Source organism: Pelodiscus sinensis, chromosome 6 (assembly GCF_052426305.1).
Source record: "Pelodiscus sinensis isolate ZL-2025 chromosome 6, ASM5242630v1, whole genome shotgun sequence".
Classification (NCBI taxonomy): domain Eukaryota; kingdom Metazoa; phylum Chordata; order Testudines; family Trionychidae; genus Pelodiscus; species Pelodiscus sinensis.
The window spans coordinates 11,888,986-11,961,074 of NC_143057.1; the positions used below are offsets into that span (position 1 = coordinate 11,888,986).

At 43.8% G+C, this 72,089-nt stretch overlaps 1 protein-coding gene and 1 long non-coding RNA gene across 3 annotated transcripts; one reads left to right on the plus strand and one right to left on the minus strand.

The window, feature by feature from the left end:
• Positions 1–532: 532 nt before the first annotated feature.
• LOC149524119 (E3 ubiquitin-protein ligase Topors-like) lies at positions 533–36,980 on the minus strand. Of its 2 annotated transcripts, XM_089779170.1 has the most exons (3): positions 36,856–36,980; positions 36,377–36,461; positions 533–1,267 (listed from the first exon to the last, which is right to left on the minus strand). In XM_089779170.1, exons 1-3 carry the CDS (start codon positions 36,858–36,860, stop codon positions 533–535), a joined length of 825 nt encoding a protein of 274 aa, XP_089635296.1. In that variant the 5' UTR covers positions 36,861–36,980. The 2 variants fall into 2 exon arrangements, with proteins under 2 accessions (XP_089635296.1, XP_089635297.1); XM_089779171.1 differs by lacking the exons at positions 36,377–36,461; positions 36,856–36,980 and adding an exon at positions 4,524–4,774.
• Positions 29,441–56,730, plus strand: LOC142829800 (uncharacterized). Its single transcript, XR_012904597.2, has 2 exons — positions 29,441–30,279; positions 54,378–56,730. It is a non-coding gene; the product is annotated as an uncharacterized LOC142829800 (long non-coding RNA).
• Positions 56,731–72,089: the final 15,359 nt, after the last annotated feature.

A 72,089-nucleotide genomic window follows, 5' to 3' on the forward strand; every position in this document is an offset into this window, starting at 1 on the left:
TTCTGTTCCTCAGAGACAGTCAAATATATTAAATTATTTCTGCATTTGATCATGGCTTTTTGTTTACTGTTTATTACAAGTGAATAGTTAGAACAGTGTGATACCTAATATCTCAGGTGTAGCAAGATTTGGCAAATGTCAGTTTAATTCTAACTTTCTGTAGAAACAGCTTAACCTTTATTTTAAAAAAGGGGCTAGCCCCAAACACGGTAATGGTCCCAATGAAAGATATAATATTTTGGACCATTTGTGAGGAAAAGTCTTGGGGGGGGAGGGGTTAATAAGGGAAGATATACAGGAGCTGATTGGTGCCAGCTAGATTGTTTTTACTGTTTGAGCAAATTGGTCTCCATCTCCTTGTTCCCTTCTGGGAAGAAGAAGCTTTTGGCTGCATAAAAGTTTCAGACTTTGGGACACTTCTGAGTTTGCTGGGTTCATCATGCTTTTGTTCCTCAAAGGACTTGAACTTTGCTTTTCCCTCCTGTCAAGCACATACTTGAACTCCCAGACTACCAAGAAACCCAGCTGGGCTTCATTTATGCAACAGGATAACTCTTAAATACAAATAAACACAGACAAACAGGACAACACCAGAAGAAACAAGCACCACCAACATGTTCATTAGGCTTGGCACCTGTGACATGGCCGAAAAGTCTCTGTGAGGATGAGCCTCTTGAGCCTGTACTCCACGATGCTGCAAAACTGGGATGAAATGAAATGCAGACTCTTCCCGATGTGGTCCCAGGCATGTTCTATCTGAACTAATCAGTCTCCTTATTGCAAACAACCCAATCACTTCATGAATTTCGTGATCTCCTCTATGTGTTGGTTGATCTGAACATGGTTCATTTGATGTTACACCACCAGTCTGTTGCGATGTGGAACTCCTGCAAAGAGAAGCTTCTTTATCAGGTTCTCTTGTGATGGGAGAGGCAAGTCCCCACAGATCAGGTTTAGAAAAAGCACAATTTTCAGGAGGCAAAGAGACATACTCCTTAGAATCTTCTTCAGCCTCTGCACTATGAAATGCAGACTGGCCAGGCTGCTTGCATGCTGCTTTGGCTTCTGGCCTCTCATGGACAGAAGAAAAGCAGGACTTACACAAGCAGGGATTTAAGTGAAACATACGGTCAAATCTTTCCAAGCATACAGAGCATTTAATGTCCAGAGTTGACTCTGCTGGCACTGTCTGGTGCAAATCACCCACACCAGCTTTGGGCAAATAACTTGTATCCACTGTGAACTCCACCTCTGGTGATGCCATGATCTATAAAAGAGAAGGGAGAGAGAGACTGATACTTGGCAAGATGCAATAAAGCTGGGGCAGAAATATGTAAAATTACATTGTTCTTCAGCCATGAGGCCTCTCAGGGTATGTCTACCCTGCAGAGTTTCTCAGAAAAACTACACTTATGTCCACACTGCAATGGTGTTTTCAACAGAAAGTCGAAAGAACGCAGGGGTTTTTCCAACAGCGGTAAACCTCTTTCTACAAGGGAGAAGCCTTTTTCCGAAAGAGCTCTTTTGGAAAAAGGTGTGTGTGGACAGGGAAGCAGTTTTTTTTTTTTTTTTTCAAAAGAAGAGGCCTCCAGGAAAAAGCACAGGAGGTGGCCACTCCATCCATCTTTATCTTTCGAAAAAGAAGATCGCTTTTTCAATGCACTTTTGCTGTATGGGTGCTTTCTTTCAAAAGAAGTTTTTTCAGAAGATCTTTTCCAGAAAAGCTTTTTCTGAAAGAAGCCTGCAGTCTAGACATAGCCTCAGTCAAGGAGACAATGTCATCAAATCAAAACAAAACATCTCCCTGAAGTGAATCCAGTTACTTCCTCTATTGTCTGGGAAGAAAAAGAAAGAGAGATTGTTAAGTATTGTATATTTTTAAACATGTGAGTGGCACTCAGATGGCCAGGGCCAGATAAATGCCAAGACCACATAAATACCAGGGGTTGAAGGATGCACCACCAGTGAGTGACCCTGAAGAAAGACTCTTCATCAGTGTGGTGCCTGACCAGCCTTGTCAATGGCCAGTCCAAAATGATCTTAGCTCCTGATTTTTATCCTCTTCTTCCTCTCCAAGTTTTAACTTGCTGTTTGTTTCCCCTCAGAGATATCCCAGTCATTCCTTTTCTATTACATTGTCTTAAGTGCTTCTTTTTCTCTTTTACCTCTATCTCATTTATTGCAACAGTACTTTCACTCTTTTAATTTGCATGTCTGTGTGTTTAATTTCATTCTTTCCCCTTCTACACTTCCATTATATTTGCTTTTTTCCAACTCTTAAGTCAATACATGTCATTTCTCTCATATTTCCTCTTTCTCTTCTGTTCTACCTCGTGGTTTTTCCTTCCTCAAATCTTATTCCCATTCATAATTTTTCCTTCACCCATTGTTATCAAAGAATTTCATAGGTGTTAGAGGGAAGCAATTTATCAGTGTTAGTGGAAAGCAGTGTATTACCTGAAGTGATATGAGAGAAAGAAAGAAACCAACTTAATTCTGTGTTCACACTGAGTCGACAGAGCCAAGAGATTGGGTGTATGTTTGTGTGTGTATATAACCCTTTAATTGTAAAGTGACCAAATCTGAAATGGAATCAGTTAAACACAACATACATTGCATCATTCAGGGTATTTCTACACAGCAAAGTTATTTTGAAATAACAGCCGTTATTTTGAAATAACTTTACCAGCGTCTACACAGCCAAACCGGGCTTATTTCTAAATTGGTAAACCTCATTCCACAAGGAATAGCACCAATTTCAATTTCAAAATAAGTGCTGTGTAGATGCTTATTTCAAAATAGGGGGCCTCCAGCCCATCCCAGGGTGCCCTGCTGACCGCTCTGGCCACAAGGTAACTTCTGACCTGATGCCCTGCCAAAAGTGGCTTCAGCTGTCCTTAAATGCCCTTCAGTGTCCAATCAGTGTGGATGCACTATTTCAAAATAGCAAAACGCTATTTCGAAATGCATTTTGTGTGTAGACGCATTATTTCAAAATATTTTATTTCGAATGAACTATTTCGAAATTAGATATTTTGAAATAACGCTGTAGTGTAGACATACCCTCACATTCCTATGGAGTTCCGTTTCACAGCATAGTGAAGGCTTGACCCTACATGCTGTTAAAGTGGAGAGCACTCAAAATCTCATAGAACTGAACTTTGTGTCTTTCAAAATCAGAGGTGAAATCCTGGCTCCACTGAAATCAGTGACAAAACCTTTGTTGATTTCAGTAGGGTCAGAATTTCACCTCAGGTCACTGGAAATGACAAGCACTATACCTCATTAATAATCTCCTGAGCCATCCAAACATCAAAACAAATAACTGAACAAATAAAACCCCTATACAAACTGAAACAAATAAAACCCATATAATCTGAAATCCCATTTGTGACTTGTATAAAAATGTAGAAAGGCATGTTTAAAACTTGGTTTGAGAAACAGTTGTATGTTTTTCAATCTTTATGCAAAGAACCAAGCTCTTTCAGCTACTCTGGATGGAAAACAAAAAATTAACCAGCCTCCACAATTTTCTTAGCAGAATGTAATACCCCATTTCATAGTGTTACATTCTGTTTTCCTGAGCTGCCTTACAAGTACAAGCTTGTGTAACCACCACCAGACAAGGCAAACTTGAACCTGAGACCTCTGGAGCTGACTATAGGAGCGTCTACCCTCTGAGGTAAAAGCCAGCTGGCTCCCAGCCTGTGCTGTAGAAGTCTCTTGAGCTTAACTGTTGCTGTGATCTAGGTGCCACTTGTATTGCTCAGTAACCACACTAGGTGTGTGGGTTACACTTGCTTTAAAATAATTTTAATGTACTATTACCAACATCTCCCACCTTTCAATTGCACAATTTTTAGCCACCCTTTTTCTCTTTTTTTGTCTTGCCTTTGATCACATTCTTATCATCAGTTTGCTAAAAAGACCTCTAATACTCCCAGTTTCTAAGATCTTTCATCTCATTCCAGCTACAAAAATATCTTTTTCCTCCTTAATTACCTTTTACAAATGTTTAGATTACAAACAATTCTAAACTCTGTGGATTCCCTTTTTATTTTCTTTCTGAATAATAAATAACAAAACAAACACTTATGTTACATCCTATTTGCCCAAAGTCACATAGGCCATGACTACACTACAGATAAGATCGAAGCAGCCACAGTCAATTTTCTGGGGTTCAAATTAGCGGGTCTAGAGAAGACATGCTAATTTGAACTGAGAGGATGCTCCCATCGATGCCAGTAGTCCTGTTTCTACGAGGAGTAAGGGAAGTCGAAGGGAGAGTGTGCTCCTTTCGACTTCCTGCAGTGTGGACGGCATCAAAATTCAAGTTAAGATACTTGAACTTAAACTATGCAATTAACATTGCTGAAGTTGCATATCTCAATTCAAACTTATCCCATACAGTGTAGACCAGGCCATAGAGAATTAGAGGCAAAGCTGGGATGATTAGGATCAAAGAGTTCCCAATTTCCAAGCCTGTGTTCATTCTTAATCTACATCTTCTTGCCTTTCATTACCACAAGACTGTCTTTGCCTCTGTGTTTGTCTTTTCAAGCGCCGTTGTTTCTTGGCACTGATGTAGAGAGGGAAAGTCCCTTTCTTCTCCTGCGCCTACTCTCTCTTTGCCCTCCCCAGTGTATGTGATGGATCTGTCCAGCTGTTTTTGGCAGTAGCCAATCAGCTGCTCCCTAGAGATGGACACAGGTTTCAGGATTCCAATGGATGACAGTTGGTGGGTCTAACAGCTGAGACTGAATCTAAACATTCCATGCCAGCCGGGTGGGACTTTCTCACAAAGTTGGCACTGGCATGTCCGGCTGAGGCCGAGGTAGCTTCAGTAGGTCAATAATCAAAGTTAAGGTGACAACATTTTTCCTTCCCTTTTCAGATCACACTTAGAAGAAGTATACAGCGTGACAGAGTCTAATGGCAGATCGCAGTGTGAGAATCAGTTATGAACTACACATAGGAAAGAGGTTTCTCTTTGGAATAGGTTACAAGAACTAGTCAGATACATGTCTGATTGCATGCTTTTGCAGCAAGCACATGCATCAAAACACATCAATGCATGTTCTGAAGTGTCAGCACTTCAGAAACAATTACAACATAAATGCAGTGTGGTTAATATACAAAAATCCATGTGTAAAATATGAGATAAAGCGTTATAACATAATTCAGACACTAAGGAAAGTTTCAGGTTATAAGAGAGACCATCATGTACTTGCAGATGCTTTCATACATGCTGTGACACTATATGGAAAGCGTGGGGACACTTTAGAATATTATGAATATCATTATTATAGAATGACCATGAGTTATGCTAGATATGCCGTGTAAGAGATCTGCAAAAATGTTATAATCTGCCAAATATGATAATCTCGTTTATATGTTTGTATCACCTTTGTATTTGGGGTTCTGGGTATGTCTGACTTTCTGTATTACAAACTTGTGCCATGCTTCTGGGTGACGCCCACAGACAATTTGGTAATGCACTGACTAGCGTGGCTGATGGACCACCAAGAACCACCAGCTATTCAACTGACCCATTGAGATAAGGTAAGGGATACACCATGTGACTCAGCAGGGCCGTGCTTATGGACAGAACTCTGAGGCTTCAAAGTCATCACTGGGCAGCTTGTGTTTGGGACAAAGGAGGTAGAGGCCATACAGCAAATGACTATAAAGGGCAGGTGCATCTTCTCCATTTTGTCTTCATTCCTGCTTCTTGCCTCTGGAGGAACTCTGCTATGACTTAAAATTCTGAACAAAGGATTGAAAGACCCATCCAAGCTGTGGATGTGTTCCAAAGGAACTTTGAAGTCAGCACTGTTACCAGTACTGCTAGGAACCCAATGCACTTTGAAATTGTATATATGGGAGCCCATGTCTACACTATGAAGTCAATCTTCCAGGCTTTCATTTAGCAGGTCTAGTTAAGAGACGCTAATTCGAATTGAGAGGGCGCCCTCGTCGGTGCTGGTACTGCCCCTCACAAGGAGTAAGGGAAGCTGATGGGAGCAAATGCTCCTGTCAACCTTCCGCTGTGTGAACGGCGCAAAATTACGATTTAAAATATATTGGCTCCAGCTACATAATTAACATTGCTGGGGTTGCATATCTTAAGTCAAACTTCCCCTTTAGTGTAGACCTGGCCAGACTTTCTTATCATTTAATTTCTTTCTTCTTGTTCTTTCTTTTTTCTTTTTAAGAAACTATTTCTATTTTCTGACATTCTTCCAAACCTTCTTCGGTTTTTCTCCCTTTGGCCCAGATGCAGCTGATGCATCTCATATGAAGGGGAAACCAATTTCCTCTTTGTAACTTGACCTGTCATTATCCTAGCAACTTTCCTGTGATCCCTAAAGTTACGGAAGAGGATAATAATGCTCAGAGATAATGGCGAAATGGGTTCCTTTTGGGCAGGAATGTTATTACATGCTGTGGTGATCACTACTCCAGACAAGCTCTTTAGTTTAACATAATAAGGCTTTACCCCCAAAACAGACCTTTTGGATTCCTGTTTAATGCATAAAAAATGAAAAAAATTACTGTCCCGCAGAAGCATAGTCCTGTATACGCAGCCTGCCATGCTGAAATGATTGCACGCATTCAGGGATATGGGACCCAGCTTTCAAAACATGCTTATTACAAAGACTACATAAAACTCATTCCATGAATCGTCAGTAGGTTCTGGGGCTAGAAGCATATGTATGGCACGCAGCCAACAACTTTGAAAAGTATCAATCCTGAGTGTGCGAAGGAGCTGAGCTTCACATTATAAGCCAAGTTGAATCAGCTCTTAAGTTTGAGAAAAAGGTATACTTTTCAAGTAAATACTGAAATGTACTTAGAATTGTAAGCTCACAATCCCAGCCCCAGACATAAGCACAGAGAAACACACATGCAAACATACACATGCTTTTGTGCAAATATGCATACACATGCTTTCGTGCACACCATTGACAGAACACCTGTTCCTCACAACTTTAGAAGTCTAATTTTATTGAGCTACTGGAAAGTCAGGGACAGGAGGCATGTAAGCAATGTGCAGCCAACATCCACTCTTTGCTCATCAAGTTCAAACATATTCCACCCTGAGAGAGTCGTCCACTAGTGTGAGGCTCCACAGGTGATGGCCTCAACTGCCATTTTCCTTATGAAATCAGTGACAAAAAGATAATGAAAACACCTTATCCTCAGGTCCTCCAAGCAGAAATGCATGCAGATACAAGGTTTCGCCAATCAGGTTTGGCCAGTTAACAAACAGGCTTTCTGCAAACTTCAGAATAATGGCAAAGGGCTAGACAGATGCTTTCAAGTACAACCCTGAGCAAGAATGGTGCATGAACTTCCCCATCCCAGGAATAGCCCTGAGAGGGAACACCCCACAGAGGCACATTTTTTTGTCTGCTTTCTTTTGCTCTGGGGGAAAGGACAGCATTTCACTCCTTGTGTATCTTAGCAGCAAGGGCCTGATCCAAACCCACTGAACTCCATGTTGACTTCAAGGCTGTGTCTAGACTGGCAAGTTCTTCCGCAAAATCATCTGATTTTGCGGAAAAACTTGCCAGCTATCTACACTGGCTGCTTGAATTTCCGGAAAAGCACTGACGATCTCATGTAAAATCATCAGTGCTTTTTCGGAAGTACTATGCTGCTCCTGTTTGGGCAAAAGTCTTTTTCCGAAAGACTTCTGCGCTAAAGGGCCAGTGTAGACTGCATAGTACTGTTTTCTGCAAAAAAGCCCCGATCGCGAAAATGGCGATTGGGGCTTTTTTTGGGAAAACCGCGTCTAGATTGGCCATGGATGCTTTTCCGCAAAAAGTGCTTTTGCGGAAAAGCATCCTGCCAATCTAGACGTGATTTTTCCGAAAATGCTTTTAATGGAAAAGTTTTCTGTTAAAAGCATTTTCGGAAAAATCATGCCAGTGTAGACGTAGCCCAATAGTTGAGGGATTCAACCCCAAATAAGGATTTCTTATTTGTTTGCTGGCTTGCCGACCACGAGTGGCACATTAGACAGGGAAAGACACCCCCACCAGTCCTGCTATCCCAGTCTAAGAACAGCCACCTGTCTTAGGTGTGTCTGGACAGGAAGGAAAAAGGGGTTGAGTTGTTTCCATACAGACTAGAATGCACTGCAAAAAATAACCAATTCAAACTTGAGGCACAACAGTATTGTGGAAAAAAAAATAAGTAGAAGTAGATATAAGAAAAGGCATGCCCACGACAGAGACACGTTACACAATAGCAATAGCCAAACAAAACATGATCATGTCATTATTCTCCACAATGCCAGTTCCAAATTTTAGAACTATAAATAGAGCTATTTATAAACTAAAATCCACACCAGCTGACTGTTGGGGCACAGTCACAAACTGGGGGGGGGGGAACTAAAGTAATGAGGAAAGAAGCAGGATATTCCAACCCCAGAGGCAATTCATCCCAGAAATTCAATTTCAGTTCTAGAACTTGATTAAGCCATTAGTCCCCATCATGTTGTCATGGAGACCCCTTCGCTGGGTGAACTGAGGGAACTATACATGTGGTACAGAACCAACGCCAACACCTGTCCGTGCCCTGAAATATGCAATTCCTGAAAGCTCCCCTTCATGCTTAATTTATTTCCAGAAGCTTTACTTTGCAGAGGGAGGGCTCTAATTCCAAATTTTGGAAACTGGGTTTTATATTAAAATAGCTTCATTAAAGAGAAATAATAAGAAACGAGACAGGATGCCCTCAGCCCCGATACACCTCAGAATAAGACACAAAACCACCAGCATGTTGAGACCATAATCCAGACTAAGATTACTCATTTATTCCCACCATATCATTGTGTAAATCTTCTGGAAAGGAGAGTATGTGAAGGTAAGTACATACTATGCCCCAGGACAGGGGGATGCCCAGTGGCATCTTTAAGGCTCTAGGCTCATGTTTCTTCTCACTGAAACCTGTTGTCTGAAAATGTTGAACTCTCCCAGTCTAACTAATCCATTTTAGTGTGTTTGTGCAGATTAATTTTTCTGGGGCTACTACTGGCAAAGCTGTAGCCACTAGGATATATTTCCCCTTTCTCTGAGTCCAGTATAAAGCATTTGCAATATCCCAGTTCATTTCCGGAGAAGCCTGTGCTTTTCCTGGCTGCTCCGGTGATCCTGTCTCAGGCCTGGCTCTGCAACTGCAGTTTGTTTCCTGCTTTCTGTCACTATTTCCCCCCTTTTGCTGCCTTGTCTCGTCAATCAGTCATTTGGTGAGGCTGCAGGAGACTGATCACTCCCTTGTCTGGCTCCCACAGCTCTCCCCGTGACCTTTTGCCTGCCCACTCCTTTTCCTGCTGCTAGCTGGTGCAAGGGGGTGGCAAGGCCCCCTCTTGTCTTCCCTCAGCTCTCTGGTAAAGGGAAAAGGTGGTTACTTCCCCTTATATACACAAGAGCTCCTCCCAGATGCTCCCTCTGGTATCTGTGGTCATCTTCTACCCCAGCTTCCTCAGATGGGAGATGACCATTATCTAGTTCTTCCAAGCATCCACATCTTGGGTTCCCATTTCCTGGGCCAGGAAAGCAACAATTTCTTCCTTGCTCCAGGCTTCTGTTATGTTCCCTCCATCTGAGGCATCTGGCATTGGCTACTGTTGGCAGACAAGATACTGGGCTAGATGGACTTTTGGTCTGACTCACTATGGTTGTTCTTCTGCTCTTTTGTGATGATTCCCCTCCCCACTGCCGGGGGGGGAGAAAATGATGTTTTCCCTGCTCCATCCTGTCTTTTAGCACTCCTTCCCACTCACCCACAGCATGGAGGGTTGGTATAATTATCCTTCTGGTCACCACAACTTCTCCCACTACCTCTGGGAGGCAAAAAACCCCCAGGAGACACAGACATGCTGATTTATAGTAATGTAGCAATTATGTTCTAAGATGGAGGCCCAACATTGCAACATATGTGGGCTTAGGAACTTCCTGGAAGTAAAATAAGCACGGAGATGGATACTCAGGGATGGACTTGACCAGGAGGGCAGTGACAAAAAGCAGTGCTGGCTGTGCATCTTGCCTAAGACTCCATTTTACACACTCCGGGGAATGCTGGTATAACTGCATCCAAGGATTGGAATGGAATTGTTGGGTTGAACTGCATCATGGCCCCAAATTTCGCCTCATTTTGTGGATTTTATTTTGGGAACATCCTGTTTCATTCCTAATTGCTGCTACTTTATCCATTCATTAATCAGAGGAAACCCAATCCCTCAAATTTAGAAGATGAGCCTTGTTTGACCGCCCCGGTAAGGAGTCAGACAGTAAACTCGCAAAGGAAGTGTAGTGGCATCACGGACAGAGCCGGTCCTACATAGCATGGTTCAGGATAGTCACTGCAGGTCCCACGCTTTGGGGGGCCCCAGATGGCTGCCTCAATCGGCCTATAGTTGGGATTCAGGGGCTTACTGGAGGGCCTTGTGCGGGGTGGCAGCAGCCTCTCTTGCACTTACCGCGGTGGCCTGGCAGCCTGCTCCACAGCATCGGAGAAGCTGAGCGCATTTAGCCAGGAGAGGGCGGAAGGGTTGACAGGTGTCCGGTTTTGAACCAGACAGTCCTGTATTTTTTAGCTTTCTGTCTGGGAAACAAATTGAGAAAACATAAATGAGAAAATAAAATGTCGGGTATTTTCTAACTAAGATGGAATGTCGATGGTGATGGAATGTCAAGTGTGTCCGGTACTTTTGTTGAAACCATCTGGCAATTCTAGAGGGCGGCAGGGTGGGGCAGAGCAGAGTGAAGCAGGATGCCGGGCTACTCCTTTTCCCACTGCTGCGGCAAATGCTGGGGGGTGGAGGGTGGCAACCCCTGCAACCACCACATGCCAGGCCACAGCTTGTATTGTGTGGGGCAGGGGGCAAAGCTGAGGTGGGAAGAGACATAGTGGGAATGAAGCAGGGGTGGCGTTTGGGAGAAGGGGTGGAGTGGGTGCTGTATGTCGCAGAAGCAAGACAGGGGTAAGGCCTGTTGCAGGGGAGGGGTTGTCCCAGGCCCCACGCATGGTGGGTTGCCCCAGCCCCCACATCCGCCTAGGGACATCCTTGATCACAGTTCTAACACATTAGGCAGGATGAGTGTATGTGCATTTGTGCTTTAAGTTTAAATTGGGCTGGCAAATTGCATTACTAATTAGCTCTGTTTTATCGATTTGTTTTAAGAGGCAACCTAGTCCCCAATATTTGGAATCAGAACCGTTGCCAGCCTTGGTAAGAATCCTCACGGTAGCCTTAGTATGGAGACTAGAGAGATAAGGAGTGCGAGAGGATGGCCTTTTATTGGACCATCTTCAGAGACAGAGAGTATCTTTTGAACTACACCGAGGTCTTCTTTTTCAGAGACAACAAGACAGCATGAGCAGAGAGGTGAAAATCTGATGACTAACAAATTAAGGGAAGGTTAGAGTGGAAAAGCCAGGAAAAGCACAGGCTTCTCAAGAAAAGAACTGGGATACTGCGAATGCTTTATACTGGAATCAGAGAAAGGAGGAAAGTTCCTAATGGCTACAGCATTGCCAGCAGTAGCCCCCCCAAAATTGAGCTGCACGAACACACTAAGGTGGATTAGTAATAGAAATGTAGCCGTGTTAGTCTGGTGTAGCTGAAGCAAAATGCAGGACTATGTAGCACTTTAAAGACTAACAAGATGGTTTATTAGATGATGAGCTTTCGTGGGCCACGAAAGTCTTTAAAGTGCTACATAGTCCTGCATTTTGCTTTAAGGTGGATTAGTTAGACTGGAAGATTTCAACACTGCAAGACAACAGGTTTCAGTGAGAAGAAATGTGAACCCAGAGCCTTAAAAATGCCACTGGGCATCCCCCTGTCCTGGGGAATCCCTTGGCAATGTGAAACTAGCATAAGAGGAATAATCAGACCTACGGGACACATTGGTAACAAAAATGGAGGCAAGGTACATGTGTGGTGTTAATGGATGGTAATATGCCAGTTGAAAAACCCCCCACTGAACAGGAACAAAACCAAAACATTGAAACTGTCACACCAAAAAAATGTGGATTTGTTTCAAGTTGATCAAAAAGTTTCCCTTCGATAAAATAAAAATGTTTGTTCCAATCACATTTTATGTAATCTGTAATATTTTTAAAAAATATATTATATGATTTTAAAAAATATGTAATGAAAAGTTATTTTAAAAAGGAAATCAAATTGTTAAGCTTCAAAAAGGAAAAATGGAGTGTTTCAACCTTATCAAAATGCCTTTTCCTTCCCACATTATCTGGTCAAGTGTAATTTTAGTAAAATAGTCACATTTATGGAAAATGTTTTTCTATTGATTAATTATGATTTTTCTCTGGAAGAAAAACCTGACCCACATGATGAATCCTAGGAATGATCATACACAGGGGGAAATTGACCTTTCTATCTTGTCATAACCGTTCAGAGAACTTGTGTGTGTGTAAAACAGGGATTACGGACAAAAATAAGCCTTAATGTTTTTGTATGCTCTGTACAACATTGTCTCAAAGTAGAGACAATGGTAGCAGTCTGCTGGCTAGTAACTTCAGCAGAGTCAAAAGCAGTTAATTTCCAAAGACATGACATAGAAATATGGCAACTGTACTTGCAAGAAAAAACAACAACTCTCTGCCCTTCAGAAGCCAATCAACCAAAACAAAAACCAACCTTGCCTCCAAAATGCTGAGTGGAGTAGCACTTAGGCTTTGTCTGCACTGTGAGTTTTTGCAGTAGAAAATATGCTAATGAGACTGACTCATGCTAATAAGTCCCTCATTAGCATATTTTCTGCAGCAAAAACTCGCAGTGTAGACGTAGGTTTACATGCCTTTAAATATCCTGTCCCTCATTAGCATAAACATGGCCACCGCTTTTTTCGAAACAGAGTTTTTTCAGAAAAACGGCAGTCTAGACATGGCAGTCGAAAATAAAGCCTCAAAAAAGTCAACACTGGTATTTTTTTGCTCAAAGTGCTCATGGAGGCAGGTCTTAAGGGAAGTATGTTTGAAGCTCTTAGACCTAAAATGGGGCGGGGAAATTGAGTCATTGACAAAAATGTCCTTTCCTGCAGAATGTTTGTTAGACATCAAATAGGTGTTAACCAACATTCAGATTTTTCAAGAGCCTGACTAAAAATTCCTTCCTCTTCCACTGTTCGACTTTCATTCTCCTAGGTCTTGTGATCTCATCAATTCGTCAGTTCCCCAACCAGCATAAAAACCTTCTAGGTGAGATGGAACCTGAATTTGTAAAGTTAAAAAGCAGGCCTTTATAGATCACAGAAAGCAAAAAAGAGCACAGCCATGTTTTTTCCCCATGGGCCGGGGAGAGATCACTTTAAAAGGATCAAATATAAACATAGTATATTTTCCTTTTGCTATGGACAGATCCTCAATGTCACTAGGAATTTCTCTTATTCAGGTAACAGCAATACAGTAATTCCTCATTTAACACGATAGATGCGTTTCTGAAAATGTTCGTGCTAAGAAAAACGTGCTATGCGGGGTCAATTTTCCCATTAAACATAATGGAAAAGGTAGGGGTTGCGTTTCAGGTGGTGGTGGTGAAGTCAATTTTTTGTTGGTGCTAGGTCATCGTCAACATTAGATGATGTAGATCTCCTCTACATATTTTCCATTAGGTGAGACTGTGTACAAACAACCTTCTTAGCATTCACTGGTGTTGCATTTTTGCAACTTTCCTTAATTTTCTCAGCTTGGGCACAGATCATGCGCACACTAGACTCATGCATATTCACTCATGATAAGGGATAATACATGTACGTCATACACTTCACAGCAAGATATCTAGCAACACAAGATCTCTAGCAACACAAGTTGCAGTGGTTTGTTAAAACTCAAAGATAAACACATGAGTGAGCGGAGGAGCACTGTGACCACGTCTACTCATCCACTCGTGTATTACCACTGTTTTCACCAACATTTACCACCACGCAAAGTAGTCTGCCACTTGATTATTTTCATATTTTTTGGAGATGGTCATGTTATTCAAAAAACGTTCCCTAAAAAATAAATCGTGCTATTACAAAAACGTGTTAAGCAGGCACATGTTAAATGAGTAATTACTGTATTGCATCAACTGAGTTCTAAAAACCAATCCTGGGCCTGTCACTGTGGCAAACGGAAAACCTTCCTGTGAAAACCTTCCTATGAAAGGCCTTTGAGGGTGAAAGGAGAGAAAAGGGAAGGCAGGAGAGAAGAGGGATTCCAGATGGCTCTCCAATGAAGCTGCATAGTTGCAACTTATTGCCTGCAGTGATCGTAATGTGAGTGTCTATGGTCTGAGTAGTACCTACCAGCTGTGAGATTTTAGCAGGGAAGGCCTGTGAAGGGTATTTTTGAAAAATAACAACATAAAAGGTGAAATCTTCAGCAGGTATACACTGGAAAGTTGCACTGATTTCACTGGAGCTATGCCCAATTTACGCCAGCTGTGGATTTGGCCCCTTAAAATTTATATTCAAACAGCCAAATTTGAACCCCAAATTGGAAGGATCCAAGCAGCAAAATTGGAGCCTCAAATTTCCAGGAAGTTCAGAGCTGAGGGCTTTAGAAGAATCCATCTCGAATGAAAGGAAATGCTTGTGTAGTGATTTATAGTCTTGTATATACCTCAGCTCAATAAAATCCCAATAAAAATCCCAGTGCATTGAGTCAACAACTTACCACAAAAGGGTCTATATGCCTGCCTGCAGTTCCAGTAGTCAAGAACAAAGAGTTGGCCTGCCATCAAACCTGGCCTAGACAGCCCCAGAGGCCTTGTTTCCTCTGAGCACCAACCAGAGAGGAAAGGGAAATGCAGAGGTGAGAGTCTGCAAGCTCTTTCAGTTTCCATATCAGCCTGAACAAACACTCTTTGTCAACTGCTATCAATTATGTGCCCCAGAATCATAAAGCTTTCTTCTTCCAGCATGAACGAGGGCCTGCACAGTATCCCACAAAGAAAGTGCCCCTTGTCTCGTGTGTCCCACCAACTCCTGCAGTTGTTCCCTCCCCTTCTTTTCCTTTTTTTTTTTTTTTTTTTTTTTTTTTTGGTTGAGTGCAGGATTTATAAACTCTTTGAAACATGTTTTTGCCAGATGTAGGCCTCAAGTGCACTGGCAATTGCTTCCTGTCCTGTTCCTAGTGCAAAGCAGATGGAATTACACAAGAGTTTGCTGAATGAATCCACCATCCCCCCCCCTTAATTAAATGCTAGGATTGTAAGGAGACTGCCCTACTCCCGGCAAAGATCCAGCTGCTCTCCAATCCAACACTGTAAATTACCAGCTCATTAAAATCACTGTATTTCCTCTGAATAGGTGTCTGGAACCAGCATTTTCCCTCTGATAATTGGGTGGCTTGCCTTGCTAATTAACGCGGCAGTAGTGCAATGTGTCGTTTAGGACTGTGCAGTGTTTACACTCTGCAGTGGTTTTGTCTTACAGCTGCATGTCTCTCTCATATCTATATACCTGTATATATCCCTGAATATCATTGACCCAACCTGGTCCAACTCAAGTAAAAGACAGGAGCCTTTTCAGACTCACGGTGCCTAGCTGAGACGAAGTGCCATTGTTCTCTTCTTCACACTGTATCTCAGGGGTCTCCAGCTCCCAGCCTGTGGGCCAGCCCCTGCCTGAACAGTTGCACATTCTGGCCTGGGAATCCCAATGAGCCGGGGGGGGGGGGGGGAGCCTGTCTCTTACTGTCCCCCAAGCCCTGCCCCTTCAGAGATCACCAAGGGACCTGGCACTGCATGGCAGCTGTGGTGCCCCCCCCCCCCCCACACCACACACACACACCCTGCAGCAGCAGGAGTCACAGGGAAGTGGAGCACACTGGGCAGGCATACTCGCTCCATTTCCCCACTGCTCCTGCTGCTGCAGGGAGTATGGGGGGGTGTCCACCACTGCTGCCACCCTGCCTCAGGCCTCCCCACTGGTGATCCCTAAAGCCGTGTCCTTGGGGGATGGGGTGCCATGAAGGAGAGAGGGCGGAGTGGTGGCAGAAAGGGGCAGGGCTTGAGCAATGGGAGCGGGAACAGACAGCTCCCTACTCCTCCCCCACCCAGCATGCCGGGACTCGGGTCGGATTGCGCAATTGCTGTGGCCGGGGGTGGCCCGTGGGCCAGGAGTTTGTGACCCCTGAGATACACTTTGAAGAAGAGAACGGTGGCACTATCTCTGAGGTAGCAAATGAGAGTCTGAAAAGGCTCCTGTCTTTCACCTGAGCTGGGCCAGGTTTTGAAAATCCTGCTCGCTGTCTTTTTCTCTTAAGTTCAAAAGCAGGAAGGATTTCAGAAAGGCCGTATCAGCTGCTCCTTGTAATCCTCCCACATGCGAGGCTGGTCTTTAAACCATTGTGACATTTGTTTGGGGAATGAAAAACATAATATTAGCCCAGCTGTTTGCATTTTACCCACACTATTCACTTGCTTTGATGAGGGAGCTTGTTTGAAAATAAAAATTACAACAAGAGGAAGGGATGCTTTAGTGAATAAACTTCTTCTAGCAAGCCCAGGTTTCCAAATGTCTGGCATCCATTTCAAGCTGAAAGCGAAAACCAGAATGTCCTGCGGGACTGAAGGTCTAAAGGCCAACGTTCTTCACAGACAGCTTGAGTCTGTCTGTGTGTTTGAGCCCCCTGTAGACAACGATTCTCATTCGCAGACCAGAGCCAGATCCTTGGCCTCTCTGCATTGCTTAGAGCAGCTAGAAAAGGAGGCAGCTGGGATGTGAGGAGCACACTTTATCCTGCGTCACGACTGAGTCTGGGATATAATGGAGGTGTTTTGGGGTGAGGCCGGCACACACATTGCTCCAGCTGATCCTTGGTTAGCCATTCGCAGATCGACACTTTGGGTCCAGTAAGGGCTTGGCGCTCCCTTTCTCTCTTCCCTCCTCCCCTGACAATTCCTCTAATGTAAGTTACCCAAACAAACACGAGAGCAGGGCAAGTCCCCATCTCTTAGTTCAAAATGGGGCTTGTCTTTCAGGCCATTTCCCAGACACTTCCCTTGGGTGACTGTTTCAGGTGCGCCACGTGACTTCTCTCTGGAATTCCCGAACTAGAATCTGCTCCTTAGGATGGGTGTCAAGGAGCGACATCATCTCACCCTCTACACTGCTAGGGTTGGATGACCCAAAGTGAAAATGGGCTACTGGATGAGGCTATGCCAACAGGCTCCTTCCTGGTGCTGGGCTGGCGCTAGGTTGTATCCCCTCTCTTGTGGGGCTGGCCTGACAGTCATGCCCCCAGCTCCTTGGCACTGCTCAATGTAGCTCCCTGAACATTCTGCAGTGCTTTCTTGGGGTGGGGGAGTGCTTGACTTTTTGGGCAAAACTAAGTGTTTGTCTAATTCCTGTTGCCAGCTGAGGATCAAATGGTTCAAAAATGCCCAGTTTTGTCAAAAGTTGGGACTTCCAGGACAGGGCTTAAGAGGGGGTCTATCTCAGCCAAAACAGGATGCATGGTCACCCTATGCTCTACCAAAAGCTGACTAGTGTCTCCACACCTTTGAAATCAAAAGACCCCACCAAGAACCTGGGTTAAAGTGCTAGTAAGAGGAAACCAGGGTTATGTATGATCCTGTGTGTGCTCAGAACAGCTTGTAATTATGCTCCATGGTGATGGTATTTGCTTTTTGTTGTCTGAAATGCCCTCTCTGTTTTAGCACTTTAAGTTAAATTGAAGAACTGCATAGGCTGCTGCTTTTCAAAAGAAAGACAAAGTGATTGGGTGATATCTTTTCTTGGACCAACTTCTGCTGGTAGAAGGGAAACGCTTTCAAGTTACAGACAGCTCTTCTCAGCTCTGGAGAAGTTAACCTGAGTGACAGGAAAGAGAAGACATACTGTAAGTGCACACTGTGTATCAGAACCTCCAGGGAGAGAAAACACCAAGCACTAAGGAGGTTTTGATCTAGGAGAGAAAAGTTATTTGGACATGCTCATTGAAAAATAAAAGAAAAATGTGCGTAGTAAATATTAATTACATTAATTAATTCCATTAATGAAATTAATCTAATTAATGACACTATCTAAAGAGAAAAAAAGAGTGTGAGCATAATTCAATTAGCTTCAGAAAGAAGACAATACAGACACAGGCACAGCACTAAATCTATGCCAATTTATTTTTAAGTGTATCTGACATATGTAAGGATCTGTTTTCTCCATTGTACTAATGTGTGTTATGTTGTATTGATCTGGAGTGTACCTGTAGCTGTGTTTACATATGATGGAGGGACATCTCCCGCAGAGCAGTCCCTTTGGTATGTGAAAAAGCGATCAGTTGTTGATATAGTTTGCATGCAAAGCTGTTCTTATTTGACCAATAACCATTTAAAAACTTGGACACTATTGAAAATTCTCAGCTAGATCCACATAGCGCTGTTGAAATCCAGTTTGCATCAGCTAGAACTACAATCCATTAACAAATAAAACAAGCTTTTAGGTTTCGGTCCTTCTCTGTGTGTGCTGCCTGTCTGCTGATGACAATATTAGAATTAGAGATTTAATAGTGTAGTCTATTAACTGATTAACCGATAAGCAAAAGTTTATAGGTTAATACTGTAGACTACACACATTTCCCTTCCCTCCTTCCCGGCCCTTGCCAATACATTTTTCAGCAGGCTGGCCAGCAGCCCAGCTCAGTCCTGGCTTGCACTGGGTCTGTGATCTACGCCCACTGTGGCTCTGCATTTAAAGTGTATTAGGAGTCAGGTGGGCAGGCAGCTGGGCTCAGTTCCAGCTCATGCCAGGTCCAGGAGCTCATGCCCTTTCCCCTCCCCTCCCCTCTCCGGACAGGGACTGCTGCCACCTCATGGACACCAAGCAGCTGGTCTCCGAGGGAACTTCTCTCGTGAACCAGTTCTCACCTGGCAGCCCATGCTGCTGTCTCTGATACAGAGGCAGCAGTGCAGAGTGGCAGGGGGCTCCTTGAGAATGGGGCCAGAGTGCACTGGCTTCTGGCCACACCCCCCGAGGACTATAGAATAGTCGATTAACCGAGAAGAATTCATGAGGTTAATCAACTTTTCAATTAAGAAATATTTAAGATCCCTAATCAGAATAAGGATTCAAAGATCAAACACTCTAAGGGTACGTCTACACTTGCCTCCTAGTTCGAACTAGGGAGGCAAATGAAGGTGACCAAAGTTGCTAATGAAACGTGGGATACTTTATGAGGAGTACCAGTTACTACGAGTTAAGGGATTTTTCTTGGAATACTGTGTCTATACTCTGAAAGTTAAATCCAAAATGGCGACCGGCTGCGACTATGCTAATCAAGCGCAGGATATTTAAATCCTGCACTTCATTAGCAACTTTGGTCGCTGTCATTTGCCTCCCTAGTTCGAACTAGGGGGCAAGTGTAGATGTACCCTAAGGCTGTGTCTACATTGGCACCCCTTTCCGGAAAAGGGATGCTAATGTAGACTTTAAATATCCCCCGCGGCATTTGCATTTACATGGCTGCCGCTTTTTTCCGGCTTGGGGATAAGCCGGAGAAAAGCGCCAGTCTAGACGTGATTCTCCGGAAAATAAGCCCTTTTCCGGAGGATTTCTTATTCCTACTTTCAAGGACTTATTTTCCGGAGAATCACGTCTAGACTGGCGCTTTTCTCCAGCTTATCCCCAAGCCGGAAAAAAGCGGCAGCCATGTAAATGCAAATGCTGCGGGGGGTATTTAAATGCCCCGCGGAATTTGCAATTCCAAAGTCTACATTAGCATCCCTTTTCCGGAAAGGGGTGCCAATGCAGACGTAGCCTAAGAGTGCTAATATCAGGCAACACTGTTTGGAAATGTTCAGCTCATCAAATATGGGCAAAAGTCATGCAATCTAGGAAAGGAATTGTTCCATTCACCCATCCCCAATGTGAAACACTAATATAATACATGAAATCATTAGTAGTATTTGTTTCACTAAGAAGCCCAACTGAGATCAGAGTCTCATTGTGCAATGGGCTGCATAAATAAACAGTCCCTGTTTCAAAGAGCTTACAATTTTAATGGACAAGATATAGAACATCAAAGCATAGTGAACAATAATAGGTTGCAGACACCATATTAAGTCCATGAGTTTTCCTAGTGGGGAAAGAATTTTCCTCTATCATCTGAAATGCTTTGGGTGGGGGTTTGTTAGTGGGGGATTACCAAAAGGAAATATCTGAATCATACTCGTTAGTGTTTTAGCACTCCGTTGTGGGGCTTCCAACACAAGTGCATACACAGCATTGGGCCTGTAGCTTGTAATTCTTAGAAAAACTGGTTCTTTGGCAGTTCTATGGGGAATGTCGCACTTTCATTTGACTTTTTGCACATTTTTTTTTGTATATTTTTCATATTGTTACTCTTTCAGGGACTCAGGATTGTTCCCATTAGAAGGAGAAGCTGACCACACGAGTCAGGTTGCAGTTCTTCTTTGGTGTATCCTCTTCCCCTGAGCAGAGTGAGAACAAACAAGGACAAGCAGTTTCCTTGCTCAGAAATCCCCAAGTCTGCCACTCCAGTAACCTCTGTCAGTGAGACTCTCTGCTTCCTCTCAGGATTCCACTCACTACTTCTGCTGCTTCTCTGGCTGGCTGCTTCTGACACTCACAATTTGAAAACCAAACCTCCTAGGTCCTGCATTTGCTCCAGACAAATCCCTCAATCCACATGGCTTAGCTTTGATCTGCCATGTGGCCCACTGCCATGGGTGACCCCTCATTGTTTCCACCTGTCTTCACTACAGAAAGGGGTTTAATTGGTCCATTCGCTTTAATGATGTCTGCCATCGAGTTTGGATCAAAGACTCACTTGATATCACCTATCAACACCTTCCAACTTAATCATATATTAAAAAAAATTAGAACTATACAGAGTCATGGAGTCTATGACCAGAAGGCACTACTGTGATCAGTTAGTTCAGGGGTGGGCAATAATATTTGATGTGGGGCCACTCCAAGATTTCATAAGTGGCCAAGGGCTACACTCTTCCAATGATATTAAGAAGAGGAGTGAGGTCTGGGATGGAAGTTGGGTGCAGAAGGGAGATTGGGGTAAGGGACTGGGGTATGAAGGATAGGATCTGGGAGGTAGTTTGGATGAAGGAGGGCAGGAAACTGGGGTGCAGCAGGGGGTTCAGGGTCCAGGAGGGAGCATGAGTTCAGGTGAGGATTCTGACTGGAGGAGGAGTGTAAGAGGGGGTGCCAATTAATTTTAGGGTTGAGCTGACCACACACAAATGAAGGAGGGTAGCTTCACTGAGAAGCAGGGATGTGAATGTGTAACCGTGTACACAGTTAACCAATGAGCCAGGGCTCAAAAGTTAATGTGCACGCTTATATGCGGATCCCTCTGTGTCAGAGGCAGCAGCATGAAGTGGGTGGTATCAGGTGGAAGCTGGTGCTCATGGGCAACTGGCTTAAAAACTGGCTTTCCCATGCACTGGCTCTCAGGGAGCTGCCTCTGGCCCCCCACCTGCATGTACCCATCTAACCACTGACATTTTCAGTGGTTACATGTTTACTTGAATAAACACATTTAATATCCCTACTGAGAAGGCTCAAAAATCTGAAGGCGGTAAACCCAATGAGATTTGTTTGGTGTATAAAAATCTCATGATTTTAAAGCACTCTTATAATTAGTGTCTGACATGCTTTTCAAATGCTTTGGATTAAAAATATGCTTTTGAAAGAAAGGCAACATTTTGCAGGGTTGGCCTTACAATGAGGCGAACTGAGGCAGGCACCTCAGGTGCCAGACTGGGGGGGGGGGGGGAGGGGGGGAAGGGCACCACTAGGACCCAGAGTGTAGAAAATTGTGTCTGCTGCTGGTCAGGACTGGCCCGAGCCATTTGTGCTCCCCAAGCCCTGAAAGTGTGGCCACGTCCCCGGGCACACAGTGCCTCTGGGCCCCAGGAGCGCAGCGCATACCCCATGCGTGGCACTACCCTAGGTGCATGGTGCATGCTCAGCACCGCCCCAGGTGCGCAGCACATGCATGGCCTTGCCCTTGGGTGCGCGGCCGTCCCAGGCATGCAGCGCATGCGCAGTCCTGCCCCCACCCAGCCCGGCAGCCCCATGTGGAACCCCCTACAATGGGGCGCCCTGGGCAGTAGCCTGGTCAGCCCATAGCTTTGGCCGGCTCTGCCACTGGTGCATATGTAGGTAGCAGAGCAGTACCATGAGAGAAGTAGAACAGGAAGAAGGCAGAATTGAGACCTTTCAAAGTTTTGGCCCAAGCGAGAGGGTATGGGGGCATCATTTGAGCTCCCCGCCTCAGGTGCCAAAATGTTGTGAGCCAGCCCTGACATTTTGGGCATAACAATCTGGTTAATATCTTTTGAAATAGCCAAGAGAGCACAAGACAGCCAGGTGAGAATAAGTGAGGTTCCACTGTTGTTCCTTTCTAACTTTTGCCAGAGAAGACCATCCTGATACTGGATTCCAAACCATTCCAAGACAAAGCCAAAACAAATTGAAAGACAGGGGAATTTAAAAGTTGTCCTGCATGCTATCCATTCAAAGAGTTATTCAATGGTGCTATCGGAACAGCTACAACTCTTATCTTTTTTAGACAGGGGATGACAGCCAATATTTCTACCACAAATAGGAGCCAAAAGAAGGCCCTACAAAGAGGACTCTGTTAAAGGAAGCAGTCCAGCAATGAGGAGGCAAATGCTCCTTTTTTAATTTAACATACATGATTATCACTATTTGCTGTGGCAATAGCACATTAGCTACGAATGTGTGAACCCTTTCTAAGGTTTGGGATGGTTAATATGAATTATAAGCACAGTCCTGCAAGCGGCTGAGTATTCTGACCCTGATCCAGGAAAACTCATAATGTAAGCATGTGCTTAACTCTAAGCTTGTGAATAATCCCGTTCAGATTGATGGGATTCCTCATGTGCTTGACGGTACGCATGGATCAGGCTCAGGGTGCTCAGCAACTTGCAGGATGGAACCCTTATGTGAATCCTCTGTTTTTAGTTTGTACCTTGTCAAAAGCAGGATCCAGCTCTGAAATATTCTTGGAAGCCTTCAACTTTGCTCCATGTGCTTCTTGGAGGAGACTAACCTGTACTGAAGCAGTGGAACCACAACTGCCTAGAAGCAATTGGGGTATTGCCTTGCAGGAATAGTCCTGCAAGCCTGCAGCATACGTTGTGAAAAGAGAGTGGGCCAAATGGGCAAAATTCTGCTGTCAATTATCTCAGTGTAACCTCACAGACCTTAATAGGGCAAAAGTGTTCTAAATTGTACACCTAAAAATCAGGCACCTAAATACACATTTATGCTTCTAAATAAGTGGTCTGATTTCCATAGGCAATTCGTATCCATAGCTGACATTGTCTTCAGTTACAGTCATGGGTGGTCTGCCTTTCCAAAAATCAGGTCATTTATTCATGAGCTCAAATGTGGATCCAGTGTCTAACTTTTGTCATCTAAGCTTGAAAATCTTTCCCTAGAGTCTCACTCATGTACCTGAGATGAGAGTGTGACCCAATGTGCTGCAAAAAAACCTCTTTTTTGTTGCTTGGATCTGTATAATCAGCCACCCACCACACAGTTTTCTTTCTTTGAAATGGTCTAATCAATGATTTTCCATCAAGGCAATGAAACTGAGCTACAAGGGGAGGACAGGGAAAGTGAGGCATTACCTACGTGAAGAGAAAGAGTGAGAGTGTGTGCATTCTCTGACCAAATGGAGAGTTAACATCAATCATGCATTCAAAGCATGCACTTTGGGAGTGGCATTAGGCATAGCCACAGGAATAGTGGAGGCAAGCCAAAAAGGGAAGAAGATGTAATGATTCTACCAAATGGATCATATCGTAAAATGGATATTATTGTTTCAGCAACCATTACACATGCAAATCAAAATAGATTTATAGACTCTTCAAGCCAGATTCTTAGTTGGTGTAAATCAGCCTTGTTCTATTGAAGTCAAAGGAGTTGCATTGATTTACATCAGCAGGAGACCTGATTTTAAGGCCAGAAATGATATCAGTAATATCAAGTTTAACTCACTAACACACATCGGGGTGAAATTCTCTGCTTTATAACTGTAAAAGAGTCATTTGTGAAGAACAAATAGCTGCATTTCCATTTGTGGCACAAATGGACATTGACAACAAGGTACTGTATCAGAGGCAGTATCGCTTCAGAGGCAAACCAAAAGGTTTCATCTTACCTTATTCGGAATGAAGTTTGTAAAATAATAAACTTAGGGTATGTCTACACAGTAACATTATTTCAAAATAACTTAGTCCGTGTCTACACAGTAGGCAGTTATTTCGAAATAATGTTGAAATATTGTCAAGCTTCTTACTCTGACTCCTGTAACCCTCATTGTACGAGGAATAAGGAAAGTCGGTATAAGAGTGCTCTATTTTGAAATAAGTGCTGTGTAGATGCTTCCGATTTCAAAATAAGCTACACAATTGACATAGCTCAATTTGCATCACTTATTTGAAGTTAAACCCTGCTGTGTAGATGCACCCACAATTTGCCTGCTTTGATTCATTCATTTCCCATTAAGAGATTCATTTCCCTCACAATCAGTAGCAGGTTATTTTATTTTATTTTGTTTTTCCACTATGGCAGTGTTTGAAACTTGGAAGCACTTCAGTTCCAGATTCCCAAGTCTGGTTCTTACCCTATTTTCTCCTCTGTGTGTGACCTAAACATTTCAACACTATTTTCTTTCCTGAGTCAGGAAGAAGGGAGCAGCTGGCTAGGCCCTTCCACTCATCACTACATTTTCACCTACAGTATGTTTGCTTTTCTTTCCCAGCTGCAATTTTATCTAGCCTCCTTCAATCCTTCATTCTCTGGCACATGTGTTTTAGTCCCTGTTCTACTCTCACTTAACCTGTGTGCAACCCCACTGATTTCAGTGGGAGTGCATATGCATAATGGAGAGCAGATTTGTTTAATTTCTTCCTCTCAATGCAGGCACCAATTCCAGCAAGACAAATGGGAGTGAACGGCCTGGATCAAGACAACTGGGTACAAAAAGTTGAGCAAATTCATGTAAAGATGGTCTTGGCAAATCACAAGACCTGACTGGTTATCAACCCAGCAGAACTTAAGGTCTGGAAAACATTTGCTGACATTCCTACCGTATACCAGAAGTGAGGCATTACCTTAGCTCACTAGGCATTTTGTAGTGATCAAATGCAGATTAAGGGATTTAAACCATGATCGTCTATGAAAAAACTAATCAGAAGCCCAAATGAATACTTTGGCTACTAAAGGCAGTTTTAGCCTGGGTGCATACACTTTTTTACCGTAAAACCCCTCTATCATCCACACACTTATTTGCATGGCTGGAGCATGGGATGAAGTTTTGTTTTAGATTCAGTTGGAGTAAAGCCCCATCCATTTTGAAGCACTTGGAAGAGGGGAAAGTGATTAGGACTAATCAACATGGGTTCACAAAGGGCAAGTCATACCTGACCAATCTGATTAGCTTCTATGATGAGGTAACTGGCTCTGTGGATATGGGGATGTACTATATGGGGATGACTTTAGCAAAGCTTTTGATACGGTCTCCCACAATACTCTTGCCAGCAAGTTAAGGGAGTATGGATTGGATACATGGACTGTAAACTCAACGGGTTGTGATCAATGGCTGAATGTCAGGTTGGCAGTTGGTTTCTAGCAGAGTGCCCCAAGGATCGGTTCTAGGACCGGTTTTGTTCAACGTCTATTAATGACCTGGATGAGGGGATGGATTGCACCCTCAGCAAGTTTGCAGATGATTCTAAGCTATGGGGAGAGGTAGATATGCTGGAGGGCAGGAATAGGGACCAGAGTGACCTGGACAGATTAGAGGATTGGGCCAAAAGAAATCTGATGAGGTTCAACAAGGACAAGTGTAGAGTCCTGCACTTGGGATGGAAGATCCCAAGCATTGTTACAGGCTGGGGACCAACTGGCTAACTAGCAGTTCTGCAGAAAAGGACCTGGGGAATACAGTGGATGAGAAGCTGGATATGAGTCAACAGTGTGCCCTTGTAGCCAAGAAGGCTAATGGCTTATTAGGTTGCATTAGGAGGAGCATTGCCAGCAGATCTAGAGAAGTGATTATTCCCTATTATTCAGCTCTGGTGTGGCTTCTGGACTACTGTGTCCAGATCTGGGCCCCCCACTATAGAAAAGATGTGGACGCATTAGAGAGGGTCCAGCAGAGGGTGACAAAATGACTAGGGGGCTGGAGTGCATGACCTATGAAGAGAGATTGAGGGAATTCGGTTTGTTTAGTCTGCAGAAGGGAAGAGTGAGGGGGGATTTGATAGAAGCCTTCAAATTCCTGAAGGGAGTTTCCAAAAAGGATGAAGAGAGGCTATTCTCAGTAGTGACAGATGGCAGAACAAGGAGCAATGGTCTCAAGTTGCAGTGGGGGAGGTATAGGTTGGATATTAGGAAAAACTATTTCATTAGGAGGATGGTGAAGTACTGGAATGGGTTAGCTAGGGAGGTGGTGGAATCTCCATCCCTAGAGGTTTTGAAGTCTCGGCTTGACAAAGCCCTGGCCGGGTTGATTTAGTTGGGCAGAGGGCTGGACTAGATTCTATGATTCACTTTTCAGTGAAGATGTACACATGACCACTTGAGTGGCTAATAGTCCTCCAATGCCCTTTGTGCAGTTTTCCCACCACTGCCTGAAGGGAGAGGTAAGACATGCTCCAGGCAACACACAGGTGAGTGCAGAAACAGTGAGGATAGTCACACAGGTAAGTCTTTGCTGTATGAACGCACAAACTTGGGGTAGGCTAATCCATGTTGTGTAGACCTAGGTGTCAGTCACCCAAACTGAGCATGCAGTATAGACATATCCTAAGGTTTAAGCCATCCTATTGTGGGGGAAAGAGGATGCGGAGTCAGAGTTGCCACTTTACCAACTGGTAAAGGTGTCTGGCCATCTAATCCTGCAAACCTCCTGAGATCTGAGAGTGAAACTCCAAGAACTGTTGGGCATACATCCAGAATCAGGATGTTTGAGTAAAGCCTAGCATCTCTATGCTATTCCTTGGGTCCTTACATGCTGCAGGCCTGCAACTCCCCCTGTGTCAGCAGAATCTGTTTAAGATGCTGCTGACTCCTTCAGTTTAGTTTCATGCAGGAACATCCCTGTGTGTGTGAAGGGAATGATATGGTCGTGCACAGAACTCAAACCACGGGCCTTCCATAGACTCACAGGGGGGAGAAGATGATGCCCTTTTAAATCTGCTGCCTGCTTCCAACAGTGCTGTTCCTAAACGAGCAGCACCCCACCTCTTTCATCTCTGCTTAGCTAAAAGCAGAATGGAGCAATCTGTTTCTAGAGCACCTGTCATCCAAGGATCTCAAAAAGCTTTAAAAACACGATAGACAAAATCTCTGTATTTCATGGGTTTTAGTGCACTTACTCTATGCCATTTGGCCAATGAGACAGACAAGATATATTGTCTTATGACCCGGAGCTGGGAAGCCATGGGTTCTAATGGACAGGAAGTGAGGAGATGGGTTCTCTTCCCAGCTTCTCCACTGCCATGCTGTGAGCCATTGAGAAAATCACTTCACCTCTTTTTTCTTCTACCTTCTGTGTGTCTTGTCTGGTTAGAATTCAAACTCTCTAGGACAGGAACTTTGTGTTTGCACAGCAAATAGCTGAATGGGGCTCTGCTTTTGGTTCAGGCCTTTTGGCGCTACTATAATACAAACAATTAATAATAATTGCGGCTAATCCTGACACCTCCAATGACCTAGATTATAAGAATTCCCAGAAATTAGCTCATAGATCCACCATTTTCAAACTTGGATACCTAGCCTATTCAACAGATATAGTCCTCTCATGTGATCAGTGACTCTTTCTGACTGGGAAAAGTCTTTTACACTGTCCTTTCGGAAATAACATCACTGCCTTCACGTCAGGACAGCCGCATGGGAGGTAGATGGGGATCTACAGTGAACTCAGGGAAAGGGCGTCAGTGTCTGGAGTGCAGAGTATTGGGTTCCGTCCCCTCCCCCCTTCTCTTGGCTAGTCCCAAGAGAAGCAAATGCTGCATTAGCCATAGTTCAGTCACCAGGAGGGACCAAGGCCAGCTGCGGCAGCTGGCGCCCCAGGCAGGCAGCGCAATTGTTGTTTCCCCCCCCCCCCCCCGCATGGCCATGACGTCATCATCGGGCTCCTGGGTCAGTGTTGCTCTAGGCAACTGTCTAGTTTGCCTAGGTTCATGGGCCACCCCTGACAGTCAGAGTTATCACATCAAATATTTCCCCTCTTTATTTCCTAATTTCACAACTGAATATTGACATGTGAGGCATTTTTTGTTGTAGGTTTAAGTCCGATTAGATTTTGTTCACTAGTCCAAGTGCTGATCTAGCCTATTGTAAAAGTGTATTTTTTGAGGGGGAAGGAGAAGTCCTTCAGGGTTCGCCCACCCCCATCCTAATCCTGAAAGCCTGAAGCACAGTCTTCCTTCCTGCTAAAGACCAGAAGCAGGTCTCACTATCACTACAGCCTTGGCCAGAGAGAGGGACATCCTCTCACCCGATTTCCTTTCATTTCACACCCTGCCAAGGCTCAGCATGGTGCCACCAGCGTACCTGCAGCATTGCCAATGTCAAGCGTTTAAAAATCCAGCTCTGATTCTTCAGGAGACCAGCTTAGAAATCACAATGAATTTTTCTACAATAAATATGGGGCTCTTTTCCTTTGCCTTCTAGTTTGAGCCTTCAGAGGCCACATGTTTCAGCTTTTCATACTGAGATTCTCTTGCAATCCCTTTGGTATGAGAGGCCAGGGCTTCAGGAAGACCCCCTAGACTTGTGGTAACACTTAGAATCATATACTCATAGGGCTGGAAGAGATCTCAGGAGTGATTAAGTCCAGCTCCCTGCCCAAAGCAAGATCAATCCCAACTAAATCAACCCAAGCAAGGGCTTTGTCAAGCCAAGACTTAAAAACCTCCCTAGGTAACCCATTCCAGTGCTTCACCACTCTCCTAGTGAAATAGTTTTTCCTAATATCCAACCTAGATCTCCCCCACTGCAACTTGAGACCATTGCTCCTTGTTCTGCCATCCATCACTACTGAGAACAGCCTCTCTCCATACTCTTTGGAACCTACCCTCAGGAAATTGAGGGCTACTATCAAATCCCCCCTCACTCTTCTCTTCTGCAGACTAAAGAAACCCAAATCCCTCAGCCTCTCCTCATAGGTCTTGTGCCCTCTCACCCATCTCTACACTGCATCTGCCATCTCCACTGCACATGCACGTTAGAGTGAAGTTCATCCATGTACCGAGAGCCAAAACAAGTCCCAAAGAGCAGTCCCAAAACCTACAAAGAGCAGTGGGACTTAAGCAATGCAAGATCTTGTGAACTCTGCATAGGGGTGAATAGACTGAAACTGGCATCTTTTTGTGCCAACTTCTTTAAAAGAGGCCACCTGCATGGATAATTCAAGGGTATTTTCCGATGTCCCCCTCTATTCTACATAAACATGTAACTTGCACTAGAAATAAAACCCACTCATTCCTACTGCTAACATGTTAACAGGTAACTACATGAAAAAATGCGACATCTGCAAGAGGGCTATTTTCTTGCCAGCTGTTATCACACCACAGATCTTCCAAGCAACATGTATTCACTTTTCTACAGGACACCTTTATGGATATGTTCCATATAAATCACACATTTTTCCTTTTGCTTCAGAAATGCGCTTTGCGTGCTTTGTGAAAAATGCTCTGCCATTTGCCAGACTAGAAAAAAGTACAGTAGCTACTGCGTATGTGGCAAACCCACTTTGGCAGTGGGGGAGGAATCCACAAATTAGGATGCCTTCCACCTGGTTTGTAGCCCTGGCGATTTCACCAGGAAAGAATCCTGGAAAACTCTGTTTTTTTTTTCAGTGCTGAAGAAATAGCAGTCACCCAAGAGCCAATGACCAGCTTCCAACAAATAGTATGTCATTCTTTCCCCCATTACAAACACACAGTAATTCCCCCACCACAGTTTTATTCTCTCACATCATCACAGGGGAATGACTGCAACAGATTTCAAGAGTCTGTTAGCCAATGGAATGCCAGATGGTGCTGGGGAAATTTAAGCAGAGAAGACGCGCTGGCTGAGTAATGAAAAAATAGTCGGCTGTGAGATATATTATTGGACTCTGGACAAGAAAAATGTCTGCTCCATTGCAACCAAACAACAATAACAAGTTATGACCCAGGCCGTACTTGGGGAATTAGACACATTATCTTTGCATTCAGCCTTCCCACACGGGTATGAGGTAAGGCCATGCTGAGCTGGTTCACAGCCTTCTGTAACTCATCATATTATGAAATGAAAATTGGCAAGGGGGGGGGGAGGAAAAACTGACACGCTGGCTAGTCTGTTTCAGTTCATGCCATTTCTCTCATACAGAATTCTCCAGCCACTCACTCCGAGATACCTCATTTATTTTGTGTGAGTAAAGGGCATACTGCATTGTTTACATGTCACATTTTATTGATCACACAAATCCTGTGGGGGAAAGTATGAACATCTGGAACTGTGGGCTGCTGTTGTGCAGTACTTGTCTTTGAAGAGAAAAACTGTTTTCACTTACCTCTGTGGTGTCATGTCAGACCTTGACCTTTGCTAAAAACCTCTTTCTTCTAGGTTGATTGCAATGACTTTTTTTTTTTAAATCTGGGGCAGGGAAAATGTAGAGGAAAGAAGTTGAGCATTTCAAGACCATGCCAAATTTTTTTGTTAAAGTTTAACCTCCCTTCTTCTCCCCTTGTAAAAAATGTGTGTTAGGAAAACTAATATAGTCCTAATCAATTTTTCCACTGTAGGAAAATCCATTCATGCCATAGCTTTCATTAATCTTAAAGCTCAAACATTAATTCAGTGTGTATGAGCATGGCTATACACTGTACAGGTTTTATGTTTTAAAAGTGTGGTACAGCATTTTGCATTCAGAGGGAAATTCACCCCAAGTAGAAGGCCCCTGAAAAGCATGAATACTATTTGGCTATGTCTATATTGCTTTCTCTTGCACAAGAAAATATGCAAATGAAACAAAGTGGTGAATATTGCCACACCTCATTTGTATATTTAATGAGCCACCATTTTTGCGCAAGGGGCTTTTGCGCAAAAAAGAGACATCTATATGGCTCCTTTTTGCACAAAACCCCCTTCTTGCACAAGAGCCGTTCTGCTGCTTTTTTTCAGGCAGAACGGCTCTTGCACAAGAGGGGGTTTTTGAGCAAAAAGGAGCTGTGTACACAGCTCCTTTTTGTGCAAAAGCCCCTTGTGCAAAAATGGCAGCTCATTAAGTATGCAAATGAGGCACGGCAATATTCACTGCTTCACCTCATTTGCATATTTTCTTGTACAAGAGAGAGCAGTATAGACGTAGCCTGTAAGTTTAGCTTAAGTCCTCAAAACTGTCATCACAAAGCCCAGTATTCTGTCTTCTGACAGTGGCCAATGCCAGATACCCCGAAGGAGTGAAGAGAACAGGGAATCTTCAAGCAATCCCTCTCCTGTCACACATTCCCAGCCTCTGACGGAGGCTAGGGACACCATTCCTACCCACTCTGGGTAACAGCCATTGATGGACCTAACCTCAATGAATTTATCTAGTTCTTTCTTGAAGCCTGTTAATGTCCTGGTCTTCACAACCTCCTCTGGCAAGGAGTTCCACAGGCTGACCCATGTGCTGTGTGAAGAAAAACTTCCTTTTATTTGTTTTAAACCTGCTACCTATTAATTTCATTTGGTGACACCTAGTTCTTGTCTTTTGGGAGCAAGTAAATAACTTTTCTTATTCACTTTTTCCATACACGTTGTGATTTTATACACCTCTATTATACCCTCTCCCCTTGGTCACCTTTTCTAAGATGAAAAATCCCATTCTTTTTCATCTCTCTTCATATGGGACCCATTCCAAACCCCTAATCATTTTTGTTACTCTTTTCTGAACCTATTTCAATGCCAATATATCTTTTTTGAGATGAGGTAACCACATCTCTACACAGTATTCAAGTATTCTTTGGTGAATGCCATCTGGTCCCCATGACTTATTACTATTAAGTTTATCAATTTGTTCCAAAACCTCCTCTAATGACACCTCAATCTGGGACAATTCCTCTAAAAAGAATGGCTCACGTTTGGGAATTTCCCTAACATCCTCAGACATGAAGACTGAAGCAAAGAATTAATTTAGTTTCTCTGCAATGACCTCATCATCTTTAAGTGCTCCTTCAGCATCTCCATTGTCCAGGAGCCCACTGGCTGTTTAGCAGGCTTCCTGCTTCTGATGTACTTAAACATTTTTCTATCACTTTTTTTATTTTTGCCTAGCTACTCTTCAAAATTCCTTCTTGGCTTTTTTTATTATATTTTTTACACTTACTTTGACAGAGTTTATGCTCCTTTCTATTTGCCTCACTAGGATTTAACTTCCACTTTTTAAACAATGCCTGATCTCTCACTACTTCTTTACTTGGTTGTTAAGTCACAGTGGCACTCTTTTGGTTCTTACTGTGTATTTTTTTAATTTGGGGTATTAAAATTTAAGTTAGGCCTCTATTATGGTTCCTTTGAAAAGTTTCCATGCAGTTTGCAGGGATTTTACTTTTGTTAATGTACCTTTTAATTTCTGTTTAACTAACCACCTCATTTTTGTGTAGTTCCCCTTTTTGAATTTAAATGCCACAGTGTTAGGCTGCTGAGTTTTTTTTTCCCCACCACAAGGATGTTAAATTTAATTACAATATGGTCACCATTTCTAAGTGGTCCAGTTATATTTACCTTTTGGACCAGATTCTGTGCTCCAGTTACGACTAAATCAAGAATTGCCTCTCCGCTTATGGGTTCCAGAACCAGATGCACTAAGAAGCAGTCATTTAAGGTAGCAAGAAATTTTCTCTCTGCATCCCATCCTGAGGGGATGTGCACCCAGACAATATGGGGATCATTGAAATCCCCCACTACTGTTGAGTTTTTTTTTATTGTGATAGCATTTCATAGTCACTATAACTATCCCTACTGTTCTAGGGTACGTCTACACTTGCAGCCTTTCGGAATTGCAAATCAAGACCGGGATTTAAATATCCCACACTTGATTTGCATCTTCCCGGCCGGGCACCATTTTTGAAATTTACAAGCCTGGAATAACTGCCCGCGTCTACCGCCCTATTTCGAACTACCTGTTAAATCTCATTGCAGGAGGAATAACAGGTAGTTCGAAACAGGGCTTTATTTCGAACGCCCATTTCACTGCTGCGTGTAGACGCGGGCAGTTATTCCGGGCTTGTAAATTTCAAAAAATGGTGCCCGGCTGGGAAGATGCAAATTTAAATCCCGGGCTTGATTTGCAATTCCGAATGCCTACATTTGCAGCCCTATTCCGAAATAGGCTGCAAGTGTAGACATACCCATAGTCTTATTATTAGAGTATGGATTACTACCTATAGAGATCCTATGGAACATTTTGGTTCATTTAAGATTTTTACTTCATTTGATTCTACATTTTCTTTTACATATAGTGCCACTCCCCCACCAGCATGACCTGTTCTGTCCTTCTGATATATTTTGTACCTTGGTATGAATGTGTCCCATTGATTGTCCTCATTCCACCAAGTTTGTGATGCTATTATATTAATATCCTCCTTTAATATGAGGCACCCTCCTTGCTTCTCCCTCTGTTTCCAAACACACAAAGCCAGCCCAGTACCCACAGAGAGAGCTATATCTAGTAATGGCCATAGATAAGCACAATTTGTTCACAAAAACAATCTCCCCAGCAAACATCACTTGAACAAAGTGATCAAATTGCAGGTCTACTTAAGCACACATATTGGCAAGGATGTTTTTCGTCTAATGGCCAAACTCTCATCCTGGCTGTCTCCAGAGTCAATTGGCCTATGATCGTCTGAAAAATGTCACCAGTGAGATGTCACAGTGTTTGATTTTGAGAGTCTGGTCATTGTGGCCAGTGAGCTCCTTTTGCTGGAGAGCCAGGACCTCAAACAAGTGGTGCTAGAGGACCTTTGAGTGAGGGCCACAACATCATAGATTCATAGAAGATTAGAGTGGAGGTGATCTCAGGAAATCATCTAGTCCAACCTGCTGCTCAGAGTATGACCAAACCCAACTCAACCATTCCAGCCAGGGCTTTGTCAAGTTTGGCCTTAAAAGCCTCTAAAGATGGAAATTCCTGAATCATCCCAACTCTTTCCTCACAAGGGCTAAGGGAAGGAATAGGCAGAGATATTTTACAGATGCGAAAATGGAGGCACAAAGAGAAGTAACTTGCTAAAGGTCACATACCAAATCTGGGGCTGAGCTAGGAAGGGAATTCAGAACTCCAGACACCCTGCCACCTGTTTTATGCCGTAGATCTAGCAGATCACACTTTCTTTCCTGGACTCCATGGACAAAAAGTACTGCATGTGCTTAACTTTGCACATGTGAGTATTCCCACTGAAGCAATTGGATTACTCACATGTATAAAGTTAGCCATGGGTCTAAGTCTAAGATGAATCATGACCATAGCCATAAAAAGTTGTTTGCTGTGGGCATATACATTTAAGTTTGATCAGAGGGGAATTAAGAGTAAACAAACTAAGAGATGATAAAGTGTCCTGAAATCATTCAAAGCAACATGGCATCAAAATAATCCAGTGGAAAGTAACATGAGCTGGGGAATAAAGAGACTCAGTCATAGAACTCATTTTGACCTGGAAGACAGCCAAATATTTCCTCATGTCCCAGTTCCTTCCCATTTGTTTATGGCTGAATGAGGTAAGAAGCTGTGGATTTCTATTTAGACACGACAGAATCAAATATACTTCAATTGCTAAAGTTAACTGTGGCTTGATTTGATCTGGATTTCAAGAAACAAACAAGAACTGTGTGAGAATCTGGCACCCATGTGGGGCAGGAGAAAGCCGTATTCACTGGTAATTACAATGTATAACATGTATATAAGGGAGGAAGAACCCCTGTGAAAAGGCAGTGTCTTAACAACTACAGAACCCCGGGAAAAGAAAGAAGAAACCATTATGAGAAAGTCCTACGGAAATCATTAGGGACAAAATAGTCTCAGTTTCAGAGTACTGCACCTTCTGTATTCCTCATCTGTGTCCATGAAGGGGCACCCACTTAAAAGTTTCCAGTACTCAGCTATCACATTTCTTGGTTGGAGACCCATCCCTTTCTCCCTACTGTCACAGGATGTTGCAGGCTACACACTTCCCTGCCTTACACTGCAGATATGGCTACACAGCGGTTAGACATCTGCAGCTGTCCTGTGCCAGCTAACTCATGCTTGTGAGGCTCTGGCCAAGGGGACGTTTGGATGAGGTATAGATGATCCCACTTTGGCTGCAGTCTGAGTTCTGGGACCCTTGCAGGCTCCTAAAGCCCTGACTTCAGCCTGAGGCCAATACAGCAATTAAACAGCCTCACATAACCCAAGCCCCATGAGCCCGAGTCAGCTGTCATGGGTCAGTTGTGGGATTTTAATTGCAGTGTACACAGACCCTGGGACATCTCCAACAAGCCAGTGTGTCTCAACAGGATAGTGGCTGTTCTACTCTTTTAATCCAAAAGCTGCCAACAGTGGATTGCCAGCAGTTACAAGTCAGCCCATAGCGCTTTCTGAGCAAGCACATTTATTCTTAAGAGCAAAGCATTACAGAGAAAAAACACATTCCAGTCCATACAGAACCTTCATACAAGCTTACCAGAGGTCACCTCAGCTCAAACTCAAGCTGTGATAGGCATCAGTGCTTCCAAACCGAGTTCAGCTGCTTTTTTATACAGTTGGGGCCTTTCATCTCCAGGAACAGGCAATCAGTAGATACAAAACTGTGTTTTGCATAACTAGAGCTGGGGAATTTGCATTAACTTCTCACCATGGATTCCCCAGGAAATCCACTTCACAGTATTGTCCCAAAAGTCCATTCTTGATCGGTGCACATTTTTCAGTACGGTCCTTTGAACTTCCAGGTCTCACATGTCTCCCACTTAGAGAGGTTACATACCATCCAAGCCCACAGTCACAGATAAACCATTCATTGAATTCAAGAGACCCCCCAAAATGCTTAAACTTAATTCAAAAAAGTCTTCCAAGAACCTGGCAGAATTTTGCTGTATCTGTCACAGGAATCAGTAGGAGTCTGTTGAAAAGTAATATGGGTCCGTAGAAACTAAAATTATCAGCTGGTATAAATCGGTATAGCACCACTGAGTGCACTGAGGAGCTGACCGAGTTAATTGATCAGAGAAACATATCCACTTTCATATTTTAAACCATTCCATAGAAAACTCTAGCAACCATACATTTATCTATTGAAGTGCACAGGGTAGTATAACAGGGTTGCACTCACCACGCACGGGCAATCCCTGGCCAAGTGTGTGTGCCTGCACTCTCTCTCTCTCTGTTTGTGTAGGCTCTTCAGTGACTCAGCCGGTCTGTGTGCAAAATAAAAGGAATCCCTTCTGGGGTACCAGTCCAACAGGGCCTCTCTGTACCCTCTTTAATGTCTCTCTGTTTGTTCCCACTCAGGAATACAGCAGCGTCCCTAGGGCTTCCTTCCTGAAGGCAATATTTTCACCCTCTCAGGCACCTTCTGGTTGTAGCCCTTTGGCTGGGTAACTATAAACCAATTCCCCTCCCCCAGGATGCCTGAAGATCCAGGCCACTCCCCCAGTGGATGATGGGGTGTTGGGGGGACCTGGTTCTGCCCTCTACTCCCTACTGAAGTCCAGGGACCCTGAACATAGTAGCTGTCTGCTATATCCATTCCACTGCTGTTCTAATTTCCTGGGCCACTTCCCCATGGCCCTGTGCCATCTTTGCCCTTACCTCATAACTCTTGTTTGCTCTGAGCTGTCCACAGCACTGCCACTCTCCCACCTGGACAGTCACCCAGTCTTCACTCCCTGAGCACCACACAGTAACCAACCATTGCTCTAGTATGCAGCTTTTTTTTATATGGCCTTCCTGGCCCCTGATTGGCTGTGTCCCCTAAAGCCACTCTAGCCCGCTTGGAGGAAATCTCTATTATCTTTTCTTCTTGGGTGAGGTATGGCAGAACCAGAATGCCTCCAGCAGGGGGCCTGAGGCCTAGTCCACCTAGTCACAGGTAGTTTTAAAACAAGCTATACTTTTCTATTGAACCCTAGGATATGTCTACACTACAGCACTAATTCGAACAAACTTACTTCGAATTAGTTAATTCAAAAAAAGCTAATTCGAATTAGTGCATCTAGACCTAAAAACTAATTCAAATTAGTGTTTTGCTAATTCGAAATAGCATGTCCACATTGAGTGGACCCTGAACCGAAGTTAAGGCTGGCCGGAACAAGTGCAGGCAGGGCATCAGGTTAGGACTTAAGAGTGTGGAGCTGCTGCCTCAGGCTAGCCGAGGGCTGTGCTTAAAGGGACCCGACCCCCACCCCGGACAGACAGTTCTCAGGGTTCCCCGCTTGCTTGTCTAACTCGATGAGGGACAGCAAAGCAGTCCTGTCTTGGAATGCCCTGAGTGCCCACACTCGGCACATCACAGCACTCGGCCATCAGCCTGGCTGCACTTGCCACAGGCTGCCATCCGGGAGGGTCAATCGGGGGGCTGTCAGGATCCAGGAGGCCCTGCAGGAGAGCTTCCACCCCGAGGAGCCTGCAGAGCCACCCCAGTCCTCCCCATCAGGGGCTCGTGCCCCATTCCTCCCTCACCTCCTTCCACTTACCCCTATAAACATCTATAAAATCATGAGTGGTGTGGAGAGGGTGAATAAAGAAAAGTTCTTCATTAATTCCCATAATAGAAGGACTAGAGGACACCAAATGAAATGAATGGGCAGCAGGTTTAAAACTAATATGCGAAAGTTCTTCACACAGCACATAGTCAACCTGTGGAACTCCTTGCCACAGGAGGCTGTGAAGGCTAGAACTATAACAGAGTTTAAAGAGAAGTTAGATAAAGTCATGGAGGTTGGGTCCATGGAGTGCTATTAGCCAGGGGTAGGAATGGTGTCCCTGGCCTCTGTTTGTGGAAGGCTGGAGATGGATGGCACGAGACAAATGGCTTGGTCATTGTCTTCAGTCCATCCCCTCCAGCGTATCTGGTGTTGGCTGCTGTCGGCAGACAGGCTACTGGGCTAGATGGACCCTTGGTCTGACCCAGTACAGCCATTCTTATGTTCTTATGTTCTAAGCTCAGAGCTCAGGGTCGGGGGTCTCACTGGACCAGCTTGATTTTCATGAAAACCTGCTTTTGGGTTCGCATGTGGCCTTTGGTGGCCAGGCTGGCAGCTATCCTGCCCTAGATGGTCACATTCCCGTGTATAGTGCGGAGATCATGGACATTGGAGGCCTCCCCCCAAACCTTGATGAGGTCCACAATCTCCGCACTAGACCAGGCGGGCGCCCGCCTCTTGCAGCCCTGGGCAGGCTCCTGGGAGCCCCCAGTCTGGTCCTGGGAAGAGGTGGAGGGCTGGGTGGCAGTGGGTGGCTGGCTCATGCCATGCCAAGTGCAGGGTCTGCTGGCTGGGTGCTGGCAGGCTTGCAACTGGCACAAGCACTGTAGCCCCTTTAAGGGCTCCGGGGCCGGGAGGGGGGCAGAAGAGTTTCCCAGGTTTGGTCCAGAGTGGCCACCAGGGCAAGCTGGGAAGGGCTAGCCTCTAACTAGTTCGAATTAAGTGGCTACACAGCCCTTAATTCGAACTACTTAATTCGAAGTAGGTGTTAGTCCTCGTAGAATGAGGTTTACCTAGTTCGAATTAAGCGCTCCGCTAGTTCAATTTAAATTCAAACTAGCGGTTTGTATGTGTAGCCCCTATTAAGTTAATTCGAACTAACGGCTGGTACTAACTTTGTAGTGTAGACATACCGCTAGAGTGCAGGGAAAATAGGGAAAATATATTATAAAAGGGTTTCCCCTTCCTTTTCAAAGTTCCTTCCTGTCCAGATAAAAGTGTAAAACCAAAGGACATACCAGTAGATTTTACCTTGGTTAGTTTGAATCTTTTCTGAAGGCTCGTGTGAGCTTGGTCTGCAGGTCCCAAACTTTATTTGTTCACATGCCACCTTAAAATATTGTTGTGAAGTGAAAGGATGGAACACCAACCTCACGTACAACTGTTTGGGAACCCCTAGTTCAGACAATAAAGGATGAGAAGCTGTTGCTGAATTGTTGTGTATCCTTTAAACTCTGCATAGTCTGCCATTCATCCTGAGCAGCAGAGTTGTTCCAGATACTATCTCTGGGAAATAAATAATCAAGAATGGGTGTTTTTTCTGACTTTCGATCTTTACCAGAGCCACTAGTATAAGGTATCAGCTTTGAGATTAATTAGATCCCCAACAATGCCCATAGTGTTCAATACACTAGCCGCTAGTCACATGTGGCTATTTGACTGGTTATGTGTGAGTAGTTCGCTATAGCAGAACTGGTTGGACACCATCAGTCTAGGAGTACTAGGAAATGGAACACTGTGTAGTAATGCTCTTTTTACATTCACTCCTCGCTACTAATTTGTCCAGATATTGTTTCTAAAGCTTTATGGGGTTGAAGTAGTAAGAAATGAGGGGAAATCCATACAGGTCATTCACTATCACTAAATCCTGCAGAGTACTATTTTGTCTGGGTTTAGCATACACTAGAGTGGAAAGGGCTTATTTGAAAGCCTGAGGTGCTATTTGCTCATGACCTCATGCTAAGATTTAACAGTAACAATTGTCACTGTCATTCTGAGGAGTTATAAATCTATTTTTACATTATAAATACTACTACTTGCCAATTTGTCTATTATAGAGTTGGTACAAAACCAGGAAAAGGATTCCACAGAAAAATGCCAAAGGCTCCCATTTTCTGTTTCTTTGCAACATTTCTTTTAAACATTTTTCACGGAAATGGCCTTGGAACCCAAAAATAGTTCTCTAACTGAAAACTGGGGTTTAAGTAAATGAAAATTTTCAAAAAAAAATGACTGTGTGTGAAGTTTCGCTCTTTGAGGATGCTGATAATTTTTCACCAAAAATTTTGCTTTGGAGAAGGTTATTTTTGACACAAACATTTTTGGTGGGGGAAAAAGGTAGCCCAACTGTAACATAGAAGGGTTTATTATTACTAGAAAAATAACATGTACAGGGCCAGATTATAGATTCCTGCTTTTTCTATGGAACATTCTTTTTTCTGTAACAGAAAAGAAAAACAAAACTAAGGACATTTCTTGGAAATACAAAGCAATGCTAAGTCTGCAGCTGTACTAAGGCAGCCAGGCTATTCCATTGCACACAGAGAAAACAACAAATTATTTTTTCTGTTACAGCTAAGTCAGCATGTACAACTGCAGGTAGGCATTTGCACACATTTTATAGATTTTCCATTTATTGTCACATAAATACACACTAATAATAAAAACTGAGTCCACAGCACAACTGTAACCTCGAACCTCTGCTTCTTTTGAGAAGTTACATCTTAGTTACAGTGCTGGGTTTAGCACTGATTGGCCATGGTGAACTATGGTGGTGGTGCAATGTACCTATGAGAGACTGGATCAGTGGCAAATGCTGGGATACAGAACTAATTGGATAATGTTATGATGGAGGCTGAGTGTGCCACGCTGTTGCAACAAAGGTCTCTTTGTAAGCGCTTCCTGGCTCACATCTCTCTGTCCAGTATCAAACACAGTCTCCCATCTGTCCTGCTTTGACACCAAACCCCTCCATCCCAGCTTAAAGAGACCATTTCCCACATTCAAAATCATTCAAAGGGCATGAGGGGCAAAACGGCCAGTTTGCTCCAGGCCTCTTAGCTTGAGAGGGCCCCCAAATGAAGTGATGTTGTGAGCTAGCTCGTGAGTTTGCCATGACACTCAGGTTTGGAATTTCTACTTGTCTGCCTTGGAGGAGCAACAGGCCAAATCTGAGTGGCATTGCATCCTGTGTTAGTCTCTTGAAATGGTGGGAGGTATGAAACACAGTGTTGCCAACTCCCTTAGTTTCGTGATGAATCTCATGGTATTTGGTGATTTTCTGAAAGCCCCAGCTGCTGGAGTCACATGATTGTGTGAGAATCTCAACTTCCATTAAAAAACAAAACAAAGATAAGTTCTTAACTCTCACATTTGCAAAAAGAGAAAAACTTGAAAATGTGACCTACTGGCTTGGAAACCAGAAGGCAAACCGAAGAGAATATAAAATGTGTGTATATACATTTAACATCTCACAATTGTTTGGGCCTGGAGCTTAAGATTTTCAATGCCATAGTATGACAATACTACAACAAAGGGGCATAATAATATCAATCATTCTCTAGTGACCACTCACCTCATTCTGAAATACTTCCCATGTGTCTTTTCATAGATAGCAGACCACAGCTTCTGAGGTACTACAGATACATCCATTTCCTAGCGTCCCTGGCAATTGTTCTATCATTTTCTATTTTACCCTTAGCATGAAGACTGAATCTTGACTTACATGGTATATATGTAACCCAGGGGTCAGTGTGTGTTACAGGGCCTCCTTTGGGCCCAGTCCATAGAGGATATGAGTTTGTAATTGCAGCAAAGACCTCTACAGTATTCAGGTTTTAAGCTCTGGGTGCCCCTGGCTGTCAGCCAAGATGCTGACTATTGCACATTTAATATAAGCCTATTTAATATTCATGTGTGTGACATTAAGCCTATTTAATATTCATGTGTATACCACCTGTAGATTAGACCATAGGCCAATTCAGACTCAAGCAGGCAGAGGTTTCTCATCTCACCATAATTCAGAATGATATAATTTGTCTTCGCACACCTTACCTTCAACCTTTTCTCCTTGGCTACGTCTAGACTGGCATGATTTACTGCAAATGCTTTTAACTGAAAAGTTTTCCATTAAAAGCATTTGCGGAAAAGAGCGTCTAGATTGGCACGGACACTTTTCCGCAAAAGCACTTTTTGCGGAAAAACGTCTGTGCCAATCTAGATGCGCTTTTGCGCAAAAAAGCCCCGATCGCCATTTTCGCGATCGGGGCTTTTTTGTGCAAAACAAATCTGAGCTGTCTATACTGGCCCTTTTGCGCAAAAGCTTTTGCACAAAAGGACTTTTGCCGGAATGGGAGCAGCATAGTATTTCCGCAAGAAGCACTGATTTCTTCCATGAGATCATCAGTGCTCTTGCGGAAATTCAAGCGGCCAGTGTAGACAGCTAGTTTTTCCGCAAAAGCACTGCTTTTGCAGAAAAACTTGCCAGTCTAGACACAGCCCTTGTGTTTAAGAATTAAGTGCTTTGCTCATTAGGTTCTCTCTCTGAGCTTTGCATTTCCCCACTGACTTTAACGAAGCTCTCCTTATGCTTCCATACCTGGAGAAGCTGGGTTGTTTGTTAACAGGCAGGTGGTTTTTTTACACCTCCCTCTAGCCTCTCCAGCTTTTTTTCCTGGCAGCTTTTCCTGAGTTTGTATAGATCTCAATTTCCCTCAAGGTGCTCCTGGCACCTAATTAAACATGAATAAGGAAGTGGAAGTGGGCCTGTGCCTCTTTAGCTGTCTACAGGACACCGAGGCAAATGGTGTTATAGTGCTAACGGAAACATACAAGGTGCAATGCAATTTCCATCACACTTATTTTTAAGGATAGATTGCACATAATTAAATGACACCCTTTAGGGTGACACCACGTGAACCAAATGAAAACAGCATGTTTTATTAACAGGCAGGCTACATTTCCTGTAAGCTGCTGAAAGATGTGCACAGCTGCCCAATTAAACACCCCCCTTACTACCCCCAAACAACAACCTACCACCTATAGATGTCTTAAAATCACAGGCTGGCTTTTATTTGACAATTACTTTTCCTCCCTGTTCTTGGGCTTTAGTTTGGGGTGTCAGGAATGTGAAAGTGTCTAATGATTAGAACGTGAAAGATTTTTTTTTAAGGACTGCTATACTCCCTAGTACTAAAAACCAGGCAGAGCCTGTCTGCTTTCCATCTGACCTTGACAAGGGTGTTCCTCATTTCCTCCCTGTATTTTGCCTACTAATCCTTCCTGAAAACATTTTCCCACTGAATAAATTGGATCCAGTGTTTTTAACTGGCACCATCATGCTTATTTCCTTTGGTTGCCTTGTATATGCAATATTTTTCCTGCCCCCCTCCTGCCCACTGGCAGAGATCCCTCTTCCCTTTTTTTTCCCATGTCCAAATACCATGTTAACTTGGAGTGAAGCTGTCCTGTCGGCTGGGAGGGGGTTATTGTCTGATGCCCAAAAGGGCCTAACATATTTCAGAAACATTTCAGCAGCCAGACCTTACACAGTGGAGCACTTAGTAACAGACGCTAGTGCTTCAGTTTGTGAACGCAGGACTTTCCTCTCTTTCAATCTCTTTGTTTATTTTGGGGGGAAATTGAAATATAACACTTTTTTCACAGTTCTAGCTCCCCTTCACTTACACCACTGATCATTAGGGAAGAATAGTTGGCCCAGTTTGAGGGGATTTAGGCTGATGTAAAATGTGGGCAGGTCATACAGGGGTAATACCCTTCCTATTGCAAAGATTGCTGGAGGAGTTTAATCCTAAAAGTGATCAGCAAAGACTTGGTGGTCTTTGGCCTGCTCTACACTGGGGCTACGTCTAGAATGGCATGATTTTCCACAAATGCTTTTAACGGAAAAGTTTTCTGTTAAAAGCATTTGCGGAAAAGAGCATCTAGATTGGCACAGATGCTTTTCCGCAAAAGCACTTTTTGCGGAAAAGCGTCCATGCCAATTTAGACGCGCTTTTGCACAAAAAAGCCCCGATAACCATTTTCGCGATTGGGGCTTTTTTGCGCAAAACAAATCTGAGCTGTCTACACTGGCCCTTTTGCGCAAAAGGACTTTTGCCCAAACGGGAGCAGCATAGTATTTCCACAAAAAGCACTAATTTCTTACATGAGATCGTCAGTGTTCTTGCGGAAATTCAAGCGGACAGTGTAGACAGCTGGCAAGTTTTTCCGCAAAAGCAGCTGCTTTTGCAGAAAAACTTGCCAGTCTAGACACAGCCTGGGAGTTTAGGCTGAATTTAGTCACATTGGGTCAATTTTCTAAACAATGAGTCCACACCACCAAGCCCATTCCCCGTCAACTTTAAGTGCTTGGTTGTGTGGACTCAATTTCTGTCATGCACCTTTCCTTACCATCGCATGCTAAGGTCAGTGAAAGGGCCCTTGTGATCCACCAATGCCTGCAGAACCATCAAGAAGTACCCCTTGTGGTTTATGTACTCTTTGGCAAGGTGGTCGGTCTCCAAGAGAGGGATGTGCATTCTGTATATTACACCACCACACTTAGGGAATCCCATTGTGGTTAAACCCTCTACTATGTCCTGCACAGTTCCCAGTCACTACTCTCTGTTGCAGAAGAGTATTGATGGCCTTGGCTATTTCAATTATACCTGCGCCTGCTGTAGCTTTCCCCACCCAGAACTGATTCCCAACAGACCAGTAGCTGTCTGGCATTGCAAACTTGCCACTCGCTTCTCCACTATCAGAACGGGTCTCACTGTGGTATTCTTATGCTTCAGGATGGGGGAAAGCAATGCACAAACTTCCATGAAGAGGCCTTATGCATGCGGAAGTTTTATAGCCACTACTGATTGTCCCATAGCTACCAGGACACGAGTCTGTCCCACCAGTCTGTGCTTGTCTCATGGCACTAAAACCAGAGTAACCCACACACTTGGGCTATGTCTACACTGGTGGGTTCTTGCGCCAGAAATATGCAAATGAGGCTAAGTGTGGAATATCGCCGAGCCTCATTTGCATACCTAATGAGCTGCCATTTTTTGCAGAAGAGGCTCTTGCGCCAGAAGGAGCATCTACACTGTCCCTTCTTGCGCAAGAAAAACCCTCTTGTGCATTGCTATTATTCCTGAAAATAATCAGTGTAGCGGCATTGCACAAAAGGATTTTTCTTGCACAAGAAGGGGCAGTGTAGATGCTCCTTCTGGCACAAGAGCTTCTTCTGCAAAAAATGGCGACGCATTAGGTATGCAAATGAGGCTCGGCGATATTCCACACTTAGCCTCATTCGCATATTTCTGGCGCAAGAACCCGCCAGTGTAGACATAGCCCTAGTGTGGTTCACTGACTAATGCAGTGGCACCTAGACCATAGCAACAGTTAAGATCAAGAGACCTCTACAGCATAGGCTAGGAGCCAGCTCACTCTTAGCTCAGAGGATAGCAGCTCCTCTACCCAGAGGTCCCACGTTCAAATATACCTGGTGGTGGTTACAAGTGGGGGCTTGTGCAGGATCTCAACTGGGTCTCTGAAGCTTAGGCTGTGCTTCCTCAACTAGGGGAAGTATGTAACCCACACACCCAGCGTGAGTCACTGACCAATGCAGTGGTACCTAGACCACAGCAACAGTTAAAACCGAGACCTCTACAGCATGGGCTGGGAGGCAGCTGGCTTTTAGCTCAGAGGGTAGAGGCTCCTACATTCAGCTCCAGAGATGCCAGGTTCATATCCACCTGGTGGTGGTTACACCAGCATACCACTGTGTCCAGAGGACTGAATGCCGGTACCATTTACCACTTGCTCAACTCAAGTGCTTCACAGAAGAGTATGTTCATAGCCTCCTAAGAGTCTTCCTCATTCTGTCCAGCAGGCCCTGGATATGCTCTGGAGATTCTCCAGCATAATGCGCACCATGGTTAATATGATTGCCCTAATACTTCACTGTTGAATGAGTTCAATGATAGTTTCCACGCTTCCTGTGCTATGGCATCTGCATGGATAACCAGGGGGAAAAAGTGGGGGAAAAAAACTGTTTGTTGTTGATTTCTAGCAGGGAGATGAGCGTAATATGAGACGTTGGTGAATGTACCCAGAACCATGCACTGCACAGTTTTGGTCCCAGCGTGCACTGGGAGCATTACCCAGAATGCAAAGGAGTAGCAGGAACTGTGGGATAGCTACCCACAGTGCATCACTCTCAAAGTCGACAGTAGCCACCCGACTGGGGATGCGCTACTTTGAACTCTGTCAAATTTTTGCGCATAGTGAGGACATGCATCTTCGACTATACAAAATCGGGTGCTGAAAAAACAACCTTAATAAATTTGATCTTGTCTCCTAGAGTAGACAAGGGCTTAAGACTGCAGCAGTTAAAGTGGCAGTGCTGCTGGGACCTTTTCCCCATAGGAATGAATACAAAAAGGGATGAGTGAAAAAGGATAAAATAAGTAACTTGCCTAATGATATTGCTTCTGATTTTGAGGAATACAAAATAAGATCTTCCAACAAGTAAGTCCTGAGGTTTTCTTTATTATTCACTTGTAACAAGTGACACCATTCAGTAGCTAGTAAGAAAATCATAACTAACAAAGGAAACGATTCTTTGAAAATAAATGAAAGAGCACAAATTTTTGGACTCACAGTTGCATTTTCCCTTCTTGGTGATCATTAAAAATTACCCTCTCCATGAGATCTTTCAGCAAAATGTCAGTCATTGTCAATGCTTGCTGCTAAAATGTCACATTAGCATCTCCTGACCTTCTTGTGTGGAAGGGATGCTGTTGAATCCCTGCTGTCAAAAGCAACTGACTGTGGGCGCTATGACACACATAAGGCATGGAGAAAGTTAGCAAGTTAGAAACAAAACACCACACAGTGCTTCAGAACTGGGATATAATATGGCATATGGAGAAAAGAAGTGCGAAAAGGCTGATGCAAATAAAGATCTGATCCTGTTTGAATGGAAAAACTCCCATGACTCCTAAGAGTACAGGTTCATACCTAGAGATATGAACCCACGGATAAGTGAGGAACAGCAAAACTCACACTGCTGGTATGGAGGCAGCAAAACTTCATTCAGTCAAAAGACCAAGCAAGACTTTTAAATGAGAGTGCAAATGAGATGAAGATGGAGAAAGAGTGTATGTTATTAGGCTTCACCTAAAAATTATGATTAATATGCCTTTGATGGTTTTTTTATGAAAATGTTTCTGCAAAAAAAGGGTCTGGCTTCTGAAGATTTTGAATTTTCATTGACAAATCAAGAACTTGGCCAAAAAGTTGTTGTTTTTTCAAGAAAAAACAAAGTTTTCTGTGAAAAAATACACTGCTTTCCAACCAACCTTAATAATTTGGAGTACAAGTAGACCTGTTTAGCGCCTTTTGTACTCAAAATGGTGAGAAACTTTTCCATAAGTCCAAGAGACTTGACTAAGGTTCTAACAAAATGTAACAGTATTCTGCAAAACTCTCTCACAACCTATAGGATTTTATAGGCAATTACATCTTTTATATAGAGATATAAAAATCTGTAGCATTCCATAGCTAGAGTTTAATTAAATAACTATGAGAGAGCAACACTAGAATGAAAAAGGCATCATGGCACTTTTGATTTTAGCACAGAAGTAATTAAAACCAAGATAATCTCAACCCCCTATCCGGAAGTGTCGCGGAATGATAGAATGGTAACTTTTCTATAGCATTTTTAAGTTAACCTGTAGAAATCTATGACAGGGAAATCTTTAAACTGACATAAGAGATTTTTCTATAGATTTTTAAAGTACTATTGATTTTAAAGTAATTTTTGCCAAATCATAAAGGGAGTAATATCTGTAGCACCTTGCTGATTTCATCCCTCTCAGATTTGCTATTGAAAACCCAGTGCTTGACTCACAGAGGCAGATGCAGGTGGAGCAACATGATCATCTTGTGACTAAGGCATTGGCTTGTGACTTGGAAGATCTGGGTTCAATTTGTGGTGGTGCCACAGACTTCCTGTGTGACCTGGGGCAAATGGCCTCACGATTGATTCCACATGAGTAAACCACTCACATGCATATGGAGACAATTGCCAGATTTAGGCTTCAGTACCCTTGTAGCCCAGCTGCCAAACTCTAAAATGGGGATAACAGCAATTCCTTTGTCTTGTATTTAGATTGCAAGCTCTTCAGGGCTAGGACTTCTCTGGCTATGGGTATGTGATGGGTTTAGGGGTATGTCTACACATCAAAGTTAATTCGAAATAACAGCTGTTATTTCAAATTAACTTTAATAGCATCTACACAGGCAAACCGCTATTTTGAAATAAATTCGAAATAGCGGAGCACTTATTTCAAATTTGGTAAACCTCATTCTGCGAGGAATAACACCAAATTCAAAATAGCTAATTCGAAATAAGCGCTGTGTGGATGCTTATTTCGAAATAGGGGGCCTCCAGGCCTTCCCAGTTTCCCCTGGTGGCCACTCTGGGCACAACTAGGAAAACTCCTCTCCTCTCCCCCAGCCCCGGAGCCCTTAAAGGGATAGACTCTGGCTACAGTGCACATGCCAGAGCCAGGCCGGCCAAAAGTCACTGCCCCTGACCCAGTGGCCACACAATGAGCCGGGCAGCCAGTGCCAGCCAGCCGTCTACCGCCCAGTCCCCCAGCTCCCGGGAACCAGCCAGGGGCCAGAGATGGCAGGCGCCCTCCTGGACTAGTGCGGAGATCATGGACCTCATTGAGGTTTGGAGGGAGGCCTCCAATGTCCATGATCTCTGCACTAGCTGGAGGAACGCTGCCGTGTACGGCCGCATAGCTGCCACCATGACCACCAAAGGCCACATGTGTACCAAGGAGCAGCTGCACATGAAAATTAAAGAGCTGTGGCAGGCGTACGCCAGGGCCACACAGGGCAGCTCCTCAACAGGGGCAGACACCTGTCCCTATTTTGATGCCCTGGACCGCATCATGGGGGGCAGGACGCTCAGTGACACCCTGGGGACCAGCGATCTGGGACTGGAGGGCCCTGAGCAGGGCGTGGAGGAGGAGCCGCCACGGAGGGTGCCATGCCAACAGGACCCCCAAGCAGTCCCAGCAGCGGAGTCACCAGGGTTATCCAGGGAGGCCACACCAGGTGAGTGTCCTCTTCCCATGGAGTGGGGGAGAGAAAGACCAGGGACCGCGTGCGTGGGCCTTGCTTAGCATGGGTCACACAGCAACCTGTGCACATGCGAGCATGTGCCGTGCCACCCCTGGGCAGGTGGCTCTAGCTGGCTGCCATACAGGGGCTTTGGCCTGATAGCCACATGCATGTGTGAAGAGACCTGACATGCTCCTCACCCTGGGGCGGGACACAGCAGGATGCCCTCCCTTCATAAGCCCCCTCTACACAGAGGCAGGGAACATCTCCCCCCCACACACTATACACAGCACAGGGGCCTGGGTGCGGTCTCAAGGCAGCTCCCACTCCCTGGGATAGTCAGACATGCTGACCATGGTTTCTGTGCAAGCACATTGGCTCTGATGGTGCAGGGCACTGTCATCCTCACCTCACAGAGCGGGGCTGGGCTTCACCCACTGTGTCCCTAGGGAGAACTGACCACTTCTCTTCTTTCTCCACAGCCACACCAGCTGCCCATGCAGGGCGCACCACCCCACCTGGGACATGCTCCCACACTCGAGGGCTCAGCAGGTCCACCCGAACACTGCAGGGGCACTGAGACCAGCAGCTGGGGGCCCTGTGAGCCCTGCACCACACCACGGAGCACTGGATGCATGACAGACAGGAGTGCCGGCAGGAGCTGCTTGCCCAGGGTCGTGTCATCTGTGCTGCCTTCTGCCGCTCCAGCGCCTGCTGCCTCCCCAGCTCCCACTCCTCCTCCGACTCCTTCTCCCCCTCCCGCCTCTCCCTGCTCAACCTCCTCACCCTCCTCCCCATCTCCCAGAGGTCTTACCATGCTGGGAGACAGTTGGCTCGGTGAGACCACCACCCCTGAGCCCTGAGGTTCCCCTTCCCCTTCTTCCCCTTGCTTCCCCCTTCCAACCCCCTCCTCCAAGTTTTCCCCCTCCCATCACCCCCCCTCTCTCCTCCTCTCTCCCTCCTCCTTTCCCCAGTCTCCCCATAGTTTCATCCCTTTCCTCCCCCCGTTTTGTTAAAGAGAGTTGATATTTTTGAAAATACGTGTATTTTATTTGACATTAGGCAGGGTGGCTAGGGATGGGTATGTGGAAGAACGTGAGGGAGGAATGAGGCACAAGCCCCCAGTGGGCAGACCAGGAAGGCTCTGAGTGCTCCTCATGGTGGACGCTCTCCCACAGGGCCTCCTGGATACTGACAGCCCCCCATGTACCTCCCGAATGGAAGCCTGCAGCAAGTGCAGACAGGCTGATAACAACGCATCCATGAGAAGCACCAGAGTGCCCAGGGGCAGCTCTGGCTCCAGGTTGCAGAGTGCTGTGATGTCCCAAGTGAGGGCGACCACAGCACTCCGAGACACAAATGCTTTGCTGTCCCTCAGCGAGGCAGGCAAGCAAGCAGGGACACCTGAGACCCGGCTGCCCGGGTAGGGGATGGGGGGAGAGGTTCCCTTTAAGCACAGGCCTCAGATAGCCTCAGGCAACAGCCACACAAAGACACTCCTTAACTGATGCCCTAACCCTGACCTGGTTCCGGCCAGCCTTAAATCTAAACCAGTGTCCACTCAGCGTGGACGCCGTATTTCGAAATAGCAAAATGCTATTTCGAAATGCATTTTGTGTGTAGATGCGTTATTTCAAAACAACTTATTTCGAATTAACTATTTTGAAATAAGATATTTCAAAATAACGCTGTAGTGTAGTCAGACCCTAGCATAATGGGGCTCCTATCACAGATACAGCCATTAGGAGTCCAGCCAGCTATGCAGGACCTATTGGTCTGAGTGAGAGACGTTGAACACTCCTGAAGTCAAAGACAGGTAAAGGTGCTCAGCACTTTCGAAAATCAGGCCTGTATATATAATTGCCCATCCAAAAAGGGGGAAGGGAGGGGATTTTCCCATAAGATCAATCAAACTCTGCACATCTCCAGCTGGCTCCATCACTCCACCACATAATGGCCAAGGATTTGGTCCAGAGATCCTACAGCACAACCACAAGGACTGTGTGTCTGCAAACCCTTCTACAGAACTGACAGCAGTAGTGGTTCCCAAAGGAAGAACCAAAAGCTAAAAAGACAAATTCAAGCGTTCAAATTAGAAAGCAGGACGAAATGACTAATGAGTTGATTTTTCATAGTCATCTAATGCTGTCTTCTATTCCCATATAAATGTTCATTCTCTCTCATGTGAGTCAGCAGAAAATGCCCCTCATTGTCATAATCAAATTAAAACATAATTTCAGTTCATGGGCCACTGTGTGTCATGTCACCAGGTCACAATAGCTGGAACAATTCTCAAACCAGGAAACTCTGTGGTTGGTGACCAGCAAGCTTTTCCATTTGGAATTATATTATCTGGACCACATCTAGGAACAAACGTGTAGCTTTTGTTCCCCAAAAGACCCAGGGCTCTGCTTTGATATTTCATAGTTTTTAAGCTAAAATTGGATCAAACCAATTGCTTATCCCAACCTCCCATGTAACACAAGGTATAGAACCTCATTGAATGTTGCCTGTGTGATTCTTTGTTCCCACCTAGAAAAAGAGCAGTGAGGGTAAAATTCACCTTGTGTAAACAGATGGCAGAAAACCCATGCAACACTTATGGGATACTCAAGAACAAACTCGAGTGGATGCCCAGTTATATCTCTTTTCAGCAAGAACTTTCTCCCTTTCCAATCTAGCGTCACCTGCTTGTTCAGGTGGCAAGCTGTAACATTCTGTGTGTTGACATTAGCATTGGTGACATTAGACTCCATATTATTTTTGAAAATGTTCTTATGATATGAATATGGCAGAATTAAGATATGCTTCATTCCAGATAAATCATGTAAGGTACCATTGGAAAGATAATTATTTACTAAACATGACTGTCCTATTTGCATGCCTGTATCACTTTTTTTATCTGAGGTAAGGATTATTGACTATGCATCTGTTGTTCAACTGAGCATTCACCACTATGTATCTGTATTTCAACTATGCTTCTTGATGGATAGCAGAACAAGGATACAGCGGGGGAGGTCTAAGTTGGATATTAGGATAAACTATTTACCTAGAAGGGTGGTGAAGCACTGGAATGGGTTACCTAGGGAGGTGGTGGAATCTCCATCCCTAGAGGGTTTTTTGGCTCGGCTTGACAAAGCCCTGGCTGGATTGATTTAGCTGGGGTTGGTCCTGCATTGGATAGGGGGCTGTACTCAATGAAAAGGGGGAAGGAAGGGGATTTTCCCATAGGATCAATCAAACTCTGGGGTCTCTTGCAGCCTTAGGATTCTATGGTTTGTAGTTATTATTTGAATCAAGCTTAGCCTGCATGTTTATATTTTCTTAATAATCTATTTTGGATTTTTTGCTGCCATTTTAACCACTTGAAATACGCCTTTTATATTTATAATCTTATTCCTCATTTATAATTACCCTTGTTTGTGTAATTTCTTGTGGGAAGGGCGATTGTGAATATCTTCCTCCACATTGAGGGAGGAGTGAATTCTTATTAATCTGTGTTTGCACTCCAAGGGAGGTGGACACCTGGGTGCTGTGACAAGTCCCTTAAGCTGAGCCTTCCCAAAGCTGATCTCCGTGTCTATATCATTTTGCAGTTGGGTGAGGCCCTACCTGTGTGTGTGCTGAAAGAAGCTTAAGAGTCTGGCTCAGCAAGACAGGAGTAAAATGTACCCAGAAAGGGCAGGCTCAGTGGTATCTTCAGTACATCAGGTGACATCCCAAGAGGGTCTAAGCTGTCACAATCAGTTATGGTCTCAGAGAAATAAATTCTGCATTATGACTTCATTTGCAAACACATATAAGGAGGAGGAGGAGCAGATGGGAGAGAATGGGCTTGTGGAATATAGGAAGTCAGGCTAGGTGGTCATAATGAGTCAGGCTATGTCTAGACTGCAGGCTTCTTTTGGAAGAAGCTTTTCCAGAAGAGATCTTCTGGAAAAACTTCTTCTGAAAGAGAGCATCTACACAGCAAAAGCACATCGAAAAAGCGATCTGCTTTTTTGAAAGATATTGTCCACATTGATTGGACACTATCTCACATTTAAGTTGTGATTACTATGGATGAATTGGCCACCAGGGCACCTATGCTTTTTCCTGGAGGCCTCTTCTTTCGAAAAAACCCCCTCTTCCCCATCCACACATGCCTTTTTCCGAAAGAGCTCTTTTGGAAAAAAGCTTCTTCCTCATAGAAAGAGGTTTACTGCTGTCGGAAAACCCCCTGCCTTTGGCCCACCGGACAGTGCTTAATTGTTACCTTTGTTTTTACTGTACACTTCAACAAGAAGCAAAAAAGAAAAGTAGCTCCCAAGGCCTTAGAAAAATGCAAACTCCTCTGAGCAGCAGAGAACTGGAACAGGGTGTATGCAGCAAGATGCTGTGTTCCAAAATGAGATCACAGTGATTTGTCCTGAAAAGGAGTCAAAGAGGGAATCTGGTGGATGAGGTGAGCCAGAGGCCAGACAGATGTGAGTCAGTGGAGGTCAGGGGGAGGATAAGGAGGCAGCGGGGGAACACAGAGCACCAAACACACTGGAAATTATATTCTTCAGTGATTTTTTTCCACATCCCACTACCCTGAAATGGAATGGATTGAATTCTATTACAATGCTGACAAGTGATTGTTAAAAAGCAATAAAGCAAGTCAATGGGAGTCTTTGGATCCAGCCCTTTGTGCTCTTTCTGCCCTTCCTGTTTAAGGCTCTTACATCCTATTTGTATGCATGTATCACTTTTTATCTGAGGTTAGGATCATTGACTATGTATCTGTATTTCAACTCTGCTTCTTTGGGTGACACCCACTGCTAACACTTCACGTACAACTTTGGAGAAGTATCGTTGCCATCCCATTATTGTTTTGTATGACTTTGCCACATCACCTTGTATTTGCCTCCTCTCTAACCTAAGCAGTCCCATCATTTTCATCTCTCTTCCCAGGGAAAACTTTCCATGTCTCATCGTTGTTGCCACCCAATATTGAACCCCCTTGATTTCAGATGGGAGGCCAGACCTGAGTACATACTACACTAGCTCAGAGCCTGGAATGGAAATATAATTCCTTCAGACCTATTTTCTATTCAGTTTTTGCTGCTCACCCTTCCTCTTCCCTTCCTCCCCCCGCCCCCGATCCTGGTATTTCTGTTTTTAATAAGATGTTTCTTCTTTCACTCTTCACCTTCTCCTTTCCATAGACCTGGGCTTCTGACATTGCAGCCAAAGAGAGAATCCCTGACTTTAACATTCACATATATTAAAACAGAACTTGGAAAAAGATTCGCAAACTAAGTGTGACAGAGTTACAGTATGTTAAAGTACTCTCATTATTTCATCATACCTCAGGAGCCAGGCATGAATGAGAAGGGTGGATGTGAAACAGCCATCTTCTTATAGCACTAACTAATGCAAGAGATTCCACCTTGAGACTAAATCCTACAAGGGCACCCCGTTACTCTGTGACTCATGAAACAAGTACAACTCATGCTTCCTCCTATGTTATAGCTCCAGAAACTGCAGAAGATTCCTACAGGAGCTGACCGCAATCCTGTCTAAAACAGCAGTAGAATCCTCAAAACTTCTTGACCTGGGAAACTTCAACAGCCTTGTTTGCAATACCACCAACAATACTCGGAATGCCCTGCTCTTGCTTTCCACCCATGATTAGTCATAGGTATATGCATTCTGGGCATACCATGGATGTGATTTGCACCCTGGATACAAGTATAGGAAACACAAGAATGAAACCCTTTATCTATTCTGGACTGGTTGCTCCACCTGCAAGTTATCAAAAAACTCCCCATTTCCAGAGATGCAACTATAGTGGTCTGCCCAAGGAATTTGTTCACCCAGACAAAATTGAAAGTATCCCTGGAGGGGTAACTCCCTCTCCCAAAGCCCATGGAAGAGAAAGCTTACTGATTAATCACAGCTGAGAACAAACTGGTATTAAAACACCAGCTTTCCTCCCATTTCTGCCACAGATCTTCACAGTTCTTTGATGACCCTTGACACAAGTGGGAAGGAGGAAAGAGCAAGCATTGGTGATAGAAAACACGGACAGAAACAGAGACACTCTGTTGCAAGGCATCCCCTCAGCGACGTCAACAGAATTACTTGCAAGCTGGAAATTAAGCATGTGCTTAAGTACTCTGCTGGCTCAAAGTCATTTACCTCAGTCTAAATCAACAGGATACTCCATTGATAAGAAGCAGTTACTCTGGATTTACACTGATGAGTATGAGTACAAAATGAGGACCAGGACCTTCAGTTTCCAGACTGAAATTCTGGCGGCTGAGCTCACATGCGTGATGCAATTTCCTGAATAGTAAAATACTTTACCAACACTTGCTTTTTATTTGCACTGATTCCCTTCTGAAGAAGGAAGACGTTTTTTCCTTGCAACAACCTGCCTTGTAACCAGACTGCCACAGTCAGAATAAATATGTCCATTATTGCTACAGCTAGCAAAACACTGCTCACTTGTTCTCATGTCCTAAACAAAACAGTTAATCATAGTCTTTCATAGAGAAGCACCATATTCCTACTCTCAGTACTCTGCTATTTATACTTCAGTTCTGCATTCACATTTTACATTTTTCAAGGGGGGGTATTCCTAATAAAAAGCTGTTTAGTTTTCCTGGGATCACATTACAATGTGATCACTGTCCCACACTTAACCAGGCAAAAAAACATAAGGGGATGGAAAGAACAGCTCATGATTTGCAAAATACTAATTGTATCCAAGAAGTGTGTTAGGTACAGATTCTATGGTCTCCACCTAAAGCTGATTGTATCAGAGATGTCCTATTTACCTGTTAATTCTTTTATATGCATTTGTCAGGCTTTTACAGTTCTGGCACCAATTTTCCTCAACTCCACATGCTGGTTGCAAATTTTCTGAAACTCTAATGACCAGGACCCGAGTTGGTTAATATTTCAGTTGCGTTAGAGTGAACTTTCCCTTCAACAGATAAGTTAGATGTTGTTGTAGTGATGACATAGTCACCAGACTTCTTCTTCCACAGTGGGACCTGATTTATAAGTAAAAAAGCCAAAAAGGTAAAGGAAATTAAGCACATCATAAATAAATTAAATTAATGAATGGGAGGTATTATTTTTTACAATGGTACCAAAATGTGTTACTTACATAATGGATAACTCCATGATTCCCTAAATAGTTCATGATTCTTTCACCTAATGTAATCAACATGGAATGAAAGGGGGACTGAAATACTAATTAATCAAACCCTGCTCTCCATTCACACTGGAGTAAAAACTCCTTTGTGTAGCATTGCTTCAAACTCAACCTGACTTTTCTTTAAAAGCAGGAGACAAAGGACAGTACCCTTACCAAAAGCAAAAGATTCAATAGAAGAAAAATATGGCTCATGATACCTCCAGCAAAACAGGCAGTGTGGCATTTAGTCTTACAGCTAAGGTTGCAAAAAAGGTTCCATTCAAATAGGGCTTGCAGCTGCATATAACTAAATTATTTATTTGTACCACAGTAGCACCTAATTGTTACCGGTAGGCACCTAATTGTGCTCAGTGTCATATAAACCCAGTTCAGATAGAGCCCCAAAGAGTTTTTCAAACTTTCTTTAGCCATTTGAATATGAGGATAATGAAAATATTGTGTGCAATTGTGTGTGAGTGAGCACATAGCATGTCAGATGGAGGCGACAGGAAGATGAAATTTAGCAGAGAACATCTATAGGTCACAAAGGTGCTGTTGAGAAAATGGAAATCTGTTTGAGTATGGCTGAGTCACAAGGATTTGTGAAATGTCCTTTACACTAATGCCCTGGATTTTGTCTGAGCTTGATTTTTATAAATAAATATTGTGTTCGCTCTGCACATGTGTTCATGGGAAAATGAGTGGAATAAACTTTCTAATGTGACCCTGTGTGTGCAGAGTGATCTGGGAGGGCATGAATGGAGTGATCATTCCATGTGATATAGATGGTGTACACTCAATGAGGCATGGCGCACATAACACCCAGAATCAGATATACTGTTTAAAAGAGAAAAGGCAATTATGGGCTGCTGCTAGGGGCTTTGGCCTTTGCTTGTTGCCTAGATCAGCAGAACCTCTGCAGTTGGCTCTAATGGTACATTTACATTTCTATAAACTTTGGTTTGTTTCTTTACCATGCTGTGAACTGTCATGCTGAAATAGCTATAGGATCAAAAACTGAGCTACGTCCATCTCTTTAGTCTACTACTTAATGGATAAAATCCTGTCCCCACCCAACTCAATGAGAGTTTTGGTATTAGTTGCAATAGGGTGGAACTTCGTCCAATGTCACTAAAGCAGAACTGGTTACAAAATGAACTTCATCTTTTGGAGATTGTCAAGGGGCAGGACCCCTTAATGGTCCCAAAGTCACAGTCCATGCCCGCTTTCTGCAGGGCAAATACGGCCCATACACCCAGTTCCCCTCAAATGTCCCTCTACCAGGTACCTAGAGCCTTTTGGCCTTATTCCATCAACAGTCCCCCCTATCAGGGAATGCATGGCCCTGTGGGCCTAGTCCCAAAGTATATTTCCCTCTATTAGGGTAAATACGGCCCTACAGGCCCAGTCACAAACACACTCCCATCTCTCAGGGTCACTATGGCCTAGGGAGTAGTGTTATTGTGGGGAGGACAGGTGGGGGACCTGGGTGCTCCTGCTCCACCGGGTCCCAGCTCAGGTCCCACTGGCAATGGAGAATTCCGCAGCCTGCTTGGCGTGGATTCCGGCCGAAGCGCGTTGAGCTCCAGGAGGACAATCGCACACCCTGGGCCACTTCCTACCCTTCCCGGTGCTCTGCTCTGCTCTCAGCGCATCAGTCAGCAGATCGGACCCTCATAGATGTCCTCCTGGCTGGGGCTGTCGCTGAAGCTGTGGCTGCTGGGATTGCTGCTCCTGGGGCGGCTGGTGCTGCAGGGGCTGATCAGGAGCTCTGGCCTGAATTCCTTCCCCTTTGGCCATCAGCCCAGACTGAGTGACTTTCTAGGCTTTTATACCTGGTCACCCTTGCAAGCATGCCCAGCAGAGTCGTAGGGGTGGGGTGCTTTCAGCCAGCAGGGCCAAGGCAACTCTCTGCCATTCAGTGCGAGGTTGCCACACCCTGTCACAGAGATACTAAAACATTTTCCCTTCCCAAACTAGATGAAAAGATAAAAATCTCAAATTTGGGGGAACTAAAGCTCTTAAGAAAAAAATCACTTTGGGTCCACGGAAATGTTTTATTCTGATAATTTCAGAAAGTGTCTTGTGTTAATTGTAACCATTTTTGCTATAATTAGCTTAAATTTCAAAATGAAAAATTATTTTGAACCAGAATTCTTTATTTCGAAAATGTCAAAATAAAACATACGTCTTGACAATTTCTAAACTTTTTTCCTGAACAATTTTTGAGTCATTTTGATAAAAATCAACCCTTTCCCATTAACACTTTATAATCCACCATGCTACTGAGTGATCTGGAAGTGACTCTACCCCAATGTTCTACTACGGTCAAAGGTGCAGGTCATTCAAAAGCCTCTGGATTTTGTTTCTCAGAAGCCATCTCAGCTTCTTTAGTGTGCAGAGGTGCAAAGAAAGCAAACATCATCCCTGCTGCCTCTCCTCCTTTCCCAGCCTGTCTGCAACCGTGGAAATGCTGCAATAACCACCTGATTTCTTTCATGTTTTCTTATATAGTCGAAGAGACACCTTTTATCTCAGTAAAGAACTTTAGTACTTGTCCGTGGCATAGCTCTACTAACAGGCTCTTCAAGGGGCTAACGGACTGACTTGGACCTGCTTCTTATAATTGCTCTGTGTTCCCTCACCCCTAGGCAAAGGACTTGAAAGTTATTAAAATACTGAATACGAGGCTTTTTATTTTTAAATGGAGGGAGAAAGAGTTCTGGCACTCAGTGAAGCGCAGCTCCATATTCTAATGGGGAGGGTTCATCCAGTGAGAGAGGACAATAGCTTGCTTGTGCTGGCACTCACCACAGCACTGCCATGCAGGAAGGGTATCTGAAGGTCACACAGAGCCCAGCTATATTTACACAGAAGGAGACATAAACCTGACGGATTGCAGGGACTTTATGCTGAACCTTGCCGGGAGCCCCCGTGATATGCAATAACAAACCTTTCAGCTAGTGCAAGCAGAGATTTAATGAGCTTCCCCTGTTTCAAAGAAACTCCTTCTCTCTCTCTCTCATTGGACTCAGTACTAACTACAAGACCTCATTTATAGTCTTAATGGAGTTTCATAGCTAGTCAGATGAGTAATTATTTTATTGGGCAATTATGAAGCCCAATGAACTAATAAAGGCAAAAAAGTCCAGGAAATATGGGATGTCATAATTAGGGCTGCTCGCCAGTTTGAATGGTATTTTGAATCCAAGCAAGCAAGCTGTCCGGCGAACTTGTCAAATAGCACTTGCATCTTTGTGAATTTCATTCTCTTCTTTCCAGGACTCCGTCTGAAGATGCAAACAGCCATTGACAAAACTAATAATTCATGATTTATGTAGTCATTTTCCTCACAAACCACCTAGTGGAAAAACATTCCTTAGCTTTATGATTTCTTTTTGCTCTTGTTGGCCTGCTCTCCTGTCCTCTCCACCAAGTAAACACGTGCAACTGTTTTCAGAGGGTGAGCCTGTGAAAAATGGTCCATCCCTTTTTCTCTTGCCACTTCCACAGCTTATGTGCTTTTTGTCCCCCAAGAAAACAAAAGGTAGGTACCCACTTAAGTGATGGACTGTAGATGAATGTAAATAATTCATGTTGTGAAGACCAGGACTAACAGGGTTCAAAAAAGAACTACATACATTCATGGAGACTGGGTCCATCAATACCTATTAGTCAGGATGGGCAGGAATGGTGTCCTAGCCTCTGTCAGATGCTGGAAATGGATAACAGGAGAAGGATCACATGCTGACTACCTGTTCTGTTCACTCCCTCTAGGGCATCTGGCATTGGTCACTGTCAGAAGTCAGGATACTGGGCTAGATGGTCCTTTGGTCTGACCCAGTATGGCCATTCGTAGGCAGAGGGCTGCTTTGGGAAGAGATTAGATGCTCAACAGCAAGAGGAGGTTCATGAGAATCCACATAGGAAATAGATTCAAAACTCATGCTGGCCTGAAGTTGAAGAAACAAATCCTGGGCATTTACCATGTGGCATTTATCCAAAGTCTACAGCTTCCTTGAAGAGACATCAGAAGGGTCTTTCATTTCTTAGAGTTAAAAATATTTCATGGCTTTAAGGGTCTGTAATGCAATTGCAGACCTGCAGCTGCACAGCTGTGTACTCAGAATTCAGGCTCTGGGTGAAGTCTGAGTCATGTTTATTCACAGCAACCTGTTGATACTGGCAGATTTATTCTGTATGTCAAATCATCCACCGGTAAGGAGTCTAGATCGGAGGGTGCCAAGGGGAGAGATTTCATTCACTTTCAGCTTGGCTGAATAGACCCACCTGTTTCCTGCTTCTTTCCTCAGCCTCCTTGAATTTCAGCTAGGGCTATGTGTTGGAAGGGATGAAATCCTGGAAAACAGAAAAAAAAACCCACCCTTTTTACCTACTGTGTGTGGGGCACTTGGATCATGCTCCTGATCCTCAAGTGCAGCCCACAATGGACCACAACAGCCTAAGAGAAGATTGCATAAGTGACTTAACATTATCTTTGCTTTTCCCTGATCCTGAGGCTGCTCTGCAATACATCCCCTGACAATGACACACAGAAACCTTTTTCTCTAGCCATGCTGGATGCATACAGAGCATATGCATTTCATAGGTTTTTCTTCCCTTACCCCTCCACCCTCTTTAGAGAAAAGGGGGACGTCAAACTCTTCTCTTTTTATTGCCACCTGACTAAGCATTAGGAACAAGATTAAAGTGGAACCGCTCTCTTCATTTCAGATTTAAACCCACTGTTAGACGACTTAGGAAGTGGTCTGATTTTCAAAGGTCTTCAGAACCCCACAGTTCATACTCAGCTTTGAATATCTTTGTTCAAAACCTATCTCCCTTCTGCCCCCATTTAGCCATGGTTCCTCCCAAGCTTTTTGTCCAAGCCAATGATGGAAACTAAGGGCACGTCTACACTACAGCATTATTTTCAAATAAGAGAACGTGCATCTATACAGCAAGCACATTTCAGATTATTTCAAAAGAATGGGCATCTTATTCTGACATCTGTAACCCTCATTTCACAAGGGCTGTGTCTAGACTGGCAAGTTTTTCCGCAAAATCATCTGCTTTTGCGGAAAAACTTGCCAGCTGTCTACACTGGCCGCTTGAATTTCCGGAAAAGCACTGATGATCTCTGGTAAGATTGTCAGTGCTTTTGCGGAAATACTATGCTGCTCCCATTCGGGCAAAAGTCTTTCCGAAAAACTTTTGCGCAAAAGGGCCAGTGTAAACAGCAGAGATTTTTTTTCCGCAAAATAGTCCCGATCGCGAAAATGGCGATCAGGGCTTTTGTGGAAAAGCGCGTCTAGATTGGCCACGGACGCTTTTCTGCAAAAAGTGCTTTTGTGGAAAAGTGTCCTGCCAATCTAGATGCGCTTTTCCGAAAATGCTTTTAACGGAAAACTTTACCGTTAAAAACATTTCTGGAAAATCATGCCAGTGTAGTCGTAGCCAAGGAGTAAGGGAAGTCGAAGGAAGAATGTTCTTCCTTTGACTTCCTGCTGTGTAGACAGCACCTAAAGCCGAGTTAAACTACTTCGATTTCAGCTACGCAGTTAATATAGCTGTAGTTGCGTATCTTAACTCAACTTTAGCCCACAGTATTGATGTACCCTAATAGAGCTAGACAGACCTTGGGGAAACTCTGCCATCTTGCTTCCTGCAAAATATCTAGGCTTCTGCTCTTCTGCATTACAAGGTCTTTTATTTGTTTGACATACATGTTGGGTATCTTATTGTTGAATATTCTTATTTTGAAGACGTGGTAGTCTTTTCTTGTTGTTCTGGAGTTGTAATGAGCCTTTGTGACAGAGACTATGTCTAGACTGCAAGCTTCTTTGGGAAGAAGTTTTCCGGAAGAGATCTTCTGGAAAAGCTTATTTCAAAAGAAAGCATACACACAGCAAAAGTGCAATGAAAAAGTGATATGCTTTTTCAAAAGATAGCGTCCACATTGATTGGACGCTATCTCGCATTTAAGTTGTGGTTACTGTGGATGGAGTGGCCACCAGGGCACCTGTGTTTTTTCCTGGAGACCTCTTTTTTTCAAAAGAACTCTCTCTTCTGCATCCACACACAGAAAAAGGCTTCTTCCTCGTAGAATGAGATTTACCAATGTCGGAAAACCCCCTCAAATGGCTGTTTTTCCAGAAAAACACTGCAGTGTAGATGCACCCAGACATAATATGATACTGAATATATCAACTGATGAGTGTAAAAAAACTCAGACAGCTATCTTTGAAAAGTCACTCCGAATGTCTTAAATGGCTTAAAGGAGTAGGTGGGGATGGGATAGAAAAAAAGTGAGCTCTACTGGCAAGTGCATTCATCTCTCAGGAGAAGTCCCATTCCTCTGCAAACCTAAATTAAAGAGGAATAAGCTGTAGAAAATGTGTGATAGAATACATCCCTACAGTAGTAAATTAATAGATTAGATTATCTAATAGATTTGCGCTCTCTCTGTGATTCTACGCCTAAATTACTTTCTAGTCCTTGAATTAGATATTCTATTATTTAATTTTTGTTTTTTTATTTCAACTTTCAGTATCTATTTAACAAGAACTATTTGAAAAAAATCTTATTTACCAAGTGCAGTACGCTGTAAAGAAGTGTAAATATGTAGGTAAATAAATGTGTAACACTGACAGGCAGAACTGAACCTGGGACTTCTGGAGCAAGTGCATGAGCTTCTACCACAAACGATAAAAGCCAGCAGGCACTCAGCTAGGCTAGAGAGCAAACTCTCTCTCTCTCCCTCCTCATAAGTGGTCTAAGTGCCATTACATGGGACAGTATACCACCCCCAGAAGATGTGTGGGTTACATATGCACATACTTTACTTATTCTATTATGCTGAAGACAGGCTCCAAAAATCAGGGATCAAAAAGAATCCAAAATTCCTCAGACTAACCTGATCAAAGTCTACAGAACCTGAGGTGTTTTAGAGAGACTGAAGCTCTTCCAAAGATTTTTAGATGTAGAGGAATTGTTGTCATTACGTTTTGTGGAAATGGAGAACTGACATCGATAATAAATTCTCTATGAATCCCCTTATTTTTTCCTCTTTGTAAAAGTATGTAGAGTCCTAGGACTTCAAGGGAGTTACTTTGGATTTGAGATATTGCAAATGAGAGGAGATGCAGGTCCCAGGTATTGATTTAGGCCCTGGCAGGGATGTGTTTAGGTAATGCAGGAAGAATTTTAGCCTACAAGTTTCCATTTTGAGCAAACCACCAGGTCTTCAAATAAATTCCCAAAGATTCATTGACATCAAATGATCTAAGTTTCCTTATTCTAAAGCATCTTAAGTTGTCAAAAGAGAGTCAAATAATGAAAACAAAAATGAAAAAGAGTCCTATTTAGTTACAGCATGTGATGAGAGACAACTAAACGTTGATAAATTTTATAATAATTCAGGAAGACTAAACAGAAAGATGGTTGAACTTGAGTGCCTCTGATTAATAAGGATATTGATATAGGCAACTCAAACATGGTGGTATGACAATAATCAATGGGACACAATAATACCAGGGTACAAAATGTATAGGAATGACAAAGTAGACCGCCCTGGAGAGAAAGTAACACAAAAAGTAACAGAAAACACAGTTAAATGGATCAAACAATACCACAGAATCTCCATGTATAGACATTTCATGCTTGACTAATAGGAGTATAGCATTACAAATATATTATCGACCATCTGACCAGGATGGTGAATGTTCATGGAGACTAGAGAGGCTACAAAAATGGATTGATTGATTGATTGATTGATTGATTGATTGATTAAGGGCATCAGAAGCCAGACATATTCCAAACAATCAGAGGGATCACTGGACAATCGAGGTGCTAGAGGATCACCCAAGGAAAACAAGGCCATTGTGGAGAAGCCAAGTGAATTCTATTCACCCAAGCGTTCTAAAGGAACTTAAATATGAAATTGCAGACTGTGGTATGTGATCTGTTGCTTAAATCAATCTCTGTAACAAAAGAGACTAGCAGATAACTGATGTGGCACTGATTTTCTTAAAAAGGCTTCAGAGGTAATCCTGGCACTTACAGGCCAGTAAGCTTAACTTCGGTACCAATCAAATTGGTAAAAACTATAGTACTGAAGGGTATGTCTACACTTGCAGCCTATTTCGGAATAGGGTTGCAAATGTAGGCATTCGGAATTGCAAATCAAGCCCGGGATTTAAATATCCCACGCTTCATTTGCATCTTCCCGGCCGGACGCCATTTTTGAAATTTACAAGCCCAGAATAACTGCCCGCGTCTACACGCAGTAGTGAAACGGGAGTTCGAAATAAAGCCCTATTTCAAACTACCTGTTATTCCTCCTGCAATGAGGTTTAACAGGTAGTTCGAACTAGGGCTTTATTTTGAATGTCTGTTTCACTGCCGCGTGTAGATGCGGGCAGTTATTCCAGGCTGGTAAATTTGCACCCAGCCGGGAAGATGCAAATCAAGCATGGGATATTTAAATCCCGGGCTTGATTTGCAATTCTGAATTTCACGAGGAGTAACAGTAGTTCGAACTAGGAATCCTAGTTCGAACTACCTAGTTCGTGCCCCGTGTAGCCGCGCTGCACGAGGTTCGAACCAGCGGGGTTTTAAAAATGGCGGCTCCCCGCTTATGCAAATGAAGCCCGGGAAATTCAAATCCCGGGCTTCATTTGCAAGTGCAGTATGCCTACATTACCCTGCTAGTTCGAACTAGCGGGGTAGTGTAGACATACCCTTGGGGAAGAATCTTCGTGGCTTTTGAAAAGGAAAGTTCCAGAAATGCCAACCACATGTTTCAGCACCCTTGTGTCAAATGAATCTCTGGATTTCAGTTACATGAGCAAAATGTTGCAGACTGAATAGAGTTTGCAAAAGCGGCGAGGAGTCCTGTGGCACCTTATAGACTAACTGAAGTGTTGGAGCATAAGCTTTCGTGGGCAAAGAGCCGCTTCGTCAGATGCATGTAGTAGAAATTCCCAGAGGCAGGTATAAATATGCAGGCCAGGATCAGGCTGGAGATGACGAGGTGGATCCAATCAAGAAGGATGAGGCCCACTTCTAGTAGCTGATCTGGAGGTGAGAATTCCAAGAGAGGAGAAGCTGCTTTTGTAGTTAGCAAGCCATTCACAGTGCCAACAATGCCCCACTGCTATATCCATCAGCAAAACTGGACAATCCCTACGTAAAAGAATCAATGGACACAAATCAGATATTAGGAATGGCAACATACAAAAACCCGTAGGGGAACACTTCAATCTCCCTGGATACACAATTGCAGATCTAAAGGTAGCCATCCTGCAGCAAAAAAACTTCAGGACCAGACTTCAAAGAGAAACTGCTGAGCTACAGTTCATCTTCAAGTTTGACACAATCAACTCTGGATTAAACAAAGACTGTGAATGGCTTGCTAACTACAAAAGCAGCTTCTCCTCTCTTGGAATTCACACCTCCATATCAGCTACTAGAAGTGGGCCTCATCCTCCCTGATTGGATCCACCTCGTCATCTCTAGTCTGATCCTGGCCTGCATATTTATACCTGCCTCTGGGAATTTCCACTACATGCATCTGACGAAGTGGCTCTTTGCCCACGAAAGCTTATGCTTCAATACTTCAGTTAGTCTATAAGGTGCCACAGGACTCCTCGCCGCTTTTGCAGATTCAGACTAACACGGCTACCCCTCTGATACTTGAATGGAGTTTGCCTCCAGTGGTGGTAGGCCAGGGACTACTTTGACTCTGTGATTCTTTTTGAACTTTCTGACTGGTGTGTGGAACCATCCTCTGGAGTGGATGACAGTCTTAAGGAAAAAGGACACATTCAGCATTGCATTTCAGGGATATTACTACATGTTTTGCTTGGGTGGTGATTTGAGGCACAAGGCCAATGAGTGAGGACTTCAGCTATCTGAGATCAGCCTGGCATATTTTACTATTCTCATGAAACTGAAGTTAGGGAAAATACCCAAAGGGAGAAAGTGCTAAACTGAGGCATGGGCACATTTTGTGAATTACTGACACAAACACTGCAGCAGTTATGCCACTGCTGGGTGTTCAGTGTTCTGTTTAGTGACTATCGCTATTTACCTAACTGAATTATACACCTATTAAATAGGTAGGATTTGTTTATTATATAGGGAAATAGACTGATTTATGGTTGGCAAGCTATAATACTATGCTTCAGAGGGGACCATTGCCAATTTTCATTCTAAATTTATAGTCTGTTTTTGGCAACACATTGCTTAATCCTTAAATGACATGGCTAGTGGTAAGAACCAGATCCAAACTCGGTGAAGTCGGAGGAAAGACAGCAGTTGAGTTGAATGGCTTTTGAATCAGGCTCTAAGCTTCCCAACCAGCATAACACTGAGTATATACTTACCTTAACGTATTTGAATAGTCCCAGCAGAGTCAAGGGGATTTCTCTCATACACAGTTGGTCACAAATGGCAGGTGGAGAGTTGTGTGGAAAATTTTGGGCACAAATTCAAACCCCAAAATGTTTCAAATTGGTGACACTGTTGTTTTGCCTTATAGGACTGCCATGTAGTTCAGTGACCTCAAGCTTCCATTCTTCTCTAGGGGTATGTCCACACTACAAAGTTAATTCGAACTAACAGTTGTAAGTTCGAATTAACTTTAATAGGGGATACACATGCAAACCGCTATTTCGAATTTAATTCCAACTAGTGGAGTGCTTAATTTGAACTAGGATAACCTCATTCTACGAGGACTAACGCCTAGTTCGAATTAAGCAGTTCAAATTAAGGGCTGTGTAGCCACTTAATTCGAAGTAGTTGGAGGCTAGCTCTTCCCAGGTTGCCCTGGTGGCCACTCTGGGCCAAACCAGGGAAACTCTTCTGCCCCCCTCCCGGCCCCGGAGCCTTTAAAGGGGCACTGTCTGGCTACAGTGCTTGTGCCAGTTGCAAGCCTGCCACCACCCAGCCAGCAGACCCTACACCTGGCACAGCATGAGCCACCCACCTGCTGTCACCCAGCCCTCCGCCTCTTCCCAGGACCAGGCTGGTGGCTCCCAGGAGCCTGCCCGGAGCTGCAAGAGGTGGGCACCCGCCTGGTCCAGTGCGGCGATCGTGGACCTCATCGAGGTTTGGGGGGAGGCCTCCAATGTCCACGATATCCAATGTCCACACTAGGCACAGGAATGCAGCCATCTAGGGCAGGATAACTGCCAGCTTGGCCCCCAAAAGCCACATGCAAACCCAGGAGCAGGTTTGCATAAAAATCAAGTTGGTCCAGTGAGACCCCCCCGACCCTGAGCTTAGAACATAAGAATGGCCATACTGGGTCAGACCAAAGGTCCATCTAGCCCAGTAGCCTGTATGCCAACAGCGACCAACACCAAGTACCCCAGAGGGGATGGACCAAAGACAATGACCAAGCCATTTGTCTCATGCCATACATCTCCAGCCTTCCACAAACAGAGGCCAGGGATACCGTTCCTACCCCCTGGCTAATAGCACTCCATGGACCCAACCTCCATGACTTTATCTAACTTCTCTTTAAACTCTGTTATAGTTCTAGCCTTCACAGCCTCCTCTGTCAAGGAGTTCCACAGGTAGACTATGTGCTGTGTGAAGAAGAACTTTTGCTTATTAGTTTTAAACCTGCTGCCCATTCATTTCATTTGGTGTCCTCTAGTCCTTATATTATGGGAACGAATGAAGAACTTTTCTTTATTCACCCTCTCCATACCACTCATGCTTTTACAGACCTCTATCATATCCCCCCCAGTCTCCTCTTCTCTAAGCTGAAAAGTCCCAGTCTCTTTAGCCTCTCTTCATATGGGACCTGTTCCAAACCCCTCATCATTTTAGTTGCCCTTTTCTGAATCCTTTCCAGGGCCAAAAAAAATCTTTTTGGAGGTGAGGAGACCACATCTGTACGCAGTACTGAAGATATGGAGTACCATAGTTTTATACTTCACCTCCTCCTTCCCCTGGCTTCCCCCTTCCAGCTCCCTCCTCCCAGGATTCCCCCTCCCTTCTCCCAGCCTCTCTCTTCCCCTCTCCCACCTCCTTTTCCCAGTCTCCCCAGAGGTTAATCTCCCCCCCCAGTTTTGTTAAATAAAGAGAGTTTCTATTTTTGAACACACTTGTCCTTTATTTTTTACATCAGGAACGGGGGCTAGGAAGGGGTAAGTGGAAGGAGGTGAGGGAGAAATGGGGCATGAGCCCCCGATGGGGAGGACTGGGGTGGCTCTGCAGGCTCCTCGGGTGGAAGCTCTCCTGCAGGGCCTCCTGGATCCTGACAGCCCCCCGATTGATCCCCCCGAATGGCAGCCTGTGGCAAGTGCAGCCGGGCTGATGGCTGAGTGCTGTGATGTACCAAGTGTGGGCACTCAGGGTATGTCTACACTACCCCGCTAGTTCGAACTAGCGGGGTAATGTATGCATACCGCACTTGCTAATGAAGCCCGGGATTTGAATTTCCCGGGCTTCATTAGCATAAGCGGGGAGCCGCCATTTTTAAATCCCCGCTGCTTCGAACCCCGTGTAGCGCGGCTACACGGGGCTCGAACTAGGTAGTTCGGACTAGGGTGCCTATTCCGAACTACCGGTACACCTCGTTTCACGAGGAGTACCGGTAGTTCGGAATAGGACCCTAGTCCAAACTACCTAGTTCGAGCCCCGTGTAGCCGCGCTACACGGGGTTCGAAGCAGCGGGGATTTAAAAATGGCGGCTCCCCGCTTATGCTAATGAAGCCCGGGAAATTCAAATCCCGGGCTTCATTAGCAAGTGCGGTATGCATACATTACCCTCCTAGTTCGAACTAGGAGGGTAGTGTAGACATACCCTCTGAGCTCTCCAAGCCAGGACTGCTTTGCTGTCCCTCATCGAGTTAGACAAGCAAACAGGGAACCCTGAGAACTGTCTGTCCGGGGTGGGGGTTCGGGTCCCTTTAAGCACAGCCCTCGGCTAGCCTGAGGCAGCAGCTCCACACTCTAAGTCCTGACCTGATGCCCTGCCAGCACTGGTTCCAGCCAGCCTTAACTTCAGTTCAGGGTCCACTCAATGTGGACATGCTAGTTCAAATTAGCAAAACGCTAATTCGAATTAGTTTTTAGGTCTAGATGCACTAATTTGAATTAGCTTATTTCAAATTAACTAATTCGAATTAAGTTAGTTCGAATTAGTGCTGTAGTGTAGACATACTCTATGCACTGGGCTCTCTGGTCAGACTAAATCTTCCACAAGGCACCACAGTGCCCTCTCTTGGAGGAGATGTCCATGCTAATGTATCTTCTCAGCCTGTAATGAACTAATTCCCATGCCATATCAGGCTCTTTCTCTATAGAACAGTCTTATTTTCCATTTCGGGTTACTGTAATAATGGGCAGCTCATAAATAAGTATAATAAAACAAAGAAAATAAGTTTCATCCATCAGTACACTGTTATTGTTAATAAAATAATAATAGCTTGTACTTCTGTCGTACTTTTCATTCAAAAATCTCAAAGAATATGAATATATTGTAACAAAGCCCCACAGTGCCTTCACAGATCAGTTTTTGTTATTGCTTAAACTAGTTGGAAGTGAAGATTGACAGAAAACTGTTGTGGATGTCTCTGCATTTTCTGTCAAGTTTTGGAAAATCAAAGATCAATACTACATTTCACAGGTGAGAAAACAAAGGTAGTGAGAGATTAAGTAACATGGACAGAGTTACTCAATGAGAGGAGTAAAATGTAGGAGTCCTGACTTTGTGCTAGTGGGGAAAAAAAAGTAGATCAAAAGGGGGAAATATTAATTTACCTGTGAATCTGCCAACCTTACGCATAATGAGTAGTATCTTACATCATGAGCAGACTCACTCAAATCAATCAAATTTGAATTTATTTCATTCGGTCTACTCCTGGAGTAAGCCATTATGCACCATGAATAAAGTTGACTAAATTGAGTGCTGGCTTAGATAGATTGTGACTTTCATACCCAGTGTAGGGAGTAAGATCTTCATCACTTAGAAACTCCCATCTCTGAACTCCCAAAAGAATCCAAAAGGGGTACTAATTTGTCAGACTGACTCAAATCAACATGGAAGACCAGGTTTGATGGAGTCAATAATAACAAAAAATGTGACATCATAGTGCCTTTCTGCATCAGATTGAGATGTTAGGCTGCAATTGGTGGAAAACTCAGATGAAATGTTAATATACTGTGCTAATGATTTGGACTCAGAAAGGATTGATCACAAATCTTTTGAGTATCTTCAAGAAGTCATTCAATGGTATTCCTCTCAACACCTAATGTAGAATTGCTTCAATTACAAGATTAGTTTCATGGATCATGTTTAGCAGCTTCATGCACATGGATGACATTAAAATGCATTCAAATTTGGATGTATACTTCTGAATGGACATAAACACAGTACAAGCTTCTGATGTCAGAGGAAGAGATTCAAACTCACTGAAAACCTCTCTCGCAGAGTCAAAATGCTGTGCAACTGCCATCAGGTCATGCTGAACATCTTGTAATCGACATGCCATGAAGGGAAACAGGCAGGTGCTACTTCAGAATTTCCCACTTTTGAGGACTGCTGCTGAAGAGGTTGTACAATTGCTGGATTGTTCCAAAGTACAGTATGTGATTGCTTCCTTGCATGATTCAGTGCAATCAATGCCTATAAGATTTAGTGCGTGGTTGCCACAAGCGGAGAAAATACAGTTTGGATTTTGCTCAAGAAGGATTGCTTGTACTCCATTGTACTTCCCAGCCACATTGGATCCATTGTCATAGGATAAGCCAATGCAGACTTGAAAATTTAATTAGAAGCCTTCCAGAATTTCTAATACATGAGCGGCGATTTCTTTTCCAGTTTTTTTCATGAAATTATTGAACAAAATGAATCGTTCCTCATTGAAGCTTTGGAACTGCCTACAATTTCAACATATCAAACAACCAAACTCATCTGCTCTTTATGAGAACAGTCTGGAGTTGCATCAATGATAATTGAAAAATACTTTGCATGTCATATCTCTTCAAGAACTGTTGTTTGCACAAATGACCCAAACAGCTCAATAACTCATTTTGTATTCTGGTACACAGATAATGAACTTGCATGTGCTTTTCACTGTCTTGTGATTCACGCACATGCTTAACATGAGCTGATAAAAGTGGGTCATACTTACTAAGAAGCTCAAGTATACCAAGAAAGTTTCCATTTGTAAGGTCACCAATAAGTTGACTGGAACCAAACAAAGCCAACCCCCTTTCAGAATGAAAAAAAAGACATTCAATATGCACTCAAGGAGTTTTTTTTCCAGTTATCAGTTTCTGTGATTATTTCACTTAGGAGTAAGTTTTCAATTGAACTGTCAGCTAGTGCTGCTCTATTAGCTGATTTCCATGTAATAATTTTGCAGTTTCATGTGCAGGATTTGGTCTTTCAATTTCCTTCAACCTCTACTGATGCTCCAACCAGATAGATCAGACAGTACAGATGCATTTGAAGTATTACTGTTAATGTGAAACAATGATTTAAATCAATTTTTTTTGCAGGCATATATGGCTTCTTTAGTTGTCCTTGTTATACCTGCAAGATGTAGAATAAATGGAAATGACTTGGTAGAAAATGTCAAAATTAGAGGCCCTTTTGTCTCCCGAGGCTCTTGTGCCCCCCACCCCTCTGAGGTTATGGCTACACTGCCTTTTTTTGTGGAAGAGGATATGCAAATCGTGCTCATATTAGAGTATCTTCTGATTCTTTTTGCGGAAGAGGTTTTGCTGATAAAAAGCCCCATGTAGACCGTGTTATTTGTTGGAAAAAACCTCTCTTTTGCAAGATCCTGTAAACCTCAATTTTTGAGGAATTTCTTTCGAAAGAGGGTTTTTTTCTGACAAATGGCCCCATCTATATAGGGCTTTTTATCAGCAAAACCTCTTCCGCAAAAAGAATCAGAAGAAGATATGGAAATGCGAGCACGATTTGCATATCCCCGTCTGCAAAAAAACCGGCAGTGTAGCTGTAGCCTGACAGGGTCCGTCCCCATCATATTGGGGGTGTGAGGCATAGA

Excerpts from the sequence above, each read along its gene's own strand:
- LOC149524119 (XM_089779170.1), bottom strand. Across the intron at positions 1,268-36,376 it reads CCAGGGATTGCCCGTGCGTG|ATCATGGCATCACCAGAGGT; the intron begins GTGAGTGCAACC and ends TCTCTTTTATAG.